General features: G+C 51.3%; 1 protein-coding gene across 2 annotated transcripts; it reads right to left on the bottom strand.

Moving 5' to 3' along the window:
- Positions 1-31,771: 31,771 nt before the first annotated feature.
- On the bottom strand, positions 31,772-51,959 carry Pdgfb (platelet derived growth factor subunit B). Of its 2 annotated transcripts, none has more exons than XM_057791612.1 (7): positions 49,802-51,959; positions 41,180-41,276; positions 38,995-39,084; positions 37,520-37,725; positions 36,116-36,263; positions 33,480-33,628; positions 31,772-33,179 (listed from the first exon to the last, which is right to left on the bottom strand). In XM_057791612.1, exons 1-6 carry the CDS (start codon positions 49,862-49,864, stop codon positions 33,504-33,506), a joined length of 729 nt encoding a protein of 242 aa, XP_057647595.1. In that variant the 5' UTR covers positions 49,865-51,959; the 3' UTR covers positions 31,772-33,179; positions 33,480-33,503. The 2 variants fall into 2 exon arrangements, with proteins under 2 accessions (XP_057647595.1, XP_057647596.1); XM_057791613.1 differs by lacking the exon at positions 49,802-51,959 and adding an exon at positions 48,984-49,762.
- Positions 51,960-71,028: the final 19,069 nt, after the last annotated feature.

The following is a 71,028-nucleotide window of genomic DNA, read 5'->3' as shown; positions in this document are numbered from 1 at the left end:
TCCCGGAGGATCTGTCATGCCCTTCTGGCCTCTGTGGGCACCAGGGACACATGTGGTTCACAAACAGGGACACATATGGTTCACAAGCAGAATACCCATACATATAAAATAAGAATTTACAAAAAATTATGTCCAGATATTCCCCTCCACTGACCCCGTCCAACTCCCCAGATCTGGCTCGGAACCCTCCTCCAGTGTGCTGGCCTAATTCAGACAGCCCTGCTCACACTGCCCTTAACCCAGAAGGGTCCTTGCTGGCCATACCCAACCTCTCTGCCTAGCTAGGTTCTACACCTCTTGCTCCGTGGTCTAGCTGGGCAAGTATATATCTCATTCCTAACAACTCCCCTATGTAACAGACCAAGACCATCAAAGAAAACCACAACTGAGCTGGGCTTGGTGGCACATGCTTTAATCCCAGCACTGGGAAGACAGAGGTAAGTGGACCTCTGAGTTTGAGGCTAGCCTGGTCTACAAAGTAAGTTCTAGGACAGCCAGGGCTACATAGAGAAATCCTGTCTTGAAAAACCAAAAACCAAACAAACAAAAAAGCATAAAAAACCTCAACTGATCAAAATACAGAGAACATGCCAGGCAGTGGTGGCACATGCCTTTAGTCTCAGCACTCAGGAGGCAGAGGCAGGTGGATCTCTGTGAGTTTAAGGACAGACTGGTCTACAGAGTAAGTTCCAGGCTAGGCTCCAAAGCCACAGAGAAACCCTGTCTCGAAAAAACAAAAACAAAAAACAAAAACAGAGAGAGAAAGGGAATAAGATACAGAGAACATGTGGTCCCATGGTGCCCAGCCCAGCTGATCGGTAATAAGGTAATTCCCGCACTTCAAGCTCAGGTAACACTGAGGAAGAAGGGCCAGAAAGACTGTAAAAGTCAGAGGAAAAGGATGTCTGCTATGAGATTTCATCTTCTAGAAATGTCAGGAAAGCTACACCCATGAAGTCTCAAAACAGCTCAAAGATAAGACCTGAAAAAGGATTCTGCCAATAGTCACACTACCATAGAAGGGGGAAACCTCACAGGACACCAACCATAGACAAAATCCTCCAGGCAACTAAGAAACACTGAGAGTGGGGGAGAAGGGATCTCCCCAGGGAAGGGCTCCTCTAATGGTTATCCAATACCAAGCAGTCAGTCCCCAAATCACATATGTTCAAATAACATTATACAAACTGAGCAGAGCAGATTGTATCACTCTATCTAGGAATAGAGATATGTATAAATACATACACACATATGTGCAGGTGACAAATATCAAAGAAGAAAAGGCCAGAGGCCATGAATTTGCAAAAAAGTATTGGGGGCAGGTAACATGAGAATTGATGTGTATGTATGTGCATAAATATTTTTATTTGTTTTCATTTTATGTGCATTGGTGTTTTGCCTGCATGTATGTGTGTGAGAGAATCAAATTACCCTGGAACTGGAGTTACAGACCGTTGTGGGCTGCCATGTCGGTGCTGGGAATTGAACATGGCAAGTGCTCATAACTGCTGAACCATCTCTCTAGCCCTAATGTAATTATACTTTAATTAAAAAGCATGTTATGTATTTTAACAATGATGATGACAGCCAGGCATAGTGGATAGGTAAGGCCTGTAATCTCATCACTTGAAATACAGAGGCAGGTAGATATCTATGAATTCCCAGCAAGGCTGTTCTACTATCCAGTTCCAGGACAGCCAGGATGACATAGAGAACTAATGGGGCCCAGAGGGTGGCTAATTGGCAGCACCCAATGAGGACCTGGATTCTAGTCCCAGTAGAGAAGATACATGATAGACAGGTAGACAGACAGATCCTGAGTGCGAGCACATTGGATGGGTAGCTCAGTTGGTAGAAGGCTTACCTGGATTCAGCCACATAAATTGGGCATGGTGGCACACACCTGCACCATCAATAGTGTGGAGGTTGAGGCAAGAGGATCAAAAGTTCAAGGTTATCCTCAGCTACCTAGCAAGTTTGAGGCCAGCCTGAGCTACATGAGATACTGTGTCCAAAAAAAAAAAAAAAAGCTGGAGGGATGGCTCAACGGTCAAGAGCATTTGTTGCTCTTGCAGAGGACCCAGGTTCAGTTCCCTGTACCCATATGGTGGATCATAGCCATCCATAACTCCAGTTTCAGTTCCAGGGGATCCCATGTCTTCTTCCAACCTTTACAGGAACCAGGCATGCATGTGGTACATATATACACACACACATACATGCAGGTAAATCACTCACAGACAAAAGATAAAAAAATTAATCTAAAAATTATATATATAATGATATAAAAATTATATGTATGTATGTGTACAGAAAAGAGGAAACAAAGGGAAATGAATCTAATAGAATGAATGAAAGAGAAACTAGAACATTAAACATGCCCTAAAATAAATTAAGACCTAATGGAAAACAAACAGAAAACCAAACCAAATGTTTAACTCAGCAAACATTGCCTGTACACCTTCTGTGTGTCTAGGCTCTGCTGAGTGAACCCAATGTCAAGAGAATGTGGCGGTCACCAGACCCAGCAAGCAACCTCAGGTGGGAGCTGGCTCTCCTCAGGAGGACACCCAACAAGAGGCAAGCTAGCAGAAAGGGGGGACTTGAGGTGATTGCTTACAGATAGTGAGGTGGAAGCCCTGGAAGGATCATGAAGTACGTGGCTGGAGCTCTCAATAGCCAGAGCAGGAATGACAAGCAGGCTCCAATTTTTTAGAGAAGTCTGGAGTGCTGGGTTGAGAGATATTTGGAAGCCAAGTAGGCATGCCTTTGGAAAGAATTCAAGGACCAGGTCATTCACCCATTCATTTAACAAATATGTCTAGATGCCTGTTCAGGCCCTACATACCTCTGATACCACAGGGAGCGTCTTCCCAGGAACAGGCAGTATAGCAGCAATTGAAGAGAATGGGTGGACAGATGAATGACAGACGAGGCAGGGTGGGGGTGGGGAAGCTGTAGACAGGTGGGTTGGTTTCACTGATGTCTGGGAAGACCTGGGGGACACATGGGTTAGCGCTTTGGATAGAGGGGGTTCCCATGCAGAGATGAAGGAGGCACAGCTCAGGTGAGGTTAGGGCAGGACCCTGTTGACCCTCATTGGCGGGGAGGGGCAGCAGAGGCCAATGTGGTGCTGAAGTTGGGGTCTCAGGAGAGCCAACGGGAGCCAGGGTTTGAAGGTGGGCTGAGAGAGAGTGCCCATTAGATGAAACAGGGAGATGAGGCGAAGTCAAGGCCAGCCCAGAGGTTTGGAGGCTCCGACAACTGGATGGGGCCAACATGGAAGGGGCAGGTTTGGAATGGGGACAGGAAGGAGAGGCACTGAGGATGGGCAGGATAAGGATGACATGATGGATGAAGGATGCTAAATCGGTTGCTGAGTAGGCACCAAATACCCAAGTTCAGGCGGGACACACACCTGTGGGTGGCAGTTACCCTGTGAGGCTGGCTGAGTTCACCTTGGCAATGGTTGCGGAGGAGACTCCTGAGGCTACCTCAGGTCCCAAACACTAAGACTCTGGAGGTAAAGAGGGGCCAGAGAGGTGCCCAAACGAGCAGCCAGGGAGGTGGATTCCCAACAGAGCCAGGCTCCCAACAGTCACAGTGCAGCGCCCTCTAACGCGTGGAGGTCCAGGCAGGTAGCAAGTGGGGTTCCTGCAGAGCAGCGATGGGAGAGAGAGGTTTTGAGAAAGAGCAGCGGAGAGGAACTCAGAAGGTGAAAGGAGTGAGCTTCTGTGAAGACCGTGCTACACATGGGGTAGCTGTGTAGCCCTGAAAGCCAGGCGAGAGACTCGGCAGCCTCATGCTGGCCTCCTTAATCCTTCCCAGGTCTCCCTAGAACAGCTGTTTGCTCTAGGGAGGGTGTCTTAGTTAGGGTTTTTATTGCTGTGAAGAGACACCATGACCACAGCAACTCTTATAAAGAAAGCATTTAATTGGGTGGCTCGCTTAGTTTCAGAGGTTCAATCCGTTATTGTCATGGCAGGGGGCATGGCAGCGTGCAGGCAGATGTGGTACTGGCTACATCTTGGCTTGCAGGGAACAGGAAGTTGACTGAGACACTGGGCAGTATCCTGAGCATAGAAAACTTCAAAGCCTGCCCCCACAGTGACACACTTCCTCCAACCAGGCCATACGCACTCCAACAAAGCCACACCTCCTAATAGTGCCACTCCCTAAGAGATTATGGGGGTCAATTACATTCAAACTACCACACTGGAGAAATATGGACAAGGTTTGGTCTGATAAGTGTCTATACTTTGAGACTGTCCCACATACATGTCACACCAGAAGAGGAGAGGCAGGGCCAGGGCTCAAGGCAAAGGCCAAGGGCATCTCTGGCAGCCCTTCCTATATCTATCACGCTCCAAGAGTCAGAGAATTCCCGGGGAAACCTCTCACTCTGATGGCCTGCTCACCAGGCACCATGGTACATACCTGTAGTCCAGCTTCTTGGAAAACCTAAGAAGACACATAGCCTGAGTCCAAGAGATCAGGATCACTGCCTCTAACCCACCACCCCTCTATCCAAAAGTGGGGCCTGATTCCCCAGGTCTTGAGCCTGGGCAGTCTTGGGAACCATGCTGCACCAGCGGAATGTGGCAGAAGGGACTCTGAGTAACAGAACTTTTAGCCTGCTGGAGCTACGAGCTACCACACTGAGGAAGCCCACAATGGTTGTGTAGAGGTGCTCTGGGGATGGTACGGGAGCAGAGAGACACCCGGCTTCAGCTGCCATCTGACTGCAACTCACAGAGCCCTCACGAGGCCGTGCTCCATGAAAGTTTATCTTGAGCCTTTCAGGCTTTGGTTTACTAAGCTCAATGGCCGACTGGAGAAACATCCAAGGCCGAGTTGAGATCTGTGACTATGAATTCATTTTCTTTTTCGCTTTGTTTTGTTTTTTGAGACAGGGTTTCTCTGTATAGCTTTTGGAGCCTGTCCTGGAACTCACTCTGTACACCAGGCTGGCCTTAAATTCACAGAGATCTGCCCTGTCTCTACCTCCCGAGTGCTGGGATTAAAGGCATGTGCCACCACTGCCTGGCTATGAATTCATTTTCTACAGCACTGGGTACAGAGCTCGGGGCCTTGGGCATGCTAGCCCACCAACTAGTCCTACTGAGCCATATTTCCAGCCCTTAAGGTTGTCAATTTAAAGTTACTCTCTTTTACCAGACATGGCAACTCATGTTTGTCATCCCAGCACTCGGGAAGTCAGGCAAGAGTTTGAAGCTAGCCTGGGCTACACAATGACTGCTGTGGGACAATGATCTTGTGTACTTTAAAGATTTGTCACTTGTATTGTTTTAATAAAATGCTGATTGGCCAGTAGCCAGGCAGAAAGTATAGGCAGGGCAATCAGAACAGGAGAATCTTGGGAAGACGAAAGGCTCAGTCTACAGTCGGCACCCAAATGCAGAAGATACAAGATGAGAATGCCTCGCTGATAAAGGTACCAAGCCACGTGGCTAACACAGTCAAGAATTATGGGTTAATATAAGATGTAAGAATTAGGGGCTGGAGAGATGGCTCAGTGGTTAAGAGCACTACCTGCTCGTCTAAAGGTCCTGAGTTCAATTCCCAGCAACCACATGGTGGCTCACAACCATCTGTGATGAGATCTGGTGCCCTTTTCTGGCCTGCAGGCATGCATGTAGGTAGAATACTCTATACACAATAAATAAATAAATCTTTAAAAAAAAGATGTAAGAATTAATTAATAAGAAAGTCTGAGCTAATAGGCTTTATCTATTTATTTATTTATTTATTATGTATACAATATTCTGTCTGTGCATATGCCTGCAGGTCAGAAGAGGGCACCAGCCCCATTACAGATGGTTGTGAGCCACCATGTGGTTGCTGGGAATTGAACTTAGGACCTTTGGAAGAACAGGCAATGCTCTTAACCTCTGAACCATCTCTCCAGCTCCTAGGCTTTATCTTTAATGTAGGTCTCTGTGTGTTTCTTTGGGACTGAATGGCTGCAGAACCTGGCAGGACAGAAACCTCTGTCACAACCAACAAAACAATTCTCTTAGTGATAGCCAACATTTTTGTAGAGACAAGAGGCTACATGGTCTTTGTACAGGCAAAGACAAGGTAAAGGAGAGAGAGGGGGAACTGGCTTGTACCAGGCTCTGCAGCTAACTGCAAGCCACAGAACATGCTCACTCAAGGCTATTACATGCTGTGTACACGCTACATCCACTCTAGGAGTACAGGATCAGCCTCAGGCGAGCTCTGATGTGGGCAGGACAAAAGCATTCCCAGAAACCCAAGCCAAAGTCTGAGGTCTAGGGACTCAGATACAGCCAATGCATTGGGAAACAGCCTTGGTGATCCCATCTGGAAAATGGAAGCAATGGACTTAGGTCTCTAAGAAACTTAGTGGCTGAAGCAGCACCAGCAACACACAACTGAGCCATGTCTCCAAAGCATAAGGTGTGGAGGAACAACTCTCACAGCAAATGACGGGTATTAGGTTGAGGAGTGTTTGTTAAAACCTTTACAGAGGCTGCGGGTAAAGGAGATTGCCCTACTGGCCTGGAGACCTGGGTTCGATGCCGGGAGCCTGTGTGAAGGTGGAAGGAGAGAATGGATGCTACAAAGTTGCCCTCTGACCTCCACGCCCACATCGTATACAACAACAATAATGTTACATAGTCTTTTAACCCAGGTGCCCACATGAGGTCCCTGCTCCCTGGGAGAACTCAGGTCTACTGCCAGCGCTGCCCCTGCGGCTCTCCTGTAGACCAGACGCTACAGGACCTCGTTCCCTAAGGCTGGGCTCACAGGGGCCGGGAAGCTGCAGACAGGGGGTCATTGTCTACCCCAGCCGAGCCCAGAGCCACAGCTGCCAACCCATCTCGGCCACAAGGTCTTCTTGAGACCAGCCTGCTATGTGTGGGGACATTTGTATCCCGGTTGCCACGGGAGACTCAGATTCTCCACTGAGTACTCTCTGAAGTGTCCTGATGGTGACCCGAGAGCACCTCTGACCAGCAGGCCTGGGAAGGCCTGGAGAGACAAAGCCACTTTTGGCTGCAGGGGCGGCTGGTAGCTGAATGTTCGTCAGTTCACAAGCCTGGCTGGCCCTGGGTGTCACCATGTGCATCTTGTTTTTTGTCACGACACGCATGACCGAGCAGATGTTTCTCATCAATTTTGACTGAAGTATTTCTGACACTCACTCCTACTGTCCACCCCATGGCACTGCCCTGCCACCTCCCTTTCCCCCTGGCTCTGTCCCAGTCGGTCCTGCAGCTAGAGGGAGCCTTTAGAAACACAATTTTACTACATCTCTCCTGGGCGAGTGTCCAGTGAGCGCAGGGCCCTCGTGTCCCAGCGCTCCACATCAACCTGGACAGTTGGGAAAGCTGGATTTGCTTTTGTTCCCAGCCTAGACTCTTTCCTTGTCACTAGTCCCCAAACAGTAGCGCATAGGGGCTAGTTACTGGAATTTACCTTGTTTTGGATTTGGGGGTTTTGTTTTCTTGAGACAGGGTACCATGATGGTACCCCCAGGTACCTCAAACTCATATGTAAGATGACTGAACTTCGAATCTTCCTGCCTCCGCCATCCTCATGCTAGAACTGCAGATTTGTGCCGTGACCTTATTGAGTTGGCAAGGACAGAGAACTACTGTGTGCCGGGGAGGGGGGGGGCATCGTCTCTCCTGTCAAATCTCCCACCAGGCTGCTTCTCTCCTGAGATCTCAGAGCCTCTTCCTGCTGCTGCTCAGTCCTCCACCTTGGGACCAAACAGAAACTTTCCTATCACTGGGGGAACCCAGTGCGTTAGTTACTTTTCTGGTTGCTGCAGGGAAAAAAAGAGAGAGAAAAAAAAACGGCAAAAGCAACTTAAAGCAGGCGGGCAGTATTTTGGCTCACAGATCCAGGGTAGCAACCATCGTGAAGAGACCGGTGTGGAGGCGGGGCTTGATGAGGCTGTAGGTCACCTTCTAGCCTTAGTCAGAAAGTGGAGCTTTTTACTCAGTCTGGGTCCCTAGTCCAGCACCTAAGAAGGTGCCGCCTACAGTTAGGGTGGGTCTTCCCAGATCAGTTAACCTAATCAAGATAAACCCTCAAAAACATGCCTGGAGGTTCGTCTCCTAGGTAATTCTAAATCCTGTCAAATTGACGATCAATATTAATCACACGTTGAGACTCACAAGCCCAAACATGATCTAAGAAGTAGTGGTCACTTTGCCAGAATAATCTCCTCTGTACCAGAAGACTCCTAAGGGGATTTTAATTAGTTTTCCAACAGGATTTTGCATATGCAGTGGGCAGGCATGTACAGGCTGCTGCCTCCCAGAAAGTGAGATGCTAAAACATGAGCAATTGTGGCAGCCCGTGCCCATGAATCAGCAGCCCACTCCCGGGCACAAGCCCAAACATGTGGCACCCAGGTCCAGGGGGACCTCCAGGGCTCCTCTGAAGCAGCTGAGAGCTGTGGTAGCCCAGGTGCGTCCCAGAAAAGAGAGACACAAAGAAACAGCTAGGCCTAGAGTGGGCTGGGTCGATAAGGGCACCTGCCACCAAACCTAACAACATAACTCCATCCGCCACGGCCACACTAGTGGAAGGAGAACCAACTCACACAGCTGTGCTCTGAACTTGTGCCACGGCACGCAGTCCACACACACACACACACACACACACACCCTGAGTACACAATAAATATGCGATAAAAAAAAAGAGAAATAAATTGTTTAAAGAAATAATGGTGATACTCAGGCATGGTGGCTGTGCTGGATTGTTTTGTCAACCTGACACAAGTCATTTGAGAGGAGAGAACCTCAATTAAGAAAATGCTCCATGGCTGGGCGGTGGTGGCGCACGCCTTTAATCCCAGCCCTCGGGAGGTAGAGACAGGCAGATCCCTGTGAGTCAGAGGCCAGCCTGATCTACAGCAGGGGTTCCAAGAAAGGCTACAAAGCTATAGAGAAACCCTGTCTTGGAAATTTTTTTTAAAAAGTTGAAGAAAATTCTCTGAAGAGAAAGGATGAAAGAAGGAGTCTTGGGACATCAGGAAGGCAGCAGGCAAATATCTTGGGTGAGTACCACAGACTTTCCTTCTGTTACGTTTAACAGTCGAAGCAAAAGTCGGGTACAGTTTTCTGTGGTTGCAGGGAGGTAGTTAAGACAACGACAGTACGAAGACAGAGTGAAGGGCTTAGAGAGCTAAGGTTTCCACAGTCAACTAAAGCCAACGAAATAATAATACCAACATAAAGCAACCCTAATATAGATAGAATGGCTAAAGAAATTGTGGGGGGCGCTATACTGAGGGCTAGCAACATGGCTCAGCTGGCCAGGGGCTTGCCAGCAAACCTGACAACCTGAGTTTGATCCTCCACTTACATGGTGGAAGGAAAGAACAGACTCCCACTGGCAATCCTTGGACCTATGCACATCTACACACCCACACATACACAAAGATGAATAAAAATGGATTTATAAATAATGTTCAAGCCAGGCATCGTGGCCCATGTCTTTAATCCAGCACTTAGAGGCAAGCAGATCTCTCTGAATCTGAGATCAGCCTGGTCTACACAGTGAGTTCCAGGACAGCCAGAGCTAAATAGTGAAACTCTGTCTCAGAAAAAAAAAAAAAAAATTAAGTAATCCAATGGAAGGCAAGAGAAAGAAAAAGTAAACAAACAAAAGACCAGAATTAATCCCTAGAATACAATGCTCACACTAAATGTTAATGGTTCAAATTTAGTAATTCAGACAGAAATTGGCAGGCTATATGCTGTCTACAAGAAATTCATTTCAGGTAGAACAGTATAGGTAGGTTGAAAGCAAACAAATGGAAAAAAGATATATTGTGAGACTACTTATTTAAAAGAAAGAAAAAAAGGAAAAGTGGGGTTGGAGAGATGGCTCAGTGCTTAACAGAACTGGCTGCTCGTCCAGAGGACCTGGGTTTGATTTCCCAGCATCTGCATGGTGCTCTCCACCGTCTGTAGCTTCAGTTTCAGGGAATCTGATCCCCTCTTTTGACTTCTGAGGGCACCAGGCACACATAGCACACAGACAGACATATATGCAGGCAAAGAAACCAAACACGTAAACTAAATAAACAGAAACACACATACAGGAAGTTAAGCTTAGCATGCTGGCAGATGCCTATAATTCCAGCATGGTGAGACTCTGGCTTACTACCAAAGGGGGACGAAAGGAGGAGGGCTCAGTGTATTAAAGGCATTTGCTTGGTGTAGCATGAATGTAATTAGTCTTGATAATAAAAACCCGGAGGCAGATATTAGGAGGTGAAAGCTAAAAGATCAGAGAAGCAGAGCAACCAGCCACTAGTTCTTAGCTCTATGAAATCCTCAGACTGAATGGGATATGCTGTCTCTAGGAAACCTCAGACTGGATCCTGAGCTCCCGTCTTCTCCTGCCTTATATTCCTCTCTCCGCCCAGCCACATCGCTTCCCTTCTCCATCTCCCTAGTGGTGGGAGCTTTACTACAAACTACCACTTGGCTCTGTTTCTCTTTTAGACTGACTTAATCTCATATAGCCCAGGCTGGCCTTGAACTCACAGAGATCCATCTGCCTCTCTCTTCCAGGTGCTAGGATTAAAGGTGTGTGCCCCTATGGTTAACTAGTGTGGCTAGCTCTGCACTCTGATCTTCAGGCAAGCTTTATTTGTTAAAGCACAAAATAACACCACAGCTTGGCCTTAGTTTAGGCTCATTTCTTGCTAGCTCTTATAACTTAACCCGTTTCTCTTTACATTTTGCCTTGGGTCTTTTTAAATTATATCTTACTTTCACTGCTTCTCTTGTCTGTCTGTCTGGTGGCTGACTGGTTCTGGGCTGGGTGTGTCCTTCTCTCCCTTGTTCTCTCTTCTCTCTCAAGCCTATATTTCTCCTCCTACTTATTCTCCCTGTCTCTCTATGTAGCCCTGCCTATCCTCCTGCCTAACTATTGGCTGTTCAGCTTTTTATTAGAGCAATCAGGTGACTAAGGCAGGCAAGGTGAAACAAATGTAACAGATCTTTACATGGTTAACAAAGGCAACATAAACACATGTAACACATCTTAACATAGCTGAAGTTATATTCTGCAACATAAACAAATGTAACAACTCTTTACATAGTTAAACCTTCCACAGCATAAATAAATGTAATACATCTTAGCCGGGCGGTGGTGGCGCACGCCTTTAATCCCAGCACTCGGGAGGCAGAGGCAGGCAGATCTCTGTGAGTTCAAGGCCAGCCTGGTCTACAAAGGGAGTTCCAGGACAGGCTCCAAAGCTACAAAGAAACCCTGTCTCGAAAAACCAAAAAATAAATAAATAAATAAATAAATAAATAAATAAATAAATATAATACATCTTTATGTAATTAAATATTCTACAACAGCGAAAGAAATCAAATGTACATAAATGGAATCATATCTTTTTATTCTTTCTTTTCCTTTTCTTTTTTTTTCAGACAGGGTTTCTCTGTTCTCAGCTCCAAATATAGCTTTGGAGCCTATCCTGGAACTCCCTCTGTAGACCAGGCTGGCCTCAAACCAGACTGGCCTCAACCTCAAACTCACAGAGATCTGTTTGCCTCTGCCTTCCGAAGGCTGGGATAAAGACATGCACCACCACTGACTATATATATATATATATATATATAGTTTGTTCTGTTGTTTTAGGACTAGGTCTCAGCCCAGGCTGGCCTCAAACTTGTGAATCTCCTGCCTCGGTCTCCCATGTGCTGAGATTACAGGTGTGTGCCACCAGTCTGGGCTGAGACACTCCATATTGTTAAATGGAAGACTTAACATTGTAATGACATCAGTTCTGACAATCACCCCAGGAGATTGCCATACAAATCTCAGCAACTTTTTTGCAAATATAGGAAAGATCATCCAAAGTTTGTATGGGAAAACAAAGCAACTGTGGTCATTGAAACAATTATTTTGTCTTTGTATGTGTCGTGTGTGCAGAAATGCTTGTGTATATGGAGGTCAGGAGTCAACACATAGTTCTTTTTCTTAATTACTTGCTACCCTCTTAAAGTATATTTTGAAATTATTATTGTTGTTTGTAGGTGGAGTTTTCCTTTTCCAACTGTCTGCTCCCAAATAACTGACTCAGAGGTTTAGTATTAATTATAACTGCTTGGGCAATGGCTCAAGTTTATTACTACCTCTTACATTTAACTCTTTGTTTTGTTTGTTTGGTTTTGGTTTTTCGAGACAGGGTTTCTCTGTGTAGTTTTGGAGCCTGTCCTGGAACTCACACTGTAGACCAGGCTGGTCTCGAACTCACAGAGATCTGCCTCCTGAATGCTACCATCACCTGACATTTTTGTTTCTGTTTTGAGGCAGAGTCTCACTATGCAGCGTCAGCTGGACTGGAGCTCACTATGTAGACCAAACCAGGGTGGCCTTGAACTCACAGAGATCCTCCTGCCTCTGCCTCCTGAGTTCTGGGACTAAAAGTGTGCACTTCTATGCCTGGTTCTTGAAACATAATCTTAAGTGTAAAAATATAAAATTTTGGGGGAAGGGGGTGCTGTGGAGATGGCTCAGATGCTGGCCTGGCAGAGTTCAGATGGCCAGTACCCATGAATTAATCAGGCATGGTAACACAGACCTGTAGTCTTAGCACTGTGGGGCAGAGGGAGGGAAACAGGAGGATCTCAGAGACTTGCTGGCTAGCCTGTATACCTCCACCAGTGAGCTCCAGTTTTAGTAAGAGACCATAAGGTGGCTGGGCAGTGATGGCACACACGTGTAATCCCAAGCCTTGGGAGGCAGAGGCAGGTGGATCTCTGTGAGTTTGTGGCTAGCCTGGTCTACAAAATGAGTTTCAGGCCACCTCGTGCTACATAGTGACACATGAGACCCTGTTTAAAAAAAGAGGGGGGCAGTGGTTCCACATGCCTTTAATCCCAGCACTTGGGAGGCAGAGACAGGCCGATCTCTGTGAGTTCGAGGCCAGCCTGTTCTACAGAGCAAGTTTCAGGACAGGCTCTAGAGTTACAGAGAAACCCTGTCTTGAAAAACCAAAAAAAAAAAAAAGAAAGAAAGAGAGGGGGTGTTGTGTAATGTGAGCAAAGATAAAGGAAGGCATCCAACATCAATTTCTGGCCTCTGTAAGCATGCACATACATATGTACATGTTTACAAATGTGCATACACATGAACATGTGCACACATATAAAACACACACACACTACAGTCTGGGGAAAACAAACTGGAAGGAAACCCTTGGAGTTTAGAGCTGGGCAGACAGTTCTCGTTCTTGATCCAAAAAGCATGGGCTGTGTGGGGATACAGTGAAGGTGGCAGAGTGCTTGCCTAGTGTTTGCAAAGCCCTGGGTTCCATCCACGGGACTACATGACCCGGCACGAGGGCAAATACCTATGAATCCCGCACTCTGGAGGGCAGTCAGGAGGGTCAGAAATTCAAGGCCAAGCCGGGCAGTGGTGGCGCACGCCTTTAATCCCAGCACTCGGGAGGCAGGCGGATCTCTGGGAGTTCGAGGCCAGCCTGGTCTACAAGAGCTAGTTCCAGGATAGGCACCAAAGCTACAGAGAAACCCTGTCTCGAAAAACCAAAAAAAAAAAAAAAAAAAAAAAAAAAAAAAAAAAAAAAAAGAAAAAGAATAAAAAAGAAATTCAAGGCCAGGCTACATGAGCCAAATGGAACAGCAAACTACACAGGAAAGATGGATAACTTTGAATTCATCAAATGAAAATCTGTTCCTCTATAAGGAACCACTGCGGAGAGGATGGAATGGCAAAGTCCAGATGGGGGTCGGGAGAGGATGCTCACAAGTCACTTACCCGTCAAGCACCAGTGTTAAGAACAAGTAAGAGGGCTGGAGAGATGGCTCAGAGGTTAAGAGCATTGCCTGCTCTTCCAAAGGTCCTGAGTTCAATTCCCAGCAACCACATGGTGGCTCACAACTATCTGTAATGGGGTCTGGTGCTCTCTTCTGGCCTGCAGGCATACACACAAACAGAATATTGTATACATAATAAATAAATAGATAGATAAATATAAAAAAAGAACAAGTAAGAACTCTCACAGCTCAGCAACACAGAAGGGGGGAAAATCAGTGAGAAAATGGGCAAAATGAGGTAAAGAAACTGTGTCCAAGAGGATCGCTGGTGCAGGGTCTGCTGGTGTAGAGGCCATGGAGCTGCTTTCTGGCTTGTTTCCCACCCTTGTCTTGCTCAGCCCACCTTCTTCTGGAACCCGGGACCACCAGCCCAGGGAAGATGGCACCACCCACCACGGGCTGGGCTCTCCCCCATTGATCACTAATTGAGAAAATGCCTTACAGCTGGATCTCATGGAGGTATTTCCTTAACTGAAGCTCCTTCTTCTCTGATGACTTTAGCTTGTGTCAAGTTGACACACAAAACCAGTCAGTACATATCCCAAATCTACATGTCTGTGCTCTGTGAGGACAACCACGGAATCAGGAAAACAGCTTGATTCACTGAATTCTCAGAATTAAAGATTCCTTTTGAAGTATCATTGCTCGCTGATAAGGCTCTTGGCTTCCCAAGAGCTCCAAAGTAGACTGATTCATGCCGTCCTTCTGTTCCACAACCTGTGGTCAAAGACTGGTTCTGACTTTCAAATTGAATTATCCAAGAAGAATATTACTAGGCTCTTGCCACCATAGATGGTGGTCCCTCTGATGGATTCAGGCAAAGTAAACAGAAGACAACCTTCTAGAAGGGACTCATTATTCTAGATGTCGTTAAGAGCATTCACACATAGGCAAGGTAGCATATGTCTGTGGTCCCAGCACCAGGCATGCTGAAGAAGTTCAAGGTCTATCTGAGCTACATAGTAGCCCTGTCTCAAACAAATCAAGGTCTGGGGCTGTGAACTTGGATTAGTAATTAAGAGTGCAGACTGCTCCTGCAGATGACCCAAGTTCAGTTCCAAGAATCTATGTCAGATAGCTCAGAACTGCCTGTAACTCTGGCTCCAGGGGATCCAACACCCTCTTCTGAACTTCTCAGGAACTGATGTGGAATGTCCTTCTGTGTATGGACTGCTTTTATTGATTGATGAATAAAGATGTTTCAGCCAATGGCTCAGCAGAGCAAAGCCAGGCAGGAAATCTGAACAGAGATATAGAGTAGTTGGAGTCAGAGAAACGCCATGTAGCTGCCAAAGGAGACAGATGCTGGAACCTTACTGGTAGACCACAGCCTCATGGTGATACACTGATTAATAGAAATGAGTTAAATTAAGATGTAATAGCTAGCTGGAAACATGCCTGAGCCACCAGCCAAACAGTGTTGAAATTAATGTAGTTTCTGTGTGATTACTCGGGTCTGGGCTGCCAGGAAACGAACGAGCAGTCTCTGCTTACAAGGCACCTGAACTTATGTGCACACACACACACACTTACAAATAGAGCTGGAGAGATAGCTCAATGGTTAAAAGCACTTGCTGCTCTTGCAGAGGACCTAGGCTCAGTTCCTAGAAACCACGTGTTGGTTCACAACCATCTGTGACTCCAGTTCTAGGGAACATGATGCCCTCTTTTGGTCTTCTTGAGCACGGGACATCATGAACATCCATACATGTGGTCAAGTACTCCTAGACTATAAAGTAGAAATAAACTGTATCTGTATACAGGTATTTTAAAGGGTTGGAGAGGTAGCTCAGTGGTAGAGCACTTGCCTAACATATGTAAGCCCCTGGATTCTTTCTCCAACTCTGCCCCCCAAAAAAGAGTTGGGGGTAGAGAGAGAGAAAGGGAGGCGAAGAGAATCTACAGATGGCGTAATCACATAGCAATATGTTCACTATCACTAACCATTAGTGACTGCGAATTTTAAACCACAACGAAATATCATTACACACCTATCAGAAGGGATGAAGTAAGAATGAAGAAAAACAGCAGCACTGCCACATGTTGGCAGAGCTGCGGAGAAACTGGAGCACTCGTACTTGGCTGGCAGGAATGTGAAATGGTCCGGCCGCTCTGGAAAAGCAGTCTGGCGATTCCCTTTGAACGTTAAGCATGTAAATACCGTAGAGCCCAGCAATTGCACTGCTGGGCACTTCTCCCAGAGAAATGTGAGCTTCCGCTCACATGGAAACCTGTGCAGGAATGTTTACAGCAGCTTTATGCAGAACACCCTAAACTTGGAAGCTGCCCAAACGTCCTTCAACACACGCAAAGTTAAACAAACCAGAGAACATCCACACTATGGAAAACTATTCGGCAGTAAAGAGGAGCGAGCCATTGATACACAAACACCTGGATGACTCTCCAGGGGGTTCTGCTGAGTGGGAAAAGCCAGCCCCCAAAAGGTTATATGCTGTGTCATTCCATTTATGTGGCATTCTTGAAATGCCAAAGATGCAGAGATGAACATAACAGTGGAGGCCAGGGGCTGAGGAGTACAAATCGAACGGCAGGACAGCTGGGGTGGGATAAAGGCCAGCGTGAGGAGCCCTTTCCGTCTCTGCTAGAAAAGACAGTCAAGACCTATCCACCCTGTGACCCCTTTTTCTAGCTCTACTATGCTAAGACAACAGCCTGGCTCTGGGAAGGAGAGCTAGAGAAGATGGAGTAACTGGGCCGGTCTGAGGATGCCATGTGTTGATGGATGTGGGGTGGGGGGCTCATAGATGCCCCTCTGGGGCCATTACTGTAGTCTAAAGTATTTGGAAGGCATGGGTGTTTTCCTACATCCATCTGTCCCCTTATTACCCTGACCCCAACAGCCCCCATAGCTCCTCTTCCCAGCTCTTTCTCTGACGGTTTTGGAGCAAGGATGAAGGATGCCATCAGGATGCCAGCAGTGTAATGTAACATGTCCCCACTTATAGTCAAGTGTGTTGACTCTCAGAGAAAGGCAGGGGCCTGCCCATCATGATGGCCAGTTAGAATACAGGCATCCAGTTGGACGGAAAGGAAGCTTTACAGCGCACAAGGTGACCAGCGTCCCATCCGGCATCTCTCTCCGGCCACGGCCAGAGCCCTGGGTCAGGTCCTCTGCATTTGAGACTTGTGACTGATGATTGTTCCTCCCAAGACAAGTGCTGGGAATGGTGGTGCACCCCACAAGGAGAAATGGGGCACACAGCACACTCTCAGGTCCCTAGCCCCATGACACTCTGTCATCCTCACCCCTCATCCTCTCCTACCTGTCCATCCTGACTGCCACATGCATTTCCTGCTAGGCACTGCTTCTGGTATCCTCAGAGGGTCCACACCAGTCGGGACCCAAGAGGCCTATAACTCAGCCTAATGTACAGGGTCTCACTATGTTCCCCTGGCTGGCTTAGCATTCACTATGTAGACCAGGCTGCCCTTGAACATACCTCTACCTCCCAAGTGCTGGGATGATCTGTATGTGACGCCATGCCCAGTTTTATGCGGGGCTGGAACCTATAGGGCTCGTGCATGTTAGGCAAACACTCTACCAACCAAGCTACAGCTTGGCTTTCGGTGTGATTCCTAAAAAGAGATTTGTCCACAGTCTGACCTATCTACACAACACTTTGTGTCGGAGCGTGGATCAATGTAAACTACTAAAACACAGTAGGACTTTGCTAACACTATTTGAGTATTCCTTCATGCTTTCAACACAACAACATTTTAGCAGGGCGTGATGGTACATGCCTGTAATCTTAGCAGACACAAGCAGATCACAAGCTAAGGACCGGCCTGAGTGGCAGAGCCATCCCTTGCTCAGAACACAGAACAAGCTCAGGGAGTCATGTATTTGACCTGCAAGCATAGGGATCTGAGTTTGGGTTCCCAAAACTCACGAGGAGAAAAAAATAAAAAATATGGGAATGATGGCATGTGCTTGTCACTCCAGGGCTGGCAGGACAGAGACAGGTGGATCCTAGCAGCATCCTAGCCAGCCTAATGTCAAGTCTCATGTCGCAGTGACAGATCCTTGCTCACAAATGAGAACAAAGATGTCAGTCAGATAGCCTAGTAGGTAAAGGCGCTGGCCACCAAGCCCGACAACCCGAGTTTGATCCCTGGAGCACACACGGTAGAAAAGAGAATACCAGCTCTCACAAGTGTCCTGCGTTCTTGCACATGTACAGTACGTGATACACACACGCACAAAACAAACACAAATAATAAACAAACGAGATTTTAAAATTAAAGCGAAAAACGAAGTACACAGCTCCCAGGGAGTAAATTTGAAGCTGATCTCCACACATGTGTATTCGTGTATACACCAACACACGCATACATGTGCACACACGCACACACAAATGCATGCTTAAACAGCAAATTGTTGTGCCTCTGGGTGTGATGAGGCCCTAGGCATCTGTCCCCAGTTTCCCTGACCTCCTAGGTCTCCCCTGCCAAGGTGCCCTGTCCTTCCCAGTCACTGTCTTCTGGGAGGGAAGGTGGAACCCTGTCCGCAGTGCAAGAGGCTAAGCTAATGCAGCCCCGAGAGTCACGTGACAAACGTTAAGGCCAACCCTCTCTTTGCGGTCTCAGTTTCAACATAAGAGCAGGGTGGCACTCTGAGGGTCCCTTCCACTCTGTCCCCCACTCTTGCCCCTAACTGACTTACACTCTGCAAGGACGAGCCCTGTGAGCTCCACCTGCCCATCTGTGCTCCACAGTCAATGGTCCACTGGCTAGCAGGACCCAGCTTAAAACAAGCTGGTTTTCTTGGTCAATTCTAGTCTCCCCTACAGGGAACAGGTCTCCTGGATCACACGGTTGGTTGGGCAACCCCATTCTGCAGTCATGATCTAAAACCAAGAATTATTGCCCACTGGCCTCCTAGATGAATGCTTTCCCCTCGTATCCTGGCAAAATGCTGGTGGGCATAGAGACCCAGCCCCAGACCTGGCTAATCAGGGTCTGTAATCCAAGGTGGAATATACTATCTCAGTTAGAGTTTCTTTCTTTCTTTCTTTCTTTCTTTTTTTTTTTCTTTTTTTTTTTTTTTTGGTTTTTCGAGACAGGGTTTCTCTGTGGTTTTGGAGCCTGTCCTGGAACTAGCTCTTGTAGACCAGGCTGGTCTCGAACTCACAGAGATCCGCCTGCCTCTGCCTCCCAAGTGCTGGGATTAAAGGCATGCGCCACCACCGCCCGGCTCAGTTAGAGTTTCTATCGCTGTAGTAAAACATCATGACCTAGACAACTTAAAGAAAAAAGGGTTTATTGGCTTCCAGTTCCAGAGGAATAAGAAAAACATGGCAGCTGGCAGCAGACATGACAGCTGATACAGAAGCTGAGGGCTCACATCTTGAACCACAAACAGGAAACAGAGAGAGAAGACTTGGCATGATGTGAGTCTCTCAAAGCCTGTCCCCTTCTGTCATACTTCCTCCAGGAAGGCCATACCTCCTATGCCTCCCCAAACAAGACCACCAACTGGGGACCACGTATTCACATGCCTGCACTTTAGATTATTGAGATATCTTATCATGATTTGGGGCCAAACAGCCCAAACAGTCGGGGTCCAGATTCCATCAGACCATCTACATTACAAAGGAGAAGCCTAAGAAGCTTTCTTCCTACCTGAGTTCTCTCTCCTAACACACACACACACACACACACACACACACACACACACACACTGCCCAAACCTCCCTGAGTCAAAAACAAACTTCAGACCTTAACTGTGAATTCGGGGCCCAGCTGGGATGGGGGTGAGGATGGGGGACACACGAAAGGTAGGACCTGAACTAGGGTTAAGGTTGGACACCAGTCTGGAAGACAAACTGAGTCTCCAGCCATGGAGGCTCAAGTCCTCTTCTTCCACAAGTCACCCCCACTTCAAGGTCCATATCTAGGCCTTATCTAGTAGATGAAGTCACTAGGGTGCAGTGAGGGGAGGTGACAGCCCTTCAAACAACAACCTCAAGGTGTCCTGGACCATCTGCCCAGTACCTAGATCCCAGGTGACCTTCTAGGACACCTCTGAGACCCGAGTAGTCATCATGAATGACTACTTAGTCCCCAGCACAGTTCTGCCCCTGAGGGAAAGCAGCCAGTGTCCTGCTTCCCACTCTAAGGCCCTCTGGGAGAATGTATTCTAACTGGCCTGGTATCCTGAGAGGCAGGGTTTCGGAGTCGGATCAGAATGGGTCTGGAAGTTTCCCAGGCATGACAGGTGGCCAGGGAGCAGAACTTGGGGAGGCCCCACTGGAGGAGCTTTCTGCCTTCATCAGTGAAACATTCCAGCATCCGTCATGGGAAGGCAGCAGCTCCTTGCCATCAGTCACCCAGGAAAGGCAAACAGCTCCAGCTGGTCCCAGCCCTGCTTCCCACAGAGCCCCAGCTTCAATCCTACCCCACCCAGAACCAGGGGCCAGGTCAGGGAGAACCCCAGACCTCCACTGCCGTGAGGCCACCAGGGAGGGCTGACTCAGGCTCTTCTTGCCCTACCTTCCTCTTTATACACACACACACACACACACACACACACACACACACACACACAAGGACAGAGGCTTCTACCACACCCACAGACAGCTGTGCACACACACACCCCTCGACACAAAGCCACAGAGAAGGGGTACCCGTGCACACTTTCACAGCCCCCGCAATAGGCGGGGCTCACTGGGGGAGAACTGTGAGGGCTGGTATCTGACACACGGTAGGTCATCTTTGGTCCTTCTGCATGCTGTGCGCATTTCCCCGATGCCTATCCTCTTCCCATTTCCCAACTGGGATATGAGAGCCCTAGTACAGGGTCTTGGTCCCCTACCAAGGGGTCCCCTGTGCCCAGCATGGGTCCCGACACACAGTATGAAAGCATGAAAGGCTGATGGGTTGAGGAAATAATGAGGCAGCCTCAGCCAGAGAAGAAGTGACGGACAGCAGAGACTTCATCCGGGTATGGTGGCACATGCCTGCAGTTTCAGCCACCGGGCGGCTAGGGCAGGAGGATCCATGTGTTTAACAATAGCCTGGGTTACTCAGCAAGACACTGTGTGTGTGTGTGTGTGTAAGGGTCTTGGCACAGTGGTGTTCGCCTGTGACCTCAGCACTTAGGAAGAAGAAACAAGGGCATGAGATGACTGCTACATAGTGAGGTTGAGGCTAGCTTGGACTATGGGAGACTGTCTCAAGAACAGAAATGGAGTGGAGGCGGCTCTGTTGGCAAAGCGCTTGCTTGTACATGCACGAGGACCTAAATCCAGCTGCCACATAAAGAACAGCACTCGTCTGTGACCCCTGTGTTGGAAAAGGGGGAGACAAGTGGGTCGCTGGAGTTCACCGGCCCTTCACCTCTGGGAATCAGTGAACTCTGGCGTCAGTGAGACCCTGTCTAAAAACATAAGGTGAACAGCAACGGGGGAAGACATCAGGTCAATTCCAGCCTCCACATACATGCACATACCCACACGGACATGTAAGTATATCAACCTTCCCCCCAACAAAAAGAGAGGGAGAAGAAAAGAGGAAAGGAAGGATAATGGTGTGGGGATGTGGTCCAGTTGTTGGGGCGCTTGTGGAGCCTGCACATGGCTCTGTGGGTGGCACACATCTGCAACCCCAGCACTGGAGAAAGGAAGCAGGAGGATCAGAAGATTCAAGGCTGTCCTCGGCTCTGCGGAGAATTCAAGGCTAACCTGTGCTATACTTGTGTGAGGCCTTGTCTCAAAACTAATTAGTTAATTAACTTTTAAATAAATGAAGGAGCAGAAACAGGGGGACAAGGAGGCAGAGCACTTGGCCGGTCCAGGGCACTGAGCCTCAAACCTCCTCCCTAGGAACAGAGGTAGCTAGATTCTGTTCAAGGTCAGCTTTCTGGCTTCTGTCCCCTCCCCCAGGGAGACCAAGTTTCCAGGAGACAGGCCTACGGCAGCCCTCCTTCTGCGCGGAAGCCTGAGTCCACAGAGTAATCTTCAAGCCCACACTTCAGATCCTCTCTCAGCCTCACATCTTCCCCCACCCTCAGGGTCAGGTGGCTTCACCCACTGGCACAGGGCAGGAAGGGCAAGGAGCTCAGAAATGCGCATCTTACCCAAGATGGAAAAGAGCCTGAAGTCAGATAGAGGCTGACACTGGCCAGGCTATGTGATAGTTTAATAGCAACGAGTCACAGACAAATGAAAGAAAAAGAAAAAGAAAATCCCACTTGGCGCAGTGTGGGGAGACTGAGGTTGCCTCCACCCCACAGAGCCAGCTGTCTGTCCTTCTCTTTGTCTCATTCTTTCTTCCTTTCTTTTTTCTCCTTGAGACAGTCTTGCTATATACAGCTGAAGCTGACACTGAACTGGCAGCGATTCTCCTGCCTTAGTTTACTCCGTGCTGGCAGTCACTATGGCCTTTTTGGCATCCTTCTTGCCTCATTTCTACAAAACTGCTGCTGATCCCTTACATGTCTTATCAACAGTCAGAGCGGGAAAGGAGAGAAGAGGACCTTGCCACTGCCAGAGTAGTCTCGACCTCCTTGCTGGAGAAGGGACCCCACATTCACCGCCCCCCAAACAACACACACCTCCTTTTCCATTTCATTAAGGTAAATGAAGTCACGTGGCCACACATAGACCAGCACTATTCCAGGGGAGTCAGATGTTCATCCCCAGGTTAGAACAATCATACCAGGTTAGATTATCTCTGGGGCTGAGATCCCAGCATTTCTGCTGATTCAGCACGCAGACAAGGGTTCTCCACTCAGCCAACTTAGCAGCTCCCAGGCATGGCAGACCCGCCCAGACACTTAGCTAGTAGATAGAGAGCCAGGATCAGAGCTGGGGAGAAGGCTCGGTCAGAACAGTTCTTGCCATGCGAGCTTGAGGACCTGAGTTAGGTCCCCATCACACAAAAAGCAGAGCCTTGTAACCCCAGGACTGGAGCAATGGAAACAGACAGATCCCTAGAGCTGGATGGCCCGCCAGCCTCGCTCAACCTGTGAGCTCCGTGACCCAAGGAGAGATCTTGTTTCAAAAAACCAAACTAAATGGTTTTTAGGAATGACACCTGGCATTGACCTCTCGTCTTCACATGCATGGACACACACTCACATACACTCTGACACACACACACACACCAGGGCCCACGACTGTGTACTGACAACTCCCAGGTCATTCAAAGCCAAGAAGATGGAGTCCTGGGCCATGGGCCTTCTTCAGGCCCTACCTACACCAACACATCCATGCCTGCTTCTCTCTGCTCTGAGGGTTCCTGGCCAGTGTCTCAGAGCTCTGCTGCTGACAGGGGACAATACCGGTGTTTGGAAAGGGGGTGTGGCTACAGAGCCCAGTACAGCCACTGGGGTGGGAGCTGAGGGAGGGGGCTGGGCTGGACTCCCAAGGCTATTCCTCTACCCACTCACATCTTGGTGATGGTTGCCAGACTGTCACGAAGGGCAGCAAGGACAACAGGGTGGTGCCTTGTGTACAGATAGTGGCCTCAGAGAGGCTTCCTTCCTAGTTCAAGGGTCAGAACATCTTAACAGACTCAGAAGAGAAGCCCACACTGGCCAGAAGAGCCACAGGGCAATCTTCTGTCTCCATTTTAAAAATGGAAACACACCCTTAAGATGGAATTTACCACTTTTGCTGTTTCTGAGTTCACAGTTCAGGGGTACTGGGGGTATCTCAGAGTCAGCAGCACCACCCCCTTCATCTAGCTGCTAGATTCTAGCAAGATAGACATTCTATTCCTAAACAGCTTGGCTTCTCTGTTCTCTCTTCCCCAGCCCTGGCAGCTACCCTCCCATCATGCTGCTTGCTGCCTGCCTTCCTGAATCTAACCGATCCAGGGACTTCAGGGAGGTTGGATGAGGAAGTATTTGGATTTTTGTGCCTCATTTATTTTACTCAGCATGTGCCCTGGAGGCCTGTTCTGTTCTAGGTCAGAAGGTCCCTCTTTTTCGGCGCCAAATAGTACTCTGCTGTAGAGATGGCTCATACACACACACACACACACACACACACACCCCGGTGTACTGACGAGCCTCTGATTATCGTGACCCATGCTGTTACGATCAGGACTGTTCCAATCCCTCTTCCAGAGCCTGCTCACACTTCTCACTGCTGTAGACCCAGCCGTGGAACTGCTAGATCAAAGCATAATTCTATAAATTCTTTTTTTTTTTTAATAGTGTCTCTCTATATAGCCCTGGTTGGACTGGAACTTACTATGTAGACGAGAATGGGTTTGAAATCACAGAGATCTGCCTGCCTCTGCCTCCTGAGTCCTGAGATTAAAGGCCTGCGCTCACTATAAAATGTGTGTGTGTGTGTGTGTGTGTGTGTGTGACACAGATAGGCTGGTGTAGCCTAATATTGAACGTGTGGCCACTCGAAGTGTAGACTCTGCCAGACCACAGGGCCTTTTTGCGTCTTTGAGGCAGGAGACAAGGCAGACGTAGGATACGCGGGCGAGCACCTCTCAGTCTCTAGGATCCCAAAGCATTGGCTGAGAGTAGGGTGGACTTCAGTTGAAATTCTGATATCTGGGTCATCCTAAATTTATCATTAGAAGTATTTTTTTTCCCCACGACAGGGTTTCTCTGTATAGCCCTGACTGTTCTGGAACTCATTCTGTAGACCAGAATGGTCTCCAACTCACAGAAGTTCACCTGTCTTTGCCCCCTGCTGAGATGAAAAGCATGCGCCACCACTGCCCGGTGCATTGAAAGCAACTTTTGAAGGAGGGTAAGGGAAATGTTATTCCATGGGGGCATCAGAGTGTGTGTAGGAATCACAGAAACGGTTCTTTTCGGAAAGATGAGGGGGTTGGGACTGTGAACATGGGGCGGGTGGGAGGATAAGTCACCACTCAGGAGCAGGGCAACGAGAAGCAGGTGACACTTCTAAGGAACCATGGAAAGGGGATAACAGAGGCTGGCAGATCTTGGGGAGTCTAAAGCCAGCTTGTTCGACCTAGCAGGAGTGACATAGTGAGACCCTGTCTTGAGAGAGAGAGGGTAAATCAACCTCACAAGTGTCCTAGATGACAGCTGTCAGGTGACATGGGTCTAGTGGGTAGAGGGATGGAAGTGGGTACCCATGCGGCAGACGGACATGGTATTAGACACTGCCGAGAACCTAGAAAGCACCGCGGTCTTGACTTAGGAGGATGCAGGTCAAGTTGAGCTTGGTCAAGAAACAGGTGTTTATGAGAAAGGAAGGGAGGCTAGCTTTGTGCCACCAAGTTACAGGGGTCCTGGATGACAGAAGGAACATGTGCACTGTGACCTATAAGAGATCTGTGTCCTGTACGCTGCACTTAACACCTCAGGGGACCAAGGAGTCTTGGCAAGCAGTGGCCTCAAGACCCCACAGACAGGACACCACCCCAGCCTTCAACCACTTCATTTGACACATTGTTATTGGTGTTGCAACTTATCACAAGAGTCTTGGTCTCGGGTGGGGCAGTCACTTTACAAGGGACTGTGAGTCTCCAGCTTGAGGCTTCGGCTACCCTCCATGACCCAAGTCCATGCTCCGAAGTGACGATCAACTCAAGTTTGCTTAGTCCAGGCCCCAAGAAGACCAGGCTGTTGTCTCTCCATCATTGCCTCCCTAAGAAGGGTCCTGAGTGGCATCCAGATCCAGACACTCTCCTCGGGTCAAGTCACAGCTGTGCATTCAGACAAACCAGCGGAGCAGCAGCGCCTCCCCAGTGACACATGGAGGGGCAATCAGGGCAGCTGCAGCGCCTCCTTGGCCTCTAGACCTTTTTTGTGTGCGATAGAGTCTTGCTCTATAGCTCAGACTGGCCTACAGTTCATAATTCTCCTGTCTCAGTCTCCCAAATGCTGAGATTACAGGTAAGTGCCACCAAGCCCGGTTTTGTATATGCATGTTTTTTGTTTTGTTTTGTTTGTTCTTTTTCTTCTGTTTTGTTATGTTTTAGCCCTGGCTGTCCTGGAACTCTCTATGTAGTTCAGGCTGGCTTTGAACTCACAGGCATCTGCCTGCCTTTGCTGTTGGTATTAAAGGCTTGTTAACTTTGATTTTTCTACAATTCTGCATGCACTGAGTCATCTGGATGGCAGAGGGCTCTGCTGCCTTCACACCCAAGGCCAGTGCTGTGGTCACCTCACCCTTGACCTGGGCTCTGATTCAGCAGCGCCTACTGTGCACTCGTGCGTGCCTGCACTGCAGCAGGACCAGGGCTCTGACAGGATTTCCCTTCCTCACCCTCGTTTATGGCCAACCAGAGGGATGGGTGCTGGGCCACTCCCTGACCAGGTGCGCCAAGACAGGACTGGAGGTAAAGCAGCGCTGCAGAGACTTCTGGGGCTGGGGCTGGGTCCCGAGGCAGCAGCCCTGTGGTGGGTGCTGGGAGTGGGAGGGGCCAGTCACAGGGCAATGTTGCACCTGTACAGAGTACAGTTCTCCTGCCTGCTAGTCACGAGTGAAGCACCCAACATTCTTTGCATATTCCCTATTTAAACAACACTTTCCCTTCCAGTTAACCAGGGCTTTCTCTTGCTGGTGATGGAGAACAACACCTTACATAGAAACTGGAGCCTGGACTGGCCGCAGGCAGGGGCTCTGGGGGGAGATTTGGGAAAACTGGAATTGGTTATGGGGATTGCTTGGGGATGAGTTAGTAAAAATGGGCACATGGTTAAGACAGCTGTAGAGACCTGTGGTGTGTAGCTGGATTCAGGGTACCTGGTGTGCAGCCAGAGACAATGTTAGCTCTACCATTTGGGGTCACCTGAATTGAATATGAAGACCTATGTCTTTGGTCCTTAGAAGGAAATCAAGGAAGAATTCCATTGTGGGAGGACCAGGGGATAATGTCTTAAACTCCTGAATTCTTTTTTTGTTTTGTTTTATTGTTGTTATTTTTTGAGACATGGTTTCTCTGTAGCCCTGGCTGTCCTGAAATTCACTCTGTAGACCAGGCTGGCCTCGAACTCAGAGATCTGCCTGCCTCTGCCTCTTGAGTGCTGAGATAAAAGGCGTGCACCACTAATGCCGGATTCTTACTCAGGACCCAGATCAAGAACTGAGGGCACAGCAAGGCTCTGGGTTCCATCCTCAGCATCACATGAGCAGAACAAAATAAACTGAGAGCAAACCCCAAGGACTTCTGCCACTTCCCTGAAAGTTCAACAGAATTCTTGCAGCCTCAGGACAGAGTTAAAACTGAAACCCAGACCCAACCTGTAGAACGGTGGATTACATCCTTAGCAGGGGATCACAACCCCTCAGGAGCATCTTGGGATACTCTGAACCAGGATCCCTACAGAGATCCTTCACAGCTAGTTGAGGGAAGGGATGGGGGATGGATGGATGAATGGGTGATAGTGTGTAGATGGATATGGATGGGTAAATGAGCGGAGAGATGATAGGTGGATGGATAGATGGATGTTGAATAGATGGATAAGTGGATGACAGGTAGATGCTAGATGCTAGATGGGTGATCATGTAGATGGTGGGTAGATAAGTGGTGGATAGAGAGGTGGGTAGATGATGGGTAGATGGATAGAGAGGTAGGACATTGTGGATAGATGAATTGAATAGGTAGATGAGTAGATGGCTGGAGGATGGATGAATGGGTAGAGGATAGGTGAACAGTGGGTAGGTAGATGATGGATAGATGAATGATGGGTGGATTAATGGAGGATGGTTGACTGTGTAGATGATGGGTATATGGAAGGATGATGGATGGGCAAATGGATGGCTGAATATGTAGGTGGGTGGGTGATGGGTACACAGAATTGGATATCTGACACCTGAAGCTGGACCTGACATTACGAGGGCCCATGGGAACACAACCTATGAGGTCTTTAGACTATGGTCAAGTTTATATAAAGTTGAACACTGTGAAGACTGCTTTTTCATACCAGTAAAGCTCCAGAGGCCCCAGAGTGGGCTGTCAGTGTGCACACTGAAGATGCAAGGACTGTCATGGGGTCCCACAGGATTTATAAGTGCAGCTGTACTTATCAGTGCCTCTGAATTCAGGATGCTGTCCCCATTAGTGAGGGTGGCTCTGACAGCTACCCACTAGCTTGCTGGAAAGCAGCTGAGCAGAAGTATGGTCAGCACTGACTAGGGTGGACACACAGTACCCAGCAGTCCACAGGGACACATCTTCTAGATGGGTTTAAGTTTGTTGCTCAGTAGTCAGTAGTCTGACTAGGCTCCAACTGGCCAGAGACATGCAGCATCCCCAGCCCCACATCTGACCTAATTCTCAAACTCAGAACTTTTTTTTTTTTTTTTTTTTTTGGTTTTTCGAGACAGGGTTGCCTGTCCTGGAACTAGCTCTTGTAGACCAGGCTGGTCTCGAACTCACAGAGATCCGCCTACCTCTGCCTCCCAAGTACTAGGATTAAAGGCGTGCGCCACCACCACCCGGCAAACTCAGAACTTCTTATGGGGAGGAAGTGGTCTGGCCCATGAATGTCCCTCAAAGGGAATGGTGCCACTTGTGGGGGCCCAGTGGCACCCTATGGGACTGTGCCATGGGACTGTAGGGGGATTGGAACTCAGTGAGCCCAGGTGAACTGAGCAGAACAATGGGACAGCACCTATTGTTGCCCCAGTGAGTCTGGACCCCTTTGCTCTATCAGGTTCTAGTTTCACCTCACCGCACTGCTGTTAGCCATTGGCTGGATGCTGAGAAGAGAGAACAAATCCATCATTTACCAGGCCAAACACGCTGGGCAGGCCTTTGCCCTTGGGTTTCTAACCTGTGCAGCAGTTCTGCGAGACTGTACAAAGGGAGGAAACAAGGTTGCAGCAGGGACCTGGCATTCATCGCTTTGTCTTTTCCACTGTGGGTTTCAGGCTCTTCCATTAGTAGAACGAGGTGACAAATACAGAGAGTGGGACATGGTATGGGTGACACACAGGAGATGAAGAAGTGGGGCAGATGGCTCAGGGATGAGGGAGAGAATAGATGGATGGGTGGGTAGGGGAGGGATGGAGGGAGGGATGGATGGATGGATTCATGGACACATGTGTGAGTGGGTGAATAGATGGGTGGGTGGTGGATAGACATGAGAAACAGATGTGGGTGGATGAGCAATAGATGAGCATGTGAGTAGTAGACGGATGGACGAAGGGGTAGGAAGATAAATGGATTAGGAATTAATGGATGGATGAATTGGTGGATGTGTAGTTGATAGATGAGCAGTTGGATGAATGGCAGAAACACAGATGGACGGATGGATGGACGGGATGGATGGATATGTTGATGAGGGCATGTGTAGATGAGTGGGTGGATGGATGAATGGATGGGTAGATGAATGTGCGGATGGATGGATGGATGGATGGATGGATGGATGGATGGATATGTTGAGGGCATGTGTAGATGAGTGGGTGGATGGATGAATGGATGGATGCATGAGCGGACAGGCAAATGGGTAGGTGTGGGTATATCTGAATGACGGACTGGCAGGTGGATAAACAGGCAGATGGATAAGTGACTACACAAATGGATGTGTATATGAATGAGTGGTGGATAAAGGAATGATGGGTAAAAGGATGTACAGAGGGAATGTGTGAACGGTGAGTGGATGGATGCACAGATGGACAGGTGGATGGATGGGTAGATAAGATAGAAGAGTAGACAGCCAAATGAGTAAATGTATGTATATATGAATGATGGATTGGTGGGTGGGTGGGCAGATGAGTAGACAAGCAGATGTATATATGACTGATGGATGGGTGATGGAGGGGCCTCTACCTCAGCAGACTTGGAGTGAGATGATGCTGGACACACATAGAAAGTATTGGACATGATCTCAGACTCCATTGGTCTCCCCAACCAGGAAGGCAATGGGCCAAGCAAGGGACTAGTGAGAAAGTGAAACCTCTTGTCAACAGTGGCACCCCGAGTCTATAGTTCTCCAGCCACTGAGTAAGCAATGGGTGCACTCACACAGAAGAGCTGGCCTTTGGGGCAGACACACTTCCTCCTTCCGAGAACAGACAATGACCTTCCCAGCAGTCTTTTCCGAGTGACTGCGACAGACACATCAGATACCTGTGAGATGCTAAGGAGTACTGACTAGAGTAAGTCCTGTGACTTTTCCTTGAAGTGTTACCATGGAGACAAGGGAGGCAGAGGCAAGAAAATCTCTACAAGTTCAAGGCCAGCTTGGTCTACATAGTTGGACTCCAGGCCAGTCAGGGCTATATAGTGAGGTTCTGTCCCAACCCTGCCCCCGCCCCCCAAAAAAGAGAAAATGCCTTCCCCAACAGAAGAATTTTGGGAGGAAGAGTTTTTGGGGGAATGCCATTTTAGCGTGACAATTTGGAGGTCCACTAGGTCCCTGAAGGTCCACAGATTCAGTGTGTCTACCTGGCAAGAAACACAGGTAAGAGGACTGATCCAGACAGTGTTTCTGGAAAGTTCCTGCTATCATCCATGAAGTAGCCCAGCTGTTAGCAGCTGTCAAGATGTCTCATGCCCTGGGGCCAGCAGCTGTCTCAATTCCTATATCCTGCTGAGTCTCCTCCCACTCCCACGCCCTCCCCGCCCGCCAAGCCAGCACTGGCTTTGGTGTTTGGGAAACTGGATACTGGGGGTTCAGAGAAAGGGGTTCTACATCAGAATGTCAGGGTAGATAGGTGATTCTAGGCATTTCCCGCAGCTCCACACACGGCCATGGGCTAGACCCAGGTTGGTACTCCGGATAGACTTAAATCATGTGGTTCTGTAAGGCTCAAGGGGTGAGTGAACAAACTGAGTCATAACAATGGAGCCTCTACCTCAGCCGAATGGCTGCCATGCCCTTGCACATATCAAGGGCTTCTTCTTCTTCTTCTTCTTCTTCTTCTTCTTCTTCTTCTTCTTCTTCTTCTTCTTCTTCTTCTTCTTCTTCTTCTTCTTCTCCTCCTCCTCCTCCTCCTCCTCCTCCTCCTCCTCCTCCTCCTCCTCCTCTTCTTGGTTTTTCAAGACAGAGTTTCTCTGTAGCTTTGGAGCCTGTTCTGGAACTAGCTCTTGTAGACCAAGCCCGAGTGCTGGGATTAAAGGTATGCGCCACCACGGTCCAGCCCAGAATATTTCTTTATAAGCTGGCATCCAAGGCTCCATGGGCAGAGAAGACTATATGGTTGGAGTGTTGCTCAGTGGGAGTCTGTGTGCCTGGCACATGCTGGGTCCCTCTCCAGTACCAAAAGAATAGGATGAAGAGGCCGGGCGGTGGTGGCACACGCCTTTAATCCCAGCACTTGGGAGGCAGAGGCAGGTGGATCTCTGTGAGTTCAAGACCAGCCTGGTCTACAAGAGCTAGTTCCAGGACAGGCTCCAAAACCACAGAGAAACCCTGTCTCGAAAAAACAAACAAACAAAAAAAAAAAACAAAAAAAAAAGAATAGGATGAAGAAAAAGCACGGGACTCCAGGGCTGAACCTTGGCTAGCACCAATCCCTTCCCTTCCCTTCCTTATGCCTGGCTTAAGGTCACATAGCAGGTTTAGGGCTGAGTCCAGCCCAGAACTTTGCTTTTTTTTTTTTTTTTTTTTTTTAATGAAACCCACTGTCCCTCTAGGGCCTCCTCCAGTTCCCCACATGTCACCCCTACAATGCAGAGGTTCCACATTCCCCTGGAGACTCCTGCTCAACAGAAATCAATCTCTCCGCAGGAAGAGATCCAGGGGTCCGGTCGTGCTATGGAGCCAGGACCAACTCTCCCTCTCCCTGAGACAGAGGCTTGCTCCTGGAGCCAGGCCAAACTATGCACGAGTGTAAGAGTGTGTCTGGGCACATGAGGATGCCCGGTGGTGCCTAGCCTCCCTGAGTGAGAGGAACACGGAGCAAGCTGCTGGCGCATCCTGCCAACATAGAAAGGTTAATTGTCACACCCGATGCCAACAGACAGACTTCCCGGAGGATTCATTTGGTTTGGTTTCGTGGCTTTTTTTTTTTACAACTTTAAATATGGAATATAAATAAACTTTACATTTAAAAAATAAAAAGAAAGCCCCCAAAAATATAATCACCAACTTTACAAACTGAAGGAAGCGGACCTGGGAGGGGGAGGGAAAAGTGCAGGGGGAAGTGGGAGAGGGGAAGTGGGTGCGTCTACCCCAGTCCTCCTGAGGGCGCTATGGCTCTCCCTCTCTCTCCCGCTTCCAGTGTACCAGCTAGCTTCCTGGAAGAAGCCATCAGGTAAAACCACAAAAGATCTGAGGGGCAATGTGCACTCAGGGAAGTGGGCAGCCAGGGCGGCCCCTCCCTTGGGGAGCTCCTAGCATCCCGCACCTGCCAGGAAGGGAACAATAAACGAGGACTGTGTGGCTCCTCCAGCACCTGAGGCTCATTCCAAGCTTCAGGCTGGGTCAGCGCACACACAGCCAGTCCGCCCAGGGCGTCAGTGTGAATTAAAACACAGCCTCCTTTCCTCAGAGGCTTGACCTACATCTGCCAGAAGGTCATAGTAGACAAATCGGCCATATTTAGGGTGTGAACAGAACTCTCCACATGCAGTGCCCATGTACAATACACATCCCACACAACCTTACGTGGTTGTCTTGGCTGGAGGGGAATAAGACAGACAGGTCTCCTGCCCTAAGGGAGAATGGTAGGGTCGTTCAGAGCCTCAATGAGGACCTAAGCACCTCCGGTGGAGCCGACTGAAGGGTACACGAGGAAGAAGACACAGAGCGGAGGTAGAGAAATGAAACAAGAGAGATGCAAGGTAGGTGGAAAGAGGCAGAGGATGTGGCCCAGGTCACAAGCACACTGCATCTCCAATCCATCAGAGAAGGCATGTGGCCACCTGCCCAGAGGAGTTCATTATCTTCCTTGATTTCATACTTATAAAATAAAAAGCCACTATGGGCTGAGGGGACAGGGAGGGATGAGTGGCAGATCCGGATGCTGAGAGATTTCCTCTAGTCTGTGCTCCCCATGTGGTCCTGGCCACAGGACTACAAGGGACCCTAGCCTGCCTGAAAGTGCTCCCTGCTGGCTGGCCAGGGGTCCAGGAACCAGGCAGGACATGCAGAGGCTCTCAGACCAAATCCCAGGCTCCTGGGGCCAGTCCACAGTCCCCCGTGAGGCTCCTGCACACTTGTCCCACATTCTTGGGGTCAAGGGAAGAAGCAGCATGGAATGGAGTCCTTTGTTTGCTTCTGGAGTCGCAGGACGGGCCGAAGGACTGTTGCTGGTGGAGGTGGCCGGGCACGCGGGATGAGGGAAGCACCATTGGCCGTCCGAATCAGGCATCGAGACAGACGGACGAGGGGAACAACATTATCACTCCAAGGACCCCATGGGGGCGATACAGCAAATACCATATTAAATAACCCTGTGGGTAGAACAGACAGACACAGGGTCAGAGATGGTTCAGGGGCTCACTTGGCTCCTAGGACCCCATACCAAGAACAGGAACTGATGCTCTTGCTTTCATGCTTCCAACAGACCCCAGGCCTGGGATAGGGGAGTCATGGGAACTGGAGTGGAAGGACAGACATCCTCTTCGGGAGGTGAGAGGCAGTTAGGCAGAATGACTGGGTTGAAGGGAGCAAATGTCCCTGCTGGCCCTCACCCCAAATCTAAGCCACAGTCACAGAGTATCTGAGCCTTGGCTTTCTGGCCAGGTCCTCACCTGCCCACACGCTTGCCGATGCTCCTAAGCCCCGAGGGTCTCCTTCAGCGCCTCCTTGTCATGTGTGTGCTTAAATTTTCGATGCTTCCCTTTGAGGGGCCGGCGGACTCGCACCGTCCGAACAGTCACCCGAGTTTGAGGCGTCTTTGCTGCTCAGGAAGAAAAAGTGTTTGTCAGCATGGGATGGTCATGGGGTATTCTTCTTGTACCCCAACACCTGTTGTGAGCCTTAGGGCTAGCTCAGGAAGAGGATGGGGAAGGTCAGGTCAGACTTTATGAGGTCAAAGCCAAGCCCCCCTGCTCACCAGCTGTGTCTTCTGAGGATGTGACTGAACCTTTCTAGCCTCAGTTTCTCTCTATCTGGGAGCGAGGCAAGAGGATGGCCACCTCATGGGAAAGGGGGGTGGACTACATGGCAGTACGCTGGCCAAGCAGTGCCTGACCCAAGAGGTCAGGTTTCAATGTGGCCCCCAAGTCCCGTCACTACCCAGAGATGGAGGCACGTATCTTCCCACTTCCTGCAGGTGGCCTGGCCCCAGGTCCCTCAAACCCAACAGGTGGTCCTTCTGGTACCATGTACCCATCAGGCACCTGTCTTCAGAGGATGGGCACAGCCCACTTTTGTACTTTGGTCACCCTGTCTCATCGTATGAAAAATCTGGCTAGAGAGGTCGCTTGGGGACTGGTCCTCTTGCACCACAGGAGTGGCTGTCCCCTCCAGCCAAGGCTAGACTACAGGAAGATCAAGCAAGCTACCCAAGGAGCCTAGCTCTTCCGCCACAGTACAGCCCCCTCCCCACTGTGAGCCTCTTGCTTCCCATCTCCCTGGCTAGCGCTCCTACTGAGACCTCTACCACCAACCTCTGGTTCCTCTAGCCACAGGGTGAGGAGGAAGCCTCTGGGTTTCAAGCCAGAAACAGACTTTCTTTGGCGTTGGGCCTGTCATTCAAATTCCTGGGCACTCTGAGAAGGAGAATGGAGGGCTGGGCCACAACTTAGAAGGCGGTCAGCCCTGGGCCTAACCTGGACTCTTCCAGGGACTATGTGCCATGGGGAAGGTCACTTAACCACTCTGCGCCCACGTCTTTAAAGGACCCGTGACCTCCTAGGGCTGAGCAAGTGCATCAAAAGAGCCAGAACCCCAGCAAGCACCTGCTATGCACCTGATTCCACTGTAAGCTCCTTTATTTTCACAGTGGGTATTATTCGTCCTACAGTGTTGGGGAAACTGAGGCAGAGAGCTGTGTTTGAAGCCCTGGGATCTATCTGTGCTTCACACTTCCAACACTTGCCTGAACTGACAGTTCCTGGGAGCCCTGGTCTAGTCTGACTCTCAACTACTCTTCCTTCTGGTCTCTGGGAAGCCACGCAGGAGGCCAGCACTTCCTGGGAGTCACTGGAGAGTCCCTGGCCTCCGGCTAGTGAGACAGTTTCGCCAAGCTTTCCCTGCAGTGTAGAAATCTAGGGGAGCTCAGATTATCTGGAAGGATGACACCTAGGAGGTCAGGGATAAACCCCCCCAGAGAGCTTCTATCCCAAAGGCCAGGCCGTGCACAGGAGGCTCGGCTGGCCCAAGCCTGAGTCCATTCACGTAACTCACAAATGACAGATGTTTGAGCCTAGGAATTCCAAAGAGCCAGCACTGAGCTGTGCTGTACCAGAGATGAAGCTGGAGGCGTTCCTCAGTATTCTGAACATCCCAGCACTAACACTTAGGAATTCTTGTGTACAGACGATAAAGCAGGCAAGTGAAAGCCAAAGAGCTGCCAGGGGCAGGGGAGAGCCACGAAGGGAATCTCAGGACACCAACGGCCTAGGACGGGCTGTGTGACCTGGAACAAGGCCCCAGCATCTTTGGACCTCAGGTACCCCCACTACGAAAACAGGAGGAGCCGCTGAGACATTTTCAACTCAGATCTGTCCGACACTTGTGGAAACAAAGACATGAACCCATCTGATGGATGCTTGACCACCAGACTCAGCTGTCACACCAGGCTATATAGACGCCCAGCCTTTACTTGTGTATCTCCACGGTAACGGAAGTGAAGAGGACTGGTTGGGTTGGTAGCAAGGGCAGGGGCTGCAACCTCATTTAGGCTGGGAAAAATCTAGATTGTTCTCAGTGAGATCAAAAGTATCAAATAAATTTACTCATAGATGTTATCTGTCTGATCTCTATTAATAATTTATGTGCGTGTATGTGTGTGTGGTAAATGCATTGTATGGGTTCAGCTGTGTGTGTGCACGCGAGCGTGTGTGCGCGAGCGTGTGTGTGTGTGTGTGTATCTATACACATAGGCACACATATGAAGTCAGAGGCTACATCAAGTGTCCTCCTCAATTGCTCTTCACCTTATTTTCTGAGGCAGGGTCTCTCACTGAACTTGGAGGTCACCAGCATCGAGGCTGGCGTCTGATGATGCCCTGGTATCCACCCATCTCCCTTTCCCAATGTGGGATGACGGACATAGCTACCATGCCTGACCAGCCCTACCAGGGACTTAAACTCTGGTACCCTGCTTGCTCGGCAAGCACTCTCCCCACTCTCCCCAGCCTCCTGAGCCCTATTTAGAGACCCACCCTTTTCCCAGCTGCAGGCTGAGCCCCACAGAGCAGCCCCTAGGAAGGCAGTTTACCTCGCTGCTGCTCCCGGGATGTCCCAGGGCTCCGAGTCACAGGCCGAGGGGTCACTATTGTCTCACACTTGCAGGCCAGGTGGTCCTCCAGGGTCACTGTGGCCTTCTTGAAGATTGGCTTCTTCCGTACAATCTCAATCTTTCTCACCTGGGGGACAGAACGAGCAAAATTCCCCTGTAGAAGCCACCTGTGCCGGAGCCGTCACACAGGCCTGGCAGTCTTCCGCGCTCGGTTCTTTCCTCGAAAGCCAAACGCCAGGCTTGTCTGCAGAGCGAGGGCTCTGGAGCAAACAATAGCAAGGCCTTGCCCTCGGTCCCTCTCAGAGCTTTTCCATCAAAACAAGCCCTTCGACCTAACTGACCTGGCCTCAGCTTTGCTGTAGCAACCCCGGCCACCCCCCCACACCCTGACCCCCCAGAGTGGGAGAAAGGCATTTCCGGGTAGAGCCTGAGTCCTGTGGGTCCTCATTCCTGGAGCAGAGCACTGGCCAAGGCCAGAGGCTGCAGCAGAGTGTGTGCGTGTGTGGGGGGGGGGGTGATGGTTATCTGGAAGGAAGTGAGACAGGCCTTATCTAGAAGAGAGGCTGGAAGGGGGAAGGCAGCTGTCAGGTGTCTGTCCCTAAAGCTGGGGACAGGAGATATGGTGACAGTGGGTGGGGACGCAGAGCATGTCATTCATTTGTAATCTGGGGCACAGCGAAAGGCCAGGAATGGGAGACAGGCAGGAGACTGGGCACAGGCCACAGGCAGACAGCAGAAAAGAGAGCATGATCACCGTAGTCAGGGCACTGGGGAGGGCTGGTGCTAAGCTTTGTACTGTGTACCCAGGGGAACCTGAAAAGAGGAGGCTGACCCAGGGTACTGAGACCTGGTCTTCCAGAGTTAGAGACAGCTGAGCCTCCCTGTGCCCTGCCCGGTCCACATGAGAGCAGGAGCTTCAGAGACTGCCTCTAGTTCCCTCCTACAGACTAGCATCTGCGCCCCACTCCCCCCACAAAAAACAAGGTGGCCACAGTGCTTGCCACCTGGAGGACACTCTGTGCCACCTTCGTTAAAGACGAAGCTTGCCAAAAAGACAGATAAAGTCCCAAAGTGTAGGGGGTTCCTGCGTATGATAAATCACTGAGGGGACCTGGACAGTTGTCCTGAACATTCTTAATGTCAGATGTTTGAAGACAGGAGCTCTGTGGGGTTGTGTCCCTGTAGAGCAAGTGACTCTGGTCCACCACTTAGCATTGCACACCCAGCCACTTTCTGTCTGCCTCTCAGTGACTACGGTCTGAGACGCCCAGGAGAGTGTATCCCGGAACACTCAGCAAAAGCCCTCCAACCCGCGGCAGCTAGGGCGGGGCCCGACTCGGGGCGGGGCCCGACGCGGGGCGGGACGGGGTGGAGTCTGCGCACCTGCACTGGCCTCATCTGCACTTGCGAGGCCCTGCACTGCACGTTGCGGTTGTTGCAGCATCCAGAGCAGCGCTGCACCTCCACGCAGGGCGGCCACACCAGGAAATTGGCGTTGGTGCGATCGATGAGGTTCCGCGAGATCTGGAACACCTCTGTGCGCGTCTTGCACTCGGCAATTACAGCGGGCTCTGCGGCTGCCAGGGAACCTGAGGGCGGGGCGACAGAAGAGGCTGTCAGGAGAGGAAGGTCTTCTTTGGAACTACGCCCCCATCCAGACAGCCCTGAACTTGGCTGGTTCACCGTGAGCCTCAGTTTACATCATCTGACAACGAGGACAATGATATTTACCCCCAGGAGCAGGCCAGATCATCCCGTGTGATCTTGTAAATGTTTAGTGCACGCCTGTCCCACCATCCTGGATCCCAATTGTTCAGATTCACACAGCTGTGTGATTGGCCCACCTGAGTCCTCACCCACTGTTAGCCTGCCGGCTTACACTGGTCTTTTGTTGTTGTTTGTTGTTTTCATGATCAAACTATCCAGGATAGTGCTGACTGTCCTGGAGCTCACTCTGTCGACCAGGCTGGCCTCAAACTCACCGAGATCAGCCTGCCTCTCTGCTTCTGCCTCTGCCTCCAGAACGCTGAGATTAAAGGCTTGCACCACCAGCGCCTTGCTGTACCGCCCTATTCTTATGTGACTCTTTCAAAGTCTCATCTGCCTCATCTGTGAAATGGGGTAGTGACAGAGCAATGCCTCTCCCCTGAGCTGAGAAAAAGAGAGTGGGTGAAGCCTACAGCAAGTGCTCAGTCATCCCCAGAGAAAGGTTAGCAGATGGCAGTGGGCTCGGGGACCTGCAGGATCTACCAGCTACATCTCCAGGGACTTGGAAACTATAGGTGGCTTCTCCAAGGCCTACAGATCTACTGGCTTGGTCTCTGCCAAGGAACAACCAGCAGTCCTAAGCTGGGCTTAGTGCCTCTGCACTAGGCCACAGTGTAGCCCTGAGCCACAGTGGACAGAGGACCCACCCAGAATACCTTGGGCTCAAGTGCGTCGAGTAAGGGCTCAGTCCTTCCATTCCAGTTTCCCCACCCTGGTTTCTAGGCCTTTGGAGTGGAACTGGGTTGGAGTGAGGAAGCGGTGAGTGCAAAGGCAAAGGCAGAGGTAGGCAGATCTCTGGGAAGTCGAGACCAGTCTGGTTTACCTACTGAGTTCCAGGTTAGTCAGGACTATGCACTAAAACCCTGTTTCAGAAAAAAAAAAAAAAAGACCCAAGCCACTATATTTTAAAAGCACAGCATGGGGGACAGGGCATGGTAACTCAACTTCAAAGATGGCTACACTCCTCATTCAGTTCTTACAGTAGGGAAGGGATTTGGAAGGTGACCCCAATCCAGGATGGCTGTGTGCCCTGGTCTTCCTTCCCTGGACCCCACTCTTTGAAGGGTCACTATATGGACCTTCGGTTTTACCTAGGCTCCTCCTCCCTCGAGATGAGCTTTCTGGCTCGCCTCCAGAGTGGGCTCGGGTCATGTTCAGGTCCAGCTCGGCCCCATTTTCATCTGCAAGGGAAAGGAAGCATGTTCAGGCATGCTGGCCCAGGCTGCTACCACAGGACTGGGTTGAGGATAGCATCTCTATACTCCGGGACCCCGCCCTTCGTGCTCTCAAAACCTGAGATCCCTGGCCCTGAAGAGGCAACCAGGCAAAGCCTTGGGCAGCTGATGGCTCACGGGGCTGGTGGGGCCTGACTGCATCTTTGGGAGCCTCCAGCGGGTTTTTAGCCCCATTTTTGGCCAGAACCCATGTCAATGGAGTTAAAAATAACCCTTCCCCTTTGCTACTGTCAGCGAACCCTCCTCGGCCTCCAGGGTGGAGCAGGGACCCAGAGCACTGGAGGCCAGTTCCCAGTGCCCTCCAAAGCGTTCCCATAGGAAGTGCTGGTTGGAGAAATTCCCAGAATCCCCTCGGGGCTAGCAGGCCCAGTACAGCCTGCTGGAGCCTTGACAATGGCCCTACTGGTCTGGAGAGAAAGGGTGGAGAGGGAAGCGGGTGGGAGGGCCTGCGCCAGCCACACTAGGTCGGCTCTCTCCTCAGCTCTCATCTTTCTGGGCTTCTCTTCCTGTCACTAGCAGAAGTTCCCGTCTCTAAGCTGGAGTGGTGCTACCAGCTCTCCTTGGTGACACCTCCACCCACACACCTCGCTGCCCCCGAGACATGGGCCAGGGCTGCCCACTCTTCCTAGGATGAGAGGGTGGTGAGGAGGCTTTGAACTTGGTCCTGAAGGCGGATAGCCCCTCTTGTCTCTCACTGGTGAGGATCAGCAAATGAACTGAGGGATGCTGGAGACAAGCCTCTGCCACCTCCTTATGGCACCTGGGGGACCATATATCTTCCCCAGCCCAGTGGTCCCATCAAAGGCAAAGGCTTCTGCCAGCTGCCGCCCTATCTAGGATTCCAGGGATCCCGCAGATCACCACTGACTGATTGGTCTGCTTTGTCCAGCCCAACAGTGTCAACCACGTCAGCCTGTCTGTCTGTCCCTTATTCTCTTTCTCACTGCCATCTCTGGAATGCCCCTGGTGGGGAGGAGAAGGGGAGAGATGTACTTTGTGGAAAGGTTAAGTTGATTAGGAAAAAATAGCCACATGGTTGCCTCGAAACAGACCTGCTATTGAAAACCTCACATTCAAGATCCCGACCCCCACCAGGGGTGTGGAGGGGCTGCCCGAGCTGGGCAGCAGAGCGCCTTGGAAAGAAACAGCAAGATGGCTAAATTTGGAAGTTGCCCCATTGTGTGGCCAGGGCTGGTCAGCCGGGCACGGGTGGGAGACATCGGGTGGGGGCCCTAGTGAACAATAGGGGGGCCCAGCTGGGCCCCCTCCTGCCTGCCTTGCCACCCCCCAGCCCAGGCAGTATTGAAAGGGCCCGGGAATGCTTTTGAGAAGGAGCCAGGGGCCCAACGGAGAGAGGAAACAAAGGCAGGAAATGCTGTTCCCCCGTAGATAGCGTCTGGGCAAGAATTACAAAGTGACAAAGAGACAGGACCCCAGAGGGACAAGGGCCCGCGGGTGCGTGGGGGTGGGGGGCTGGGGGGCTGCTGAACAGGGCTCTAGGGACCAGGCCAGAGGTCAGAATAGAATGGAATTTGCTCTGAAGACTGCATTTATAAATACATTCCCAGCCCAACCCGCCGGCCCCGCCACGTGTGTGCCACCAAGCACGTGCCCATTCGCCCAGTGCACTCTTGGGCATGGGCAGGGCTGCCAGCTGGCCTTGGCCAGGTGTCCCCAGGAGACCTTGTCGACCAGGCCCTGGGCCAGAGGGGCAGGGATATCTTCTATAGCTCCACCCTCTTCACCTGGATAGGTATTTAGTACATGCTCTGAGTGCTTTTTCTCTGCCCGCCCTGCTCCAGGGACCCCACCCTCTGCACCAAGCCAGAGTCACACGTGGGTGCTGCTTCTGCCACACCCCATGTCCCAGGTATCAACCCGTCGGCCTGCTCTGCCCTGCCCTGGGTAGGTGCGGTCAGGCCTTCACTGGGATGTGCCATGGATCTAGTTCCCTGATGTCAAGAGGGGTGTCCCTGCCTGCCCCTCCCCACTCTCCCAAGCACCAGTGGAGGCGGAGGTTCTGGAGGAGGATCCGATTTACCTACGGAGTCTCCATGCAGCAGGCGCTGGAGGTCATCAAAGGAGCGGATAGAGCGGTCACTCAGCATTTCATAGAGTTCCTCTGGAATGGGGTCCCCCTGTTGGGCAGACACCAGGAACTGAGTAAACTGGGGTGAAGGCTCACCAGGCATGGCTCTCTTACCAACCACATGCTTTCTCTTGCACAAAGTTCCTACGAGGCCCCTCTGTCCCCAGCAAACAGACAGTAAGGCTGGAGTAGGTGGGATCCGAGGCTGAACCCAAAGACTTAAAGAGCTAGATCCAGACTGAGATGCCCCACCCCAGTCCTCCACAGTATGCAGACTTGCCCCCAGCTCCAAGGCTTGTCCACATCTGTCTCCCCCATCAGATCACAGGTCCTGGAGAAACTCCAACAATCTCCCTTCTCGATACGCTCCCTCCACACCTGGTAGCTAAGACATGCACGCTGTATGTGCAGGGGCCCCAAAACCCAGTGTGAGCAGAGGCTTCACGCAGACAATGATAGTGAAGTGTGTACTCCAGCTCCCCGCCCCTCCCCCCCGCCCAAGAGATGCAAGAGATGCGTAATAATGCTTGCTGAGTTGTGAGGTCTCAGAAGGCTGTGTGTCCCAGTGCTATGACGTAGTCCCTGCCAAAGAGGAAACAAGGGAATCCTCAGGCCCAACCGGGGAACCTGAGCGCTTACCCATGCATGCCCCATGCCCAACCAAACGCTATTTTTAGAGTCCCTCTGGCCTGTCACCAAACACTTGAAACTTAGTTAGAACCTTAACAGGCCTCACTACAAGCCAGCTTCCTCCGGGGAAACCACAGGTCCCACAATCACATTCATACAGCCGGAGACAGAGGTCACCGCCACATCATCACAGCTCCAGGAGTCTCAAGAGCCTGGTGCCAAAGGCTACAAGAGGTGAGGGCAGAGGGGACTGGGGAGTGTCCTCACAATAAGGAGCAAAGGAAGGATGCAAGATGCCAAGGCATGTCTAAAAGCTGTGGCCACGATGAGTGCACACGCATGTGGTACATACATACATGCAGGCTTGTGACAAGACCATGCAGCTTGAGAGAAGCTCTGGGAGGACTAAGGCACTCTGTGCCTCAGTTTCCGTGGACTGAGAAGTGAAGAAGCCCTGCCCTGTGTTTACTGAACCATGCTGGGACTGGTGCTTTGAGTACTACGCACAGGTGTGTGTGTGTGTGTGTGTGTGCTTGTGCGCGTGAGCGCTTCTGTGCACGTGTGTGTGTGTGTGTGTGTTTGCTGCTCTCTCACTGTCTAAGGTGGAAAAGAAGCTCATGCCCCTGGCCAGCTGGGGAAATCTCAAAAGCTGCATGTCTCAGACACTTGTTGAGAGCCAGGTGCATGATGCCCCGTGCCCACCTATGTCCCAAGCTACTCTGGAGGCGAAGGCAAGAAGATCTCTTTTTTGTGTGCTTGCTGGTTTTGTCAACCGGACGCAAACTAGACTTGATTGTGAAGAAGGAACCTCAATTGAGAAAAAGTTCCTATCAGACTGCAGGCAAGCCTGGGGGATATTTTCTTGATTGGCTGACTGATAGATTGATGTAAGAGAGCCCATATCACTGTGGGTGGGTGGGTGGGACCACCCGTGGGCTCGTAGACTTGTGGCCTATAAGAAAGGAGGCTGTCAAACCATGAGGAGCAAGCCAGTAAGTAGCAGCCCTCCATGGCGTCTGCTTCAGTTCCTGCTTCCAGGTTCCTGCCCTGCTGGTCAGTGCTGTGGAACTGCAAGCTGACACAGATTCTATCCTCCCCAAGTTACTTTTGGCCATGGTGTTATCATACAACCAAAAATCTAAAGCAGTTTGGGTTTGCTTTTTTTTTTTTTTTTTTTTTTTTTTAAGACATGGTACTATGTTGCCCTAGCTGGCTAGCATGAAACTCAAAAATAGACTAAGATAGTCTTGAACTCAACGATTCACCTGCCTCTACTAAGTGCTGAGATTAAAGATGTGAGTATTGCCTAGCAGGAAGATCGTTTGAGGCCAGGAGTTCCAGGTTAGCCTGGGCACCATAGAGAGACCCAGTTTCACTTAACACAAAACAAAACAAAACAAAACAGAAACACCTTGTAGTCCTTGACACTTGTGGTAATGTTTAGAAAAAATGATTCAGTCATACCCACCTCTGGTCCCCCATGTCAACCTAGGAAGTAGAGGATACAACCTGGGAACTTGGGGGGGGGAGCATAACTCCTTGAAATCTGGCTCCTGGGACCCCATTTGTCATCTGGGTCATTTTGTTCAATCATGGAGTTTATGAACTTGCCTGGTATCCTGGGGATGTGAGGAGTTTGAAGGAGAAGCTGGCATGAGGACAGGGGCTTGGTGGCCTATAGTGTCCACAGCTTCACAGTTGGGCCGAGACCTGCAGGACAGATGTTCAACGCTGGTCTAGAGAAGGCCACTGCCCCCGGTTCTGTCAAACTCATAACTGGTATTCAAAAGACTTGGATTCCTTCCTCACCCTGCTACCATCTGCGGTGCGACCTCCAGCTGGCCACTGCCTCTCTCTGGTTTGGGCTTTTATCTATGAACTGAGGATGTCAGAAGACATTGGATTGCGTTCTAATTCTTCCTGGGGATGGCAGAAGGAGCAGACGCTAGCCGGAGCCAGGATGTGTAAGTGGCTTGCTTGCCCAAGAGAATGAGAAGTGAGTGGTGGCTCAATCAGCCCTAGTGGGTACTTCTGCCAGGATCTCCTTGTCCACTCAAGGGCAGGCTGGAGCTGCCAGTGAGGCAAAGCAAGCTGAACCCTGAACAGACCAAGTGAACACCTAAGGCTTCAGTCCACCAGGCAAAGGAATCCATCACATGGCGACAAACGCGCTCCTGAACCCCAGATGGAAGCCGTGGAGGTGCAAAAGCACTCCGCTCAGTAAACACTGGTATTCATCCCTTTCTCTCCAGTGCTCCTCTCAGGTGTGGTCCTTCAAGCCAGGCACTGACCAAACAAAATGCTTCAGGAAGTGCAGTCCTGAGGCCAGCGTTATCATTAGTCCCATATTCCAGATGGGAGAACTGAGGCTGAGAGAAATTAATCCACAGTCACAAGTCTAGATGACTAATCAGTGGCAGAGGTGGGTCCCTCCAGGGCCATAGCATGCCTACCTGCTCCTGGCCCACCAGGAAAGGTTCAAACATGCTTCCCTTCTCTTCTGATGATGCCACTGGACCCAGCATCATTTGAGATTCCTGCTGTTTCCCTTGTCCCTATCTCTCTCCTTTTTGGTTTTTCAAGACAGTCCTGGCTGTTCTGGAACTCACTTTGTAGACCAAGCTGGTCTCAAGCTCACTGAAATCCGTCTGCTTCTACTTCCCGAGTGCTTGGATTAAAGTTGTGCTCTTCTTACAATTACACATTGCTATCATCTGAAGACATTTTTGATGGTCATGGCTAGAGACAGGCTGCTAGCATCAGTGGGTGGTGGTAGGGATGCTATTCACCATCCCAGAGTATGAAGGATGTCACGAAGGATACAGTATCACTGGTCCCAAATACCAACAGTACCAGAGGTGAGAAACCCACAATAGAGGAGTCAGAGCTCCCTGTATAAAGGGAACCACGGTATTAAGAATAAATCATCAAAAACCCTCTGGGAGTTCGAGGCCAGCCTGGTCTACAAGAGCTAGTTCCGGGACAGGCACCAAAGCTACAGAGAAACCTTGTCTCGAAAAACCAAAAAAAAAAAAAAAAAAAAAAAAAAATCATCAAAAACCTTACTTTCTGCTGAACGTAACAGCACAGGCCTATAATCCCAGCTGCTTAGAAGGCTAAAGACAGGATTGCAAGTTCAAGGCTACCCTGGGCTAAAGGATAAATTCAATGTCAGCCTGGGTTATGAAACAAATTCAAAGGTCATCCTGGGGCACTTAGCATACCCTGTCACAGAATAAAAGCAAAGAAAGGGCTTTGAGTGTGCCCAGTGGCAGGACAATTGCCTAGCGTTAGTGAGTCCTGGGTTCAGTCTGAGGAAGACTGACAAAGAAACAAACTATATCTTTCTCCCTTAAGTAGAGTTAATCACAACTGGCCCTGAAGTCCCTGGTAAGTGTAACTGTTCAGAGCAGCCCCGAATTAAGGGCATTTAACGAGATGTTATTGCTTTCGTCACCAATTCTTTCATATGGCTCCCTGAGAGCAGCTTGACACTCATGTGCTGGGCCAGACAATCACAATATTTTCAAGGATGGTGACAGGTGGGTGGAGAGCTGCTGTCCCCGTCCCCGGGACAGAGTGTGACTTTGTCCTATCCCCATGCTGGGCAACAGGAAATGGAACCTGGCCCCACATTGACACTACCAGGTGTCCTGTGGGCTGGTGGGTCTCTTCCGGGACTGGAGGTGTGAACGGTTAGCCTGAGGTCCACTCCAGGATGCCACAGGTTCTGGAAGCCTCTAGGTGGGCACCCACAGACCCCCCATACACAGTAAAGGACACCTGACAACTTGAAGAAGCTGCCCTGGGTCTCAGGCCTGGGGCTCCTGGTAGGACAAGGGTGTGGCGTGGAAGCAGTTGGGGCTAAGCCAGCCTGGCAGTCAAGAGAAACAGCCTCCTCCCTGCCCCGCCCCCAAAGCCAGCTGCACGAGGCACGAGCAAGCGTGAGGCCAGGTGAGTTACCTGCTCCCAGCCAGGCTGGCAGATCAAAAGGGCTCGTACCCCACCCTCCACCTGGGCCCCAGCACAGCACACACACACACACACATACACACACAGGCAGACACACACTCCAGTCTGCTGCCACTGCAGTGAGGGAGATGGGCTCTCTGCCCAGCACCCAGGGCGTTGTCTGTGGCTGGCAGAGGCAGAAGCTGACGAGGCTTCCTAGGGCCTGCCTGCTTGCCGACTTGCGTCTCATGCCGTATTTAGATGGCAAAGAAGAGCTCTTTGAAGAAGCCCTTTCTGGGTACAATATAGATGCCTTTTGGAGCCAGATTTTCTACCCAGCAGTTCCCTTCCTGGTTCCTGGGATTACCCTCTCTCTCCCTTATCCATTCCCCTACCCCCACCCCTGCCGCTCCTGCATCCCAGCCCAGTCCACCAGCCTCCCCTACCTCTGATAGAGCAAGAGAATAAAAATGTCAAAGCTGGAAGAAAAGGACCTGTCTTAAGGATATGCCTGCCACCCTGGTGGCCCATTGCAATCACTGCCTCCCACCTCAACTCAATGGGAGCCAGTTCCCCTGTTATTTGTAACACTAAATGAGTCCAACCTGCTCCATATTTTAGGTGAGGGAAACTGAGGCCCAGCCTGCCTTCTCCTTCATTGTCTTTCTACCTCAGTCCTCCCTGCCGACAGTCCAAGTCCCAAGACAGAGAAAGTGTATTGGAATACCTCACCACGGGGGAGGGGCAGGGTTACAAACCAGATGCCCACCGTGCAGTGCACTGTACCGTGGGCGGCTACCCTCAGAGGCCAGGCTTCACCCGGGCTGTGTTAATAAAGCACGCCTGGCCTGAGCCCACTCCACCATTCATGGTCCTTTCCACGCTCCTTTGGTGATTGTGCAGGCTACGAGCACTCCACTAACACAGTGGGAATCAAGACAAAATTCCCTCTGGCGCAGTGTGCAGTTCACGAGAGAAAGCAGGAAACAGGCAGCTAAATAAACCAAAAGTTGAAAAGTTGTCCTAGTCAGGTATGATAGTACATACCTGTAACTCTAGAGGTGGCCGTAGGAAGATCAAAGGTTCAAGGCCAGCCCCACATACACAGTGAGTTGGGGGGTAGCCTGGACTACATGAGGCCTTGTCTCAAATAAAATATCGGAAAGAAAATATATCACAAAAAAAAGCATCAAAAAGAAGGAGGACATCATGAATCCAGAGAGAACACCTTGAATTGATTCCTCCACGCACGCACTTCCTGCCTCTTGCCCTCAGGCCTCCGGAATCTATCTGACCTTGACTTTCACAATTCCGGGCAGGGGGATTACAGCAAGTGGGTTTCCCCACCCCCCTATGGCCATTAGGAAGCCAGAAGGAGACTGGGTTGGTGACTATGGGGCCCCACCACTCCTTCCCGGCAGAAGGGTGCTGAGGCAGACAGATTGTCACATGACAGTCACCTTCTGGGAAGCCAGCTCAGCTGAGGAAGATGGGGGTCTCAGCAGCCTTTTCAGACTCTCCTCCAGCCTGCTTCCCTCTAAATACAGCCAACTCCGGGGTCACCTCCAGAAGCAAGCCCCTCCTTCTGTTTCCCTGCTTGCCTGGGCTGGCTCTATGGGGACAGGGTCCTCAGAATTTCAGTACTCCTCATGGTTATCGGGGAAAGTCAACTGCAAAACTCAGTGCAATTGCGGTCCCAGAAGCGTCTATGGAGGAGCAAGGATGAGCTTCCGAGCTGCAGCCTCATCCCCAAATGCGAATATTCACGGCAGTGCTGGAGTGCTCCTGGAGGAAGCTGGGCTGGTTAAGACGGCCTGGGAAGCCGCATTCAGATGTTACAAATCCAGCAGAGCCCCTGCCAGGATAGACAAGTAGGGAGGGTGTAGGGAACACACTAGGTAGGCTGCGTCCTTTATGTCTTAGAGGGCAAATGGGTGTTTATTTGAAATGAAAAAATGCTTGACTATCCCAGCACTCTAGGGTCACGCCAACAACATCACTATCGGCCATCACCGTAGGTTACATAGGGGTGGTTGAAAAACCGTTACAGAGAGGCAAAGTTTGAGGGATGCCAAGCTGCTCTAACCAGGCCAAAAAAATGGGTGCTGCAGAGCCCAGATCAGGATCTGGGATTGTCCCTTCCTCCTTACACCCCCCCCCCCAGGAAGGAAATGGGATGGCTACAGAGGCGGTGAGGTGCCAGGGCCCACGGCAGGCCCACCTGTTGCGTGGGGGCGGGCACCTGGCACTAAGTGTACAGAGGGGCTGTGCGTGCCTGTGTGCGTGCGTGGGAGTGTGAGCGCACGTGTACTCGGGCCGCGCGCGCGTGTGTCCCGCGTGTGCACGGGCGTGGCGGCGGGCGCGCGACCTGGCCGCCTTAGTGCGTGCCCGTCGCTCTGCGCGCCCGCCCGCGGGAGCGCAGCATCGCCTCCGGCCAGGAGTGTGCATGCGTGGGGTGAGTGAGCGAGTCGGGGGCCGGGCGGGGTGGGCTGCAGAGAGCAGCCGCGGGGCGCCGCCGTTCTCAGGACGCCCTGGCACCGGGCTAGCCCCCAGGTCCCCGCGGCGCGGCGAGGCGGCAGCTGGGGCCTCCCGGCGTCCCCCTCCCCAACAGCTGGCCGCACCCCGGGGGGCTGCAGGCGGAGCGGGAAGGGGGCGTCGCGAGGGGCCTGCTGCGGCCGGGCCATGCCCAGCTTGCTCTCTTTCGGTCTCCGGCCGCGGGGGGCGGCCGCGGAAGGGCGGAGCCCCCAGGGCGGGCGGCCGGCGGCCCTCGAGGAGTCCCAAGAACAAAAGGAGACGGCGACGGCTCCTCCGTGGTCAAAACAACCTGCGCTGGCGGCGGCCCAAGGTCGGGCCGCGGCCTCGGAGCCCTCCGCCTTAACCCCTTCCCTGCCACCGCCGCAGCCGCCGCCTCTGCCCTTCGCTTGGCTGCGGACGACCGGGCTGGCCTTGCCCGCAGCCTAAGTGCGGGCTCTGGACCTCAGCGGGCGGAGGCGGGACGGGCCCCGGCCACGCCGCTTTGCCGGCCCTCGCCCCGCTCCAGCTCGCGCCTCCTCCTGCCCCGCCCCCTTCCCACCTGGATTCCCGGTAGACTTGCCAACTCACTGCTACGTGAGGCTGGGAGGGGTAGGGGCACCGATCCGACCTGATCGCTCCCGCAGACGTTTCCATACCCTACCTTCCTTGCAGCTAGGCTTCTGCAGGCGCGCGCTCCGCAGCCTGCATGCGGGGGAGAGAGGTGCTTCCTCTAGCAGGGCGCCGGCGCAGGTATGGCCGGGCCTCACACACACACACTCACAGACACACACCGCCCCTGGGGCTGGATTCCTTAAGAACTCTCCCCCCCCTCCCCCGCGCGCGCGCCCCAGTCCTGTCTGTACTCCAAGCGTCTGAACCTACCGTATGTCTGTCTGCCTGTTTCTCTAGTGTCTCTGTCTCTCTCTGGGCCCCAAGATACAAGGTGCTTTTGGACCGTCCAGCACGACCCCGAGGTGCCCACCCTAGCCCAGAGCAGAAGCTTGGGTGGGACCAGAACGCTCTCCAAAGGTCTCCGTGGATATCCTGAGATCGAGGGCGCACACCACTAGGGCAGGCCGGGTTCTGGGCAGAACCAAAGCCCACGCTGGTTCCAAATGGACTCAGGAGACCGCGATGTCTTAGGCACCCTAGCTACCACCCCACCCCTTCTCCCTTGGCCGGGAAGGGGCTTAAGAGCTCTGGCTCATGAGGCAGAGGGCAGGGCAACACACACCTCCCAGGACGCCACGGAGGTTTAGGGATCTAGGTTGGTCTACTGTAAAGAGAAACCCACCGCTGTCTCGTCATAGATTCCAGAACCCTGGACCTGGCCTCCCAGCCCTTGGGGCCACCCAGTGCCCGGCGCCTGGCTCACGCGCTGCGGGGCTCCAAAGTTCACTGCAGGGAGAGGAGGGGGCGGTCAGGCGTGGGGGCTGGGACGGCTAGGAAAGGATCAGCCCCAGCGCCGTCGCAACTCACCTCGGCGCTGACCAGACGCAGGTAGCAGCAGAGAGGCAGGAAGAGCGCCCAGCAGCGATTCATGCCGACTCCGGGCCCGGCCCCGCGGGGCCCCGGACGCGTAGACGGAGCGCGCCGCCCCCGCGGCCAGGGTTGGGGGCTGGGGAGTAGGGTGGGCTCCGCTCGGGTCCGCCGCGATCAGGCTCTCAGGCCGCTGCAGCCGCCGCCGTGGCTCACCCGCATGGCCCCCGGGCGCCGCCGCCCCCGGCCCCGGCTCCGTCGCTGGGGGGCTGGGGAGGACCTGGACACGGGACCAGGGTCCGAGGCCGCTACCTGGGCGGATCCCGAGCCCACGCGAGCATCCACGGCCGGGGGGCTGCGTCGCGAACCAGCCAAGGCGTCTAGCCGTGTGGGGGCGCGCAGGGGACTCCAACCTCCGAGAGGAAAAGAAACACGACAGTCGATGGTTCGTCTTCACTCGCCTGCTAAAGGCGTGTTCCTCTGCCCGCTGGCTTAGCTTTTTTGCAACATTTTTTGGAAAGGCTTCCCAGATCAGAAAGCGCAGGGCTGAGCACCTCCAAGCCCAGGTCTCCCCCAAAAAACTTTTTTCCAAAGTTGGCTTTGCAGCGGCGGCCCAAGCACCCGGGCAGGGAGAGGTGCAAACTCCCGCCCGGGCCGGGTGGCGGGGCGGGAGCGTGTGCGCCCTGGCTCGGGGCCCAAGCGGCGGGCACGGCTGCTCCGAGCGCGCGGCGCGCCCACTGTGCGCTGGGCCGACCCGGGCCGACAGGTGGACGCGGCGCGGGTCAGTCGGTCGATCCGCCCACCAGCTCGCTGCTCAGGGCGTCCTCTGCGGGTTTCTAGCTGCGGCTGCTCCGGCTTACTCGTTACAACGAGGCTGGGGGGTGGGCTTTTCCCCCCTCTTTCCCCTTTTGCGCGTGTGTGTATGTGTGTGTGCGCAAAATATCCCTGGAGAAAAAAAGATGGGCGCTGGCGGCCGGAGGGGAGCCCTCAGGGAGGCAGCGGGGGAGGCAGGCAGGCTGCTCCCGGCTGCAGGAGAAGTTGCCACCCTTCAGCTGTTCCGGCCTTTATAAAGGAGAAGGGAGAGTGCAAGAGGTGGGTGGAGACAGCCTTTCCTCCCCTGGCCCCGAGTCAGCGCCGGGAGGGGGGCAGGAGCCAAGGGAGGGCCTAAGGCGAGAACTGCAGCTTAAGGGGTCTCTGAGAGCCAGGCAGCCCCTCTGGTAGTAAATCTAGCCCCTTGGCAAGTACTGGAGGCGAACCATGGCCCCACCCCTTGGCACAGTGACCTGTGTTTAGGGGCATGTCTGCAGGGTCAGGACCAAGACCAGGAGTGTAGCCCCTGAACCCCAGAACCAGACATCTGCAGCCTGGCAAAGGCATGATGGTGAAGGACTGGGGCTCTGCAACCTGGCAGCTTAGATTCAGGTCCTGTCTAATTGAGTAGCTGGGTCACCTTGGGCAAGTCACTTTCTTCTGTGCTTCACCATACATTTCTTTAAGTGGGGACAGGGTATTGGGTGGTTTAAATGTCAGAATGACCAGAAAGCATCCCGCCGCACACCAGCCCCAAGGTTAAAATTCTTAAACCCACAGTGGGAACCCTTCAGCTACAAGCTGGGTCTGCCTCTCCTTGCTTGTTGCCTGGCACACAGAAGGCGCTGCCATGCCAGCATGGGCTGGATTTGAATTTGTTGAACTGCAAAGTCACACAAACCCCCACAGCCCTGCAGCAAGCATCCTCACAAGGCTGCCACCAAGATGCCACCATCACCAGGGTGTTTACTACCTCCCTATGTCCCCCGGTTCCAGGCCCAGAGGCCACCCACCCACACCAGCATTCTCCCAGTTAACACCTTCCACCCCCAGCTGGGGAGCTGCTGTGTCCCTGCCTTCAGCAGTCACAGTGACACAGTCATACTCACGCTTGTTGGCCCAGCACCCACCACAAGACCAGCAGGCTCACTGCATTGCCTCCTGCCTTTAGGGCACCTTGTCCTCGGCTACTTCTGCTGCCTGTCACTGCTCCTTGGTCCCCATGTCAGCCTGCAACCCCACACAGGCTGAGTGGTGCTACTGCCTCTCTTGGCCCTGAAGAGGGTGGTGCTGGGGGAGGGAGAACCTCCCAGGCCTCTTTACACATGACTCCAGGCATCCACTTTCCCAAATGACCAGCTAGCAGAGTGGCCCAGTGGCTGGGAGATCGCCTGGGGCACGTGATCTTTGGTCAGGTTATTTACCCTCTCCTGTGGCACCTTGCTTTCCTCTTCTTTTTTTTTTTTTTTTTGGTTTTGGTTTTTCGAGGCAGGGTTTCTCTGTGGTTTTTGAGCCTGTCCCGGAACTAGCTCTTGTAGACCAGGCTGGTCTTGAACTCACAGAGATCCGCCTGCCTCTGCCTCCCAAGTGCTGGGACTAAAGGCGTGCGCCACCACCACCCGGCCTTGCTTTCCTCTTCTGTAACTAGGAGATGCAATTGGAGGAAAAGAGGAATTTCAATGGAGCCTGGGAAAACCATAGGGCGTTGGAAGTGCTTGCCATCTTTGTGGTTGATGATAGGTTCCTAGGATCAGGGTTCTGGGGGGTCGGTTTGTTGATAAAGTGCTTACATGAAGACCTGAGTCTGCTCCCCAGAACTCATCGAGAAAACCCAGCAGAGCGGCACACACTTGTAATCCCAATGCTGGGGAGGTAGAGATCGGAGCTTGTTGGTCAGCCAGTCTAATCAGTGAACTTCAGGCCAATGAGAGATTTTGTCTCAAAGGAGGTGGACTGACTACCCGAATTTCTCCAGTCTCCACACTCACCTGCACACATTTGCACATATACACACACAACAACACACACACATTAACTTTGTTTTTAACTGATACATGCAGTTGGTTGTACCTCAGCACAGTGAAAGGGTTTGCCCTCCTCACAGGGTGGTAGGAAGCTCACAAAAGATACTTCTCTATGGGACCACCACTCAGGACAGACAGATGTGCTGGGAGACAAGCTAGCCAGCCTAATTGTGAAGAGATACTCCAACACACTAGGTCCCGTGTCAAAATTTAAAAATGCTTCCACCAGACAGCTGGGTGAGCTCCCCCTTACCATGTTCGTTTCTAGGAATACAGTGATAGAGCCAGTATTGAGTGGAGCATACACACCCCCTCAGTGCTTCTGGGAGATATGTTAGTCCATCGGTACCAGCATAAAAACTGGAGCACACAGGGACTCAGCAACTTGGACCAGGTCACATGATACCAGTAAGTGGTGGAGCCACGGCTTGGGCTCCAGGGTCCAGCTACAGAGCCCAAATCTGTAACCCACCATGCTGTACTATTTTCTGCAGGTAATGGGATGATGACCACAGTGGCACTATAATTTTTTTTACCTGTGTATAGGAGTTTTGTGTGGGTATGTTGCATGCATGCAGTAACCATAGAGGCCAGGAGAGGGCGTCAGAGTCACCAGGCCTGAATTACATGAGCCACCATGGAGGTGCTGGGAATTGAACCCCACTCCTCTGGAAGAGCAGCAATGTCCTTTAATCTCTCTAGGCCCCCTCCCACACACACACACAAGGGCACTTTTGCACGGAGGCAGGAGAGGCAGCAGGGACTGCAGGTGCTGAGATGAATGCTGGGAGAGCCCCGTTTACCTCCTTGCAGGGGAGCCTCTCCCAGGACCGTCCTCTCTCTCACCAGGATCGACAGACACAGCAGGTACCTCTTCCAGGAAGCCTGTCAGGCTTGACACTTGCTCCGGGCTCTCTGTATGCGCCCCCACAGAGTTGTCTGGACACTGTTCTTGTAGCAGGACTAAACCGAGTTGAGCATAAATGGAGGTTCTTGGTGAGTATCTGCCGGTGCAGTAAATGAACAAACAGATACCTTGCCTGTTTCCCCCTCTCCGCCCTGGCCGGAGACATCTTGTGCGGAGACACCCTTCCTAAAAGGTGGCATGCTACAAAACTCAAGCACAGGGGATCCGAGACCTAAGGCGTATCCTGTTCTGTCTGTCCTTCCGTGTCACCCGCCGCTGTCGCCGCTGCCATTGTTACAGAGATGGATCTGGAGGTCTCAGACCTGGGAAGACAAGACCTGAATTCTGCATTAGGGTCAGGAAGGAACCAGATTCCCCTGTTGGGTCAGGCTAGAAATAGGAATTAACCTTGGAGAGGGGGGGCCTCACCCACACTCTGACCCACCCATATGAGCTAAGTGGTATAGTGACTGCCAGACCTCTGAGTGCTGGGGTAGGTTTGCCCACAACGGGGGACTTAGCCAACTTTAGAGTGGTCTCAGCCCTCGTCCATTGAACCGTCTGCCTTAGTTTGGTTTCTGTTGCGGTGATGAAGCACCATGACCAAAAGCAGTCAGTGTGGGAAGGAAAGGGTTTATTTGGCTTTCACATCCTGATCACAGTTCTTCACTGAAGGAAGTCAGGGCAGGAACTCTAGGCAGGGTCCCGGAGGCAGAAACTGATGCAGAGGCCATGGAGAGGTGCTGCATACTGGCTTGCTTCCTTGTGGCTTGCTCAGCCTGCTTTCTTTTACAACCCAGGCCTACCTGATCTAGGTGGCACTACCCACAGTAGGCTGGGCCCTCCCACATTAATTATTAATCAAGAAAATGCCCCACAGACCCGTCTGACGGAGATGTTTTCTCAGCTGAGGTTCCCTCTTCCCAGATGACCCTAGCTTGTGTCGAGTGGCCAAAAACCTGACCAGGACACCATCTACACCTAGGTGTGGTCACTTGGGGCCTGGCTGGAGCTAGGAGATGTCAAGGAAGGAGGTGGCTTCTTCCCAGGGTCTCCACCTTCAACAGTGCCTGGCAGCCATGCTTTCCCCCGCTACAAATGACCTTGCATCCAAGCCCTGAACCGTGCGATGGCAATGCCCATGCCATACCCCCTGTGTATGGCAGCCATCCCCTGCCTTCCTGTGGAAGAAACCTACGGTAAGACCTATGGGGCTTCCTCCCTGTTCTGCCTCACCTCAGAGCTGCCAGACGGGGAGAGAATGCCATCACCCACACTCACCCACACTCATTTTACAAACAAGAGACCAAAAAGTCAAACCCCCAGGGAAAGACTGCCTGGATCTAAAGTCCACTTACTAGCTGTGGGACCTCGGGAAAATTACTTAACCTCTCTGAGCCTCAGTTAACTCTTCTGTAGCTGTGGGTACTGGTAGTAAAGCGATAAGCCCCTCATTGGCTAAAATGACTTCACACGCGGCCATTGAAGGCACAGCATGGGCACTGTACAAATGCTGACCTTTATAATACTAAGGTGGTGCATGTGTGCACACACCCACCTCCAAACCCAGCATCCAGTGTTAGGAAAACAGCCCACGGTTGGAAGGAGCATAGGCCTTCAGAACTGGGAGCGGCTTGTCCTTGTGTAGGGCCCTCGCCTTTCTATCGGATATATACTCCCTTCTTCCATGAGGCTCTGGCCCCTGTGCTGTGAGTCTTAGGGTTCAGGGAGCCCAGAAAACCAGGCAGATGGACCATAGATCTAGGCTACCCACGGGAGCCTATCCTGCAGCCTTGGGCCTGTCAGGTACACAGGGCAAGGGAAGCCAGTGTTTATTTACGCCACCAGGCAGAGCCGAAACATTTTTAGATCCTCCAGGCTCCAGACAAGGAAAAGGATGTGAATGTTTGGACCAGCAAATCAGAGCTGCCTACCTGGAAATGGCTGGGAGATGCCGAGTCCTCCAGTGTCGCAGAGCCGGCCCAGATGGCTGGGAGGAGGCCCACCCACAGCTTTCTTACTGGAGTGAACAAAGGTCCCTTCTGCCTGGAGAAGATACCCCCCCACCAGCTGCACCCGTGCCAGGGTTGGGGCACCAGCAAAGTACAGGCTCCGGTCAGCCTGGAGGCACTTCCTGGGCCTCTATCATGGCCGCCTCAGCTGTAGAGCACAGCGGGGGTAGGGCAGTTTTGCCCCTGGAAAGCAAGGACGAGATGGCTGCATCCACCCTAAACCCTGTTCCATGGTGCGTGCCATGTTGCCTGGCTCAGGGTGGCCCAGCTTTGGTATGTTGTGGGGTGCAGAAACCGTATGTGCTCCCTGGAGGGCCTGTTAGGGTTAGAAGTGAAAAGTCAGGGATTCGGTGTACCCCAGGACTCGCCCAGGGCAGGGAGCCACTTGCGAGAGAAACGCCCTGGAGGTGGGGGGAGGGGGAGAAGCTGTTTTCTAGGGATGGGTTCGCCAGCTCTCTGTAAATCAGTGTCGTCAGCCATGTTCTGAACATTCTGGAAGGAATGGGGCAGGAGGGAGGGACAGAGGCAGCCCCTCTTGGTGGGGTACCAGCTTGCTTGACAGAACTGTGTGTAACTGTGGCGGGCCTGTGAAAAGAACAGGAAGCCTGTTACAACATAAAAGTCACCGGTTTCCCATCAAAGGCGCACACTCTGAGGCCCAGGGCTCAGCAGGCAGCTTGCCCCGAATTCTCTGTGCAGTCACTCACTTAAGCTGCTCAGCCTGCAAGAGCAGGGTGTTCTCACAGGTAGGGACACCGAGGACCTTAGCAGCTCTGCCAAGGTGCAGCCCATGCTGTGGCCCCTGCCTGTTCATCTGCCAGAGGGCAAAGAGGAGAACACATCCCTACCACTTGCCTGTCCACCTGGGCTCTACCCTCCCCCTCCCTCACTCTTGTGGACTGTCTCTGTACCTTCCCCTTGTGTGTTCAGAAAATAAAAAAAGCCTTTAAAAGAAAGATGTGTGTGTGGTTTTTTTTTTTTTTTTTTTTTTGGTTTTTCGAGGCAAGGTTTCTCTGTAGCTTTGGTGCCTGTCACAGAACTAGCTCTTGTAGACCAGGCTGGTCTCGAACTCACAGAGATTCGCCTGCCTCTGCCTCCCGAGTGCTGGGATTAAAGGCGTGCGCCACCACCGCCCGGCATGTGTGTTTATTTTAAAGTGTGTGTGTGTGTATGTGTGTGTGTGAGAGAGAGAGAGAGAGAGAGACAGGCAGACAGACAGACAGACAGACAGACAGACAGACAGACAGACGAGTGTGTTTGTGAATTCCGTGCCCTTGAACTTCAGAGGCCTCAGATTCCCCGGAGCTGGAGTTAAGGAAGTTGTGAGCCATGTGACATGGGTGCTGGGAACGGAACTCAGGTCCTCTGTAAAAGCAGTAGACACTCTTAACTGCTGAGCCATCTCTCCAGCCCCTCCTAAAGTCTTTCTATTTTCTTTCCTTTTTCTTTTTTCCTTTCCTTTTCCCCCCTTGAGACAGGGTGTTACTACATAGCCCAGGCTGGCCTTGAACTCACAGAGCTCCTCCTACCTCTGCCTTGGCAGTACTGGGATTAAAGATATTCACCACCATGCCTACCTGGAGTCTTTTTAAATTTTTTTAAAGGAATGAAATTTATTTCATTTTTTTAATTTTTTTTTTATTTTTCCGAGACAGGGTTTCTCTGTAGCTTTTGGTTCCTGTCCTGGAACTAGTTCTTCTAGACCAGGCTGGCCTCAAACTCACAGAGATCCGCCTGTCTCTGCCTCCTGAGTGCTGGGATTAAAGACGTGCGCCACCACCGCCGGCTTTGATTTCATTTTTTAGGTAGGTTGGTTGGAGACAGAGTCTCTTGTAGCCCAGGCTAACGTCTAACTCACTGTGGAGTCAAGAGATCTTGGAACTCTCAATTCTCCCACTTTTACCTCTCAAAAAGAGGCAATGCTGGGAGGAAAGGCACGGACGACTATGCATGGCATTTTTATTTGGGGGACAGTGTTTTGGGGGGGTGTGGTTTTACAGTCTGGGGTATATAACCAAGACTCACCTGGAACTAGCCATATAGCTCAGGGTGTCTTCAGACTAGGAATCCACCTGCCTCTGCTCCCAAGTGTTGATTACAGGTGTGAACCACCACACCTGGGAAAATACACTTATTTTTTCTGGTTTGCATCAACCTTCTCAACTGCCCAGCCACGTGGGGAAAGCACATTATCCCTGTGGACCAGGCAGGAAAGTAGAATCCCGACTTGGAGGAGCAATGCCAAAGGCATCAGTGTCCTTGTCTGTAGGATGGGGATGCAGACACTGAATGCCTGGATGTGGTACCATACCATGGGGGTTCCTCATAAAGATCTGGGCATGACACTGCCAACTCACCCTCAGGGCTGCCTGCTCTGTACTGGGGTCTGAGGGGTGGTTTACAGACTCAGGGAGCCAGAAATATCTAGATGACTGTACAGCTTGTGTCAGGTAGCCGGGTGACCAGTGGTCTCAGTGACCTCCACTGTCAGGGTGCAGTGCAGGAAGAAGGTAGGCCACAGCCATCCAGCTCGTCCCTGCACCACACCATTGAGTGAGCTGTCAGTGGAGTCCAGAAGATGGACTTCTCATCTCCTCCCCCTTTTTCCTGCCCCTCATCCCTCCTTGTGCCTGGGACTCTCTGGTACCTCCTTTATTTTATCATGGTTGCAAGCAGCACCCCTCAGGTTCCAGCCTTGTGACCGGGACTTGAGCCATTCTGAAGCCAGCCACATTAGCGACGGTGTTGAGTTAATGGAATGAAGGAGGCAAATGTGTGGCACCAGGGTACGCAGAAGGGAACTGTGGTCACTATCCCTCACTAAGGCTTCTGGGAGATTCTCTGCTGTTTAGACTTTGACCTTGGCTTGAATACCCAGGACTCCCCCTACAGTACTCAAAGGAGGAAGAAGAAGAATGGTGTGGAGAGATGTCTCAGTGGTTAACAGCAGGTTAACTGCCCTTGCAGAGGACCCAAGTTCAATTCCCAGCCTCCTCCACCTCCAGAGGATCCATGACCCCTTTATGGCCTCTTAGGGGCATCTGTACTCAAATACATGTGCATCCATGTACACATAACTAGAAATGAAATAAATCTTTAAAAAATAATAACTCTTGGGTACAGTGGCACACAACCTTTAACTTGGCACAGGGGAGGCAGAGGCGGGCAGATCTCTGAATTCAAGGCGACTTTGGTCTGCAGAGTGAGTTCCAGGACAGCTAGGGCTACTTGGGGGTATATGCACTTAAACGCAGAACTCAGGAGACAGGCAGGCAGATCTCTGAGTCTAAGGCCAGCCTAGTATATAACAAGTAACAGATCAGCCAGTGTGACCCTGTTTCCACATAAATGACTGTTCTACAGAGCAAGTTCCAGGACAGCCAAGGCTACCCAGAGAAACCCTGTCTCAAAAGACAACAAAAGCCAAAGACATGTTGGTTTAGTTTGCTTGTGACCAGCTAGCTAGGTAGCCAAGGCTATCCTCAAACTCTTGGTCCTCTTGCCTCAACCACCTAATTGCTGGGACTACAGGCTTGCACCACCACACCCTGTCAGAAAGACAGACAGATCCTTCTTTTATTCCCATGTGGAATAGTTTGGGTGTGCTGGGAGGGTGAGCGTGCCTGTGCTACACGGTCTGAGTGGGACTTGGGTCTGTGTGCATCAGGGTACATGCTAGGAAGAAGTGAGACCTTGAACACCCAGGGATGACCAGGCTGGCTGGTGGGTCCCCATGTAAAGGCACAGAAGGGCTTCCAATCCGGGAAGACCACTTCAGGGTGGAGAATGACACCTCAGCCTCCACGCTCATCTCCCCTTCATCTCCTGCCATCCCCCACCTCCCCAGCTTCTTCCTGTTTTGATGGAAGGAAAAAATTTTCAGCTTTTTCCTTCTTTATTTTTCCAGACGGGTGACTCGCTCGGGAGAGGAATTCCCCCCTCCCCAGTCCCCATCCCCTGTCATCCTATGCATCGATGCCATAGGTCCGGCCCATCCTGTTGTGCTGGGACAGCCATGTCTATTTTTGGGTGCTTTATGGGGGTGGCGCCTCAGGGGAGGGGATGTGGGGGTGCCTCGGCAAGCCTCCTTCCAGTCCCCTTCCCCCTTCCAGGTTCCTCCCCACCCCCACCCACCCTCTGGCCAGCCTGGCTCTGGGAGGAGGGAAGGAAGCCTGCTTAGGCTGGGTATAAATAACTCAGGTGGTTACTCAGCCCTGTGAACATGACAATGTGAGTCACCGTGTGAAATCAAGAGGAGCAGCGAGCAGCCTCGGAGCCTCCCAGGGCAGGGTTGTGGGCTGTATGAGGGCAGTGTGGTACCAGGGGACCTGCACCGCAGGGCCCTGCCCAGCCAAGCCTTCATGCAGGGTGTGCTGCCAGACCCTCGGGATTCCTCTTTAGGATTTTGAGGGGAGTGGCTTCATTTTCAAGGTCCCATGTGAGCCAGGGAGCTGGCAGGAGGCAGGACCAAGCTCTGAGCATCACCCTCCACCTGCCTGTCATAGGCCAGGATACAGAGCAAGTCTACTGAAAGTTCTGCTCCCCTCCCCTATTTCCAGGGCAACTGGGCCAAGCAGTGGACTTGTGGAGTGGGAGTGGGGCCTGGGCTGGAAGAGGAGAGTCTCAATACTTGGCCCGCTGAGTCTTCACCCCGAGATTAGCTCTGAATAAGAACAGCCCTATTGCCACCTTCCCTTGGAGGCTGACTGCAGTGTGGGTGCAGAAACAGGGCACCCTGAAGGATGTGTGACCCAACAGTGGGACCCAACTGGGCAGCCTGCTGGGCTGTAGCCCATTCCTCAGCTTTGGCAAGCTAAGTCAGAGGCACCCCAGCCCCAGCTTCCCCATCTCCAGAGCCACACAGGTCTGGATCATCGTTGCCATGGCAATAGGTTTAGGTGCCTAGGAAGGCCCAGCTTCTTCTGTCCTCCTGCCAGACAGGCCTGGAGCAGGCAACAGGACCATGAGGTTAGGGAGGCAATTAACACCTCCCCCAGGAAGAGAGTATCAGGCCAGGGACACTGTTGGGATAGTGGGCTTAGAGCAAGCAGGACACTAGGGTATCTATCCATGAGGCCTTGGGTGCAATGTCCCTGGATCTGAACCTGAGATCCCCCACCGGGACAATGGCAGAACAAGGTAGAGAATCATGACCTTCCTAGCTGTGACATCACGAAGCTAAGAGCTGGTGATGAAAATCTGAAAACCGCCAGGGCTCATTACTCCAGGGCATCTCCTTCCTACTTTTGAGCTTAGTCCGAAGGGTAGTACTCACCAAGCCCAGAACCTACCACACTCTACCCTGACCTCAACCCAACTTCTTCTCTAGCTCCATCTTGACCCCCAACCCTGCTCCTACCCCGGCCACCACCCCCCTGTGCCAGACAACTTGGCATGGAGCAGGACTTGCCCTTTAGCCAGCAGCCTGCCCTCTGGCCCCTCACAAACAATAGGGACTCCAGGAATATTGTCTACCCGGACTGAATCAAACACTCTAAATTTAGTCTGTCTGATGCACCCTCTGCTTCCTGCCCCTGTTGCCCTCCTTTCAAGGCAATGAGGTCACCCCGGAACTGCATGCCTTGGCAACCAGACCCAGGGGGTTTCCAGGTCCAGGGCACTCTCCTGCTCTTGGGAAATGGACCATGGGGGTAAGAGGTCCTGAGACTTTCCCCTTGCCCCACCCTGAATCTCAGGAACTTCTCCAAAGGGATTTAGGGATAACCCATGCTTGCAGAAGCCAGCACCAGGAAGAGACTGGGAGCAGGGAGCGGAAGGCAGAAAACGGCCTGGCTTTGTCCCTGCCCTGGAGGTGACAGCCCAAGGGAAGGAGAGTCAGCAAATAAACAGAGTGAGCAGAGCTAAGTCAGCGGTGTCAGGGTGGCAGAAAGGACGCACACCAGAAATCTGATCGACAGACACGGAGTGGGTGGAGGCCTTGGCTTAAGAAAGAGGTCAGAGCAGGCTTCTGTGAGGGTGATATTTGAGCTGAGGCTTGAATGCCCAGGAGGCTGAAGTCCTAGGTTGGGCTACTCCCTGAAGGCCAGAGGAGGGTGAGTGCAGAGTTCAGCAGGGAGACACAGCGAGGACACCAGTGTGGCTGGGTGGGAGGGATGGCAAGGGAAGAAAGAGAGCGACACCCCCATGATGAAGTTGAAGGACTGCTATGGTGACAGGTTGGGCAAGTCTAATTCCCCATAGCTCAGACCAAGAGCATCTGGCGTTCTAAACTGGCCAATGGAAGGCACCTTCTCAGGTACCTGCTTCAGTTGGTCCTTGAGTCACTGACCAGAGAAGACATGTGTCTTGCCCAGTCACGCAGTAAGTCAGTCTCTTCCTATAACACTTTGGACAGTAGGAAGATTAGGAGGCACTGGCCACCTGGCCTCTGCCCAGTCCTACTGAATCCATAGGGGAAGAGGCAGCCCCTGAGATCCATCTGGTAGATGAGAGGGGTCTGCCCCTCCCCCACGCTCCTCACATTGCTACCCTGAGCATCCTGAAGCCCCTGCTCTCCCATGTTGCCAAGAATCTAAGGTTGGCAGGAATGTGATGGGGGGGGGGGTGTTCTGGAATGTTGTTTCCTGGTGCCAGCACCAACGTGCCAGCCTCACCAGAGGCCTCGGGGGCGGATGGGGGATCACCAGACCTTGTCTGGAATGGGAAGCTGGCAGCAGTGCCACCATGGGAAGGCAGGGCCCTGCTTGCCTGCTGAAGCTCGTGTGGAGACGTCCCCTTTTGAAACTCTTCCACCTGACCTCTCCTGCTTACCATGTAGGGTGACTCAGGAGTGCCACCTCAGTGCCTCTTGGGTCACACGTGAAACCTGATGCCAGGGAAGGTGAAGGGCTCCGGGAAACCTTCTAGACACTGTCTAGAGAAGAAAGCTTTGGGGCAGGTCCCATCTGAACTGTGACCATCTGTCTGACCATGTTTCCCCAAGGCTGCCCCAAGGTTCTGGGTGAGCACTGAACACCAAGACACAGACCTTGCCCTGGCCTCAGCGTACTTCAGTGTCCCTGCCGTGTTGGCCATGTCCCCGCTACCCCACTGGGTGTCTCCTCTCCCCGGAGAGGCAGAAGTCTTTGTGGAGTAAGAATGAGGAACAGAAGTCCCAGGAAGGCAGAACCTTACAGTTGCAGGAGGTGGCAGATTACCTGGTGAAGGCATCAACTCAAAAGCCCAGAAGACTTCATTATAAGCTCTGACTCCTCCACGGTCAGCTGTGTGGCCTTGGCAAATTACTAACCCTTTCTGAGCCTTGGCTTCCTCTTGTGTGCAGGGGTAACAATTACCATGAGCACACCAGGCTTGTGGGCTGTAGTTTTTACTGTGGAACCATTAGCTAATAGGGAAGGGAGGATACTGGGAGGAGGACGTGTCTCCCCCATTGGTCAGGGACTGTTAGGGACTTGGGGAGGGGCAGCTCCCCTACCCCACCCTACAAGTGCAGTGAGAAGTACTGCCGCCCCATACTGCCAGCCCAGAAGAGGCTAAGGGACCTCCATGCTCCCGGCGATGGTGGTGGTGGTGGTAGAGCTGGGGAAGGCCCCTTATTCTGCCAGATGTCATTGAGCCCTGGGCTGGCACTGCCCCTCTGATCTCCAGCAGGGCTCAGGCCAAGAAACCTTTATTTTTAACCTTTGAACAATGGCTGGTGGGGCACAGCCTCTGCAGAAGACAGAGCAGAAGGGAGGGGAATCTCCCTTCCCAGGCCTGCATTGTAGCCCAGGGGACCCTTCCTCCCTCCAAGAGAGGCATAGAGTCTAAGACTCCATTCCTCCCACTCAGCTTAGCCCTTCGCTTCTTCAATGTCCATATTCTAGAGCCAACCATCACCCCCTTGGCTGGCACACATAGGCCTCCTTAATTTGACAGTGAGGTACACCGGGTATCACAGTGGACATTGGACCCCTCGGGGAATTGACCAGCACCCTCCATCTCTTACAACCTCCTGGAGAGGAGAGAGGAATAGCCATGAGGAGCCCACACACCCAGCACCCTGGATGCCCACTGGTGTTCCTCATGACTCCCATACACACAGCCCAGCATAAAACTCCCAAGTCTGCATCAGGAAACACTGTCCCCCAAAGGTGACCAAAAGCAACTGTCCCTGAAAGTCTGACAAGAGAGAGTGGTCCTCTTTTCTGGTATATCCTGCTAAGACAGAGAGGACCTCTCCCTGGAGCCTGGCCTCACCACCAGCCCCTGGGGGACCCTGCCTCCAAGTGAGTGGGAGAGGGGACAGGGCATAGATGATGTGCCAATAGGAAAAGTTTCCTGTCCTCCCCACCTCTGTGTGTTCTGGGACTTGCTGCAAATGGCACTTCCTGCAGTTATTCTCTTGTGTGTCCTGTCCCAACCTCCCCTCTCACCATAGGAGCACTGGAATTACAAGTGTTCATGTCACCACATCTGTCTTTTACCTATGTTTTGGGGAACTGAAGTTCTCACACTTATACAACAAGCCCAGTACCCCCCCCCAAGCCATCTCCTCAGCCAAGTTTTGCCTTTTTGATATCTGTCTGCCCATCCATCTACCCATCTATCTATTTTTCTCTTGGTGGTACCGGCGGTACCTTTTACCAACAGTAAGAACCCCAGCACTCTTACTGTGAGATGGGAAACAGAGACAGGAGAATCTCCCAGAAGTCCTCGGGGCTGCTATCCAAGAATACACAACTCAGAAACAAGATGGACCCTATCTCAACCAGGGAGGAGAGAACAGACACCCAAAGTTGTCCTCTGAGCTTCACAATTGAAGCAAGGCACACAGGAAGCTGTACCACAAACACAGTTAATTAATTTTTTAATTAATTTTTAATGTCTGAGTTGATACAATGTACAAGGACCTGAATTCAATCCAGTATGATTATAGCATCTATATAAAAGTCATGCATGCAGGCTGGGCAGTGGTGGCGCACGCTGTTAATCCCAGCACTCAGGAGGCAGAGGCAGGCGGATCTCTGGGAGTTCGAGGCCAGCCTGGTCTACAAGAGCTAGTTCCGGGACAGGCACCAAAGCTACGGAGAGACCCTGTCTCGAAAAACCAAAAAAAAGAAAAGAAAAAAAAGTCATGCATGCATGTAGCCCCAGTGCTGGGGAAATGTAGACAGGATAATCCCTGGGGCTCTCTGGCTAGCCTGTCTAGTCAAATCAATGCACTCCAGGTTCAATGAGAAACTGTCTCAATAAATAAGTAAATAAATAAATAAATAAATAAATAGCCAAAGTAGAAACCAATTGAGGAAGGCACCCATTGCCAACCTCTGATACCCACACACATGCGCACATGCACACTGCACCCTCAATCACACAAACATATGCATACTAAAATAAAAATGAATACAAAATGTAATGAATGCTGGGCAGAGATGCAGAGAAAAACCAACAGACAGACGCTGTTGGTGGGACTGTCAGTTGGTGCCAGCCTCGTGGAGCTAGTGTGGAAAGCTCCTCAGAAAGCAGAAAGGCCCTGCTTTGCGGTGCAGCCCATTGCTAGACACGCACACCCATAGGAGGGGAAGTAGTGTGCTGGAGAAACTGGTGTGCTCCCCCTATCCCTATAGCCAGAGCAAGGAGCCAACCCCAGGGCTGTCAGCCCAGAGCCATCAGCTGATGGCTGGAGAGAGATGTGGTACCTAAGTGCCACGGAGTCCTAGTCAAGGGGAAGAGAAGGAACCTCTGCCCTTCTCAGCAGCGTGCACAAGCCTGGAGGTCGTTCCATTATGTGAAACGAGCTGGGCTGAGACGGAAACCACACGTTCTCACTTCCATGGGGAAGTTGAAAAAGTGGATCTCGTGGGAGTAGAAAATAGAGGCGCGCTTACCGGAGACTGGGCTGGGGGCAGGGAGAGCGGGCGGATCATGAACAGTTTGGGGTTCAGCTGGACAGGAAGAGTGGCTTCTAGTTTTGGACTACACGGTAGGTGTATTGGTTACTTCTGGCTGTGACGAAATACCTGACCAAGTAGTGTCTAAGGAAGGAAGGGTTTATTGTGACTCCTTGTCCCAGGGTACAGTCAGTCCATCATGGTGCGGAGGCGTGGGGAAAAGAGCTGGAGGAAGCTGGTCACGCTGCCTCCTCGCTAAGGAAGCAGAAAGAGTTGAATGCTGGCTCTCAGCTCTCTTTCTTTTTTACTTATTTTGGGACTCCAGTCCAAGGAGTGGTGCTGCCCACATGGACGGTGGGTCTTCCTACATCACCTAATCCCTCAGAGACATGCCCAGAAACTTGTTTCCATGGTGATTCTAAATGCCATCAAATTGGTAATTAAGATTAACCAAGGCTGGAGAGATGGCTCACCAATTAAGAGCACAAACTGTTCTTCCAGAGGACCTGAGTTTCCAGTACTCACAGCTGGCAAGTGGCTCACAACCACCCGGAACTCCAGCTCCAAGAGATCAGACGCCCTCTTCTGGCCTCCAGAGGCACTGCACTCACATGTGCAAATCCACACACAGACACACACACACACACACACAAGTATATTTAATGTGGAGAGATGCCTTAGCCATTAAGAGTGCTGGCTCCTCTTGCATAGGACCCAACACCTATGGGTGTTCACAACTCTTTGTAACTCCAGTTCCATGAGAGCCAATACCTCTCCTGAGCTCTGTGAACGCCTGCATGCAGGTGGTATGCAGACATACTCTCAGGCACACACATAGACACATTAAATAAATAAATAAATAAATAAATAAATAAATAAATAAATAAATACTAAAACACTAAAGCCAGGCAGTAGTGATGCATGCCTTCAGTCCTAGTACTAAGAAGGCAAAGGCAGACGGATCTCTGTGAGTTCAAGGCCAACCTGGTCTACAGAACGAGTTCCAGGGCTACTCAGAGAAACCCCATCTCAAAAAAACAAAAACGAAAACCATAAAAGACAAAGAAATGCTGACATTTAGGTACAGTTGAGGAAAAGAAGCCTGGAGCCCACAGGACATCCGAAGGGGTCTCCACACATTCTCCATGCCCATGTTACACATTCTACAAATGCTGTAGCAGAAAAGCCACGGGATGTCCAACCCTTCAGTGTCTGACCCCAGAGCAACTACATGCAAGCCAAGTGTTTTGCCTCTTGGTGCCTCAGTTTCCTGGTGTCTGACATTGGAATGACAGGGTGTGCCCTGCAGGCAGCCAATCACCTCCCCTGCAGCTCCTTCTCAGGTACCTCTCTTGACCTCTGAATCGAGCTGGCTCCCTTAAAGGCGATCCCACCATTGAAGCCCCTTAGAGGAGACCCCATGAAGATGACGCCGAAGGGGACGAATTGCATTAGCTGCTTCTCTGTCCCTGTGACCAAACGGCCTGGCACACATAACTCAAAGGAGATTTCTTTTGTTCATGGTTTCAGAGAGTTCAGCCCATCCTTCTAGGTAGGAGGAGCAGAGAGGAGCTCATGGGATTTCTCCTCTTTATTCTTTGCATCCTGGGGTGGCAGAGAGAGTGAGGCTTATCCTTCTCTGTACCCCAAGGACTGGCGCAGGGCTGCTCTCTGAGAAGCATCTTGAGGAACAGAAGGATGGACAGAAAGTCTGGATGGACATGGGCATGAAGCTAGGCTACCTCTGATAGTTGACTCTTCTCAATATTCATGGGCAAAGATCTCTTCACCAGTCTAGGTAGGACTCCAGAGCCACTCTGGACCCCACATTAGTCTGCTGTGACCTTGGGGAGCCTTGGGTCTATCTACACTGAGCTACACATTTATGAGAGCAGCCGCTACAAGAGTCTCAGTTCTCAAAGCACAAGCCCCAAGGTTGAATGTGGACCAGACAGCCTGGGGTCAAAGCCTGGCCTTGGTCGTTGTCAACCATGTGACGCCAGATCTACCGAGGTCAATGGTTGGTTCAGTGGCTGAACCTCAGTACCTGTCTCATAGATTCCCGAATATTCATGGAGACAGCTCAACAGAAGCACTGTCACACAGGAGTCAAAGTTAGTTCTTAGGGGTGTGTGTGTGTGTGTGTGCAGAAATGGAATGTGCCTGTAATTGTGTCAGAGAAGCAAACTGGGGGTGTCCCAAACTGGGGGTGTCCCAGGCTGCTACTCTGAGGTTTCTGCAGTGTCCAGAACAGGGGTGGAGTGAAACTTTGGCAGGGCTGCAGCATCGGATGGCCCTAGCTGAGCGTGTTTGCAATGCAGGATGTGTGGACTGTCCATACACAGGGTCTTGGTGGACATGCACACTGCTGCCCAGAGGCAGCTTCCACACTGCCCTCACACAGACCTTCTGCACGTGTACTGGAGACTGAGGGAATCTGAGGACAAAATTCTCAATGGCCTGAGCCTCCAGAGCCCTAGGAACATCTTTGTACCTATACATACTCTAACCCGGAGATGAGGGCTCAAAACAATAGGTTAAACAGGCAAGGTGTCAGCTACCCCAGCCAGAAAGGAGCACCTTCTCAGACCCCTGTATTCCTGCTCCAAGGGCATGCAGAGACAAAGCAGGATATTTAATGACCCATGTGGTCCTGAGAGCAGAGCCTATTAAACAGGGACACTGGGGTACAGGGAGGCTAAGTTATTCCCCTAAGCTCACACAGATGCAAGGAAAAAGCCGGCTCCGAAGCCAGGATTCTGACTCCTGACTGTGTGTCACCCCCTCCACACCCCCACACACCCCCAGTGATGTGATTCTGGAAACTACCCCAGCTCTAATGTGCAAAGATGAGTAAAGGGCATCTGTACCTTCCGGGGTGGAAGACAATCAATTCCAGGGGCTCCCTGGCCAGAGGCTGACACGGGCTGAGTGTCGAGAGGAGCTCTTCTAGTGATGGAGGAAGGTCATTTGTCAATAAACAAACTGCCTTGGCCCATTTGATAGGCTACCCCTTAGGTGGGTGGAGTAAACAGAATAGAATGCTGGGAGGAAGAGGAAGTGAGCTCAGACTCGACAGCTCTGCTCTCTGGAGCAGACGCCATGCTCTCCTCTCCAGAGCAGACGCGATGAAACTCCAACCCAGGATGGACGTAGGCTAGAATCTTCCCGGTAAGCGCTCCTTGGGGTGCTACACACACGAATAGAAATGGGCCAAGCAGTGTTTAAAAGAATAGAGTTTGTGTGTCGTTATTTTGGGGCATAAGCTAGCCAGGCAACCATGAGCCGGGCTGTGGGAAGAGGCCCGCAGCTCCCCACTACAGATGGCGCCCAGACGTGGATGACTGAATCCACTGAAAGCCTGAGAAAGCTTGGGAAAGAATAAAGCATGTTTTCTTGGTAGCAACAATTTCTCGGGTCTGCTCTGCTTGCTAGAGGCAAGCAAGTACTCTCATCTAAGAGAGGCTTCCTGACTCAGCTTCAGCTGTGAAACCTTGCAGCTCATTTAAGAGGTCCTGCCACGAAACACTTAAAACGGTGTTGGTGGAAAGCTGAAGGCATGCTTTTCGGTTTTCAGCCATAGCAGGAAAAAAAAAATTGTGCTGTTTTAAAATGCTGGCTTTCTGGGCCGTCCTGCCAGGGCAAACTCTGACTGAGGCAGGAGGTCAGCTACAGAGAGAGCATTTGAGTGTTGTAGCTTGTTTGCTGGCAAGGACCTTGAAACGCCACAGAGTTGTAGTGATAAACATGGCTACAGCTGGTATCTCCGCCATGAGGCTGGAAAGCTAAGGAATGTGCTGAATCCAGCCGACAAAGCCACGGCTTTCATCCTACTGATATTGCTTGGTAAATTAAAGACTCATGTGGTCAGAAAAAGAGAGAGAGATACAGTAAAGAGAGATTCAAAGACAAAGAAAATTTCTAAATGGTTTACAGTGTGTTAAAAGTATATGCAGGCTAAAAGTTCTTAAAAAAAATAAGGAAGAAAGAGAGTAATTGGGTGTGGTAGTACACACCTTTAATCCCAACACTTTGGAGGCAGAGGGAGATTGACCTCTGTGACTTCAAGGTGTGGTAGCACACGCCTTTAATCCCACTGCCTGGGAGGCAGAGACAGACAGATCTCTGTGAGTTCAAGAACAGCCTGGTCTAAAGAGTTATTCCAGGACGAAGATATACAGAAAATACAAAATAAAAGTAAAAGTAAACAAAATAGAGTTAAAATAAAGCTGCACAAAGATGGAAAATACACAGAGAATCTTGATACTGTATGCTATTATGCTCTCTTTGAATTGTTTGAATGCTGAGGAAGGAGCAACAGATGCTAAAAGATATTTGTTTATAAATGCTGCTGAATTAATCCAAGATAGATATTTTCAAAATACCTTGACTTCAGAATTTGAATCTAAGGACATGATGCTTTGGAAAGGAGTTTCTTCTTTTGTTTTCACAGAGGATGAGACCCTGTCGATTTTTTCTATTCCAATATGGTATGATAGACCACGCCCTCCTGAAAGGTTGCTGTGAACACCTTCAGAAAATTACTTCACTCAACTGCCGACTGAGATGACCCTGGCACACAGGTTATTCCATGAAAGATCTGAATAACAGCGCCCCCATTCAGCAGGAAGCAGTTTGGAGAGAAATAACTGCGCCCATATTCCCAAATATTGTTTATAAATGTTCTTTTACATTTAAAGGGGGTTATGATATAGGTATGAATAATTTGCATTGATATGGATTTTGCTTTAGTGATTTAGATTTAAGGTCAATTTTGTTATATGTATATGTATTTCTGATCTTGATTGAGGTATTGTGATTGTGTAGTTCATTTAAAAATGTAATGTATATAGGTTGTTAATGGATAATCATCTATAAAAGTCAAGCTTGTAATCATGTTAGATTTTCTAGATGTACATAGATATATTTTAGATAGGCATTCTTCATATCTTTCAAAGATTATAAAATATGGCATTTTAAGTGTTTTAATAACTTAGGGTTTTTCATGACAATGAGACACTCTGCTCCTGGCAGCACCAATCTACTTCAAGAAGAAGATGGGCATTGAAGAGGATCCTTATGGAGTTTGATAGCCATTTGGGCAAGAAACTGCTCTTGCCTGGACTATTTTATAAACTGGACACAAAGAACCCACAGAGAGAGGACTGCTGAACTTGCCTAAAGGTGAGATGATCTTTCGGGGTTCCTGATTCATGAAAGAGTCTGCGAGACATTCTGCAGGACACAGCAGATAAGTGACTGAATTGCCTTTAAATTTCCTGCTTCATGGAAACGTCTCTGGATACTATGGACCTTTAGGCCAAAGATGGATGCCCCAACGGTACAGAGGAACTTTGGGTGACTGTCCAGGCAGTGAGATGTCTCTGTCATTTCTAGAGTTTAGAAGTTGCTTACTTTTTGTTTGCTTAGGTAATATTGTATTCTTCTCGAGTCTTTGATGGAGTTGAATAATAGATAGATAGTTATAGTTTTCCTTAGTTATGATAAGGATAAAATAGATGTAAATATTGTAATTTTTACTTGATAACTGTTTTGTTATATGTAATTTTGCTATGTTAAAGTTAAAGCCTTCCTTTTTTTTTTTTTTTTGTTTAAACAGAAAAAAGGGAAATGATGGAGG

This window comes from Chionomys nivalis, chromosome 17 (genome assembly GCF_950005125.1).
Source record: "Chionomys nivalis chromosome 17, mChiNiv1.1, whole genome shotgun sequence".
NCBI classification, from domain to species: Eukaryota; Metazoa; Chordata; class Mammalia; order Rodentia; family Cricetidae; genus Chionomys; species Chionomys nivalis.
Note: the sequence above shows the minus strand (reverse complement) of the source record. Positions and strands in the feature narration are given on the sequence as shown.

Coding starts and splice junctions, on each gene's coding strand:
- Pdgfb (XM_057791612.1), bottom strand. CDS start 49,864: ATGAATCGCTGCTGGGCGCTCTTCCTGCCTCTCTGCTGCTACCTGCGT. Junction 39,085..41,179: donor GCTGCATGGAGACTCCGTAG/GTAAATCGGATC, acceptor TTTCCCTTGCAG/ATGAAAATGGGGCCGAGCTG. Junction 37,726..38,994: donor TCGAGGGAGGAGGAGCCTAG/GTAAAACCGAAG, acceptor CCCCGCCCTCAG/GTTCCCTGGCAGCCGCAGAG.